This window comes from Triticum aestivum, chromosome 5B (genome assembly GCF_018294505.1).
Source record: "Triticum aestivum cultivar Chinese Spring chromosome 5B, IWGSC CS RefSeq v2.1, whole genome shotgun sequence".
NCBI lineage: Eukaryota > Viridiplantae > Streptophyta > Magnoliopsida > Poales > Poaceae > Triticum > Triticum aestivum.
In genome coordinates, this window is record NC_057807.1 from 120,478,213 (window position 1) to 120,550,301 (window position 72,089).

The following is a 72,089-nucleotide window of genomic DNA, read 5'->3' on the forward strand; positions in this document are numbered from 1 at the left end:
GCAAAACATGGCGGTTATATGGGCACGAAAAGAGGACCCTGTCTCGAGCCCCCCAACCCAGTGCTCCTGCTTCGGTGGTCACCTCCGCCTGCTCCTCCTTGCTAAACCTCAGGGCCGCTATCTTCCCTGCTCGCCGGCGGTCAACACAGGGCATGGTTTGTCCCCCCCCCCCCACACACACACACATGCGCTCCCACTTTGGTGGTCGCCTCCACCCCATCCCCTGCGTTATTGTTGCTCCCCCTTGCTAAACCTAGGTCATGACCGCCATCTTCCCTGCTCGTCTGCTACCGGCAAATCCCCCTACTTGTCGTGGCTAAAAAATGGGGAATGGCACCCACCACCTCCATCGCAGGCCTCATGCTGCCATACGATGTGCAATGTGTGTCGTATGCTTTTATTGGGTGTTTGGTTGTGGATTGGCAGGAAGACAAATAAAGTGGCAGACCAATGTGCTAATTTAGCTTACTCGTTGCATTTGGATATGCGAGTGCTGGATTGATATGAGCCGTGATTTCCTTTTTTTAGAAGAACATGGAACCTTCCTCGGTTCCATTAAAATGAAACCTCGGACTTACATAGTTTAGTTCAGGTTCTCGCTTATCCCCCTCACTCCAAGAGGAGAGGGGAAGCCAAATGTCAAGCAAAAACTAACAGGTTTTGTGAAGCAAGAAAGTGTATCATACTGCAAATTCCACACAGGGAAAGCAGTTTCCTAATTTGCACAACCCCTAAGCCACGACCTCAATCTCCTGGAATGATTTTCTTGCTTTCGGTCCCCAGAAAGAATCATCCAACTTTGGATCATAGCTTGAAGTTTCCCTATCACATGCTTTATATTAGACCATGCAATGTTATTAAAGATCATGGAATTCCTGAACTTTCATAGGTACCACATGGTGGTTGAACTAGCAACATTAAGAGCAGCATTCTTTTTATTAGAAACCCAAAATTGAGCCATCGAAAGATAATCAGATCCTATGTCTTTCTTGAAGTGGTCTCTCACCAAACTCCAAATAATTTTAGCAACAATACAATCAAAAAACAGATGCTGAATAGATTCGGCTGAAGAGCAAAACACACAATCTAGAGGTTTAATGATGTGTCTTTTCCTAAGATTATCTCTGGTCATGATCTTATTATAAGAGACTAGCCAGAGGAAAATATGAATTTTGGGTGGCACCAGCAGTTTCCACACAGCAAGGATGAACACCGGTTTCAGCACTCTAAAATTAATCACATGATATAGAGAGCTACTAGAGTACACTCCTTTACTGTCTAGCTGCCAGACCAAGGAGTTTATTTCATCGGCCAGGGTGATTTTCTTAACAATCTCCTCTTGTTGGTTCCAAGATTCCATCATCTTATCGGCCAGACCAAGGGACTTTTGATCTATGCAATTAGTAGATTCGTGCCATCCCTTTGTTTGCTATTATAAGTTCCTGTAACATGTTGTTTGATAGCTCTAAACATTGCATCGTGCTGTTATTTTCTGCAAAGTCTGAAATTGTTATAACTTGCAATCTTACCATGTGTGTTTGAGCATGTTCTAGTGATTTCTGGAGATAGCTCAGTGTTCATGTTTTGTTGTGCTTTACTTATACATTATGTCCATGCCTTTTGTTCTCATGTTGGGGTGTTGTAGCATGTTGTTTTGATGCTTGCAATATGCCTAGTTGCTGTTTTGGATAGCTTGTCCTTTAAACTTGTTTCATGTGTGTGTGTTGAACCGTTGCTCCGTTTTAAGTGTGCTCCATATGAAACTTGCTTAGAATTGCATGTAGTTTCATATTATTATGTTGCATCCTTGTTTTGAGGTGTTTTCTTGATATTTGGGTGCATTTTGCATCAATGCCATGTTTAACTTGTATTGCTCATATCTTCTAGGCCGTAGCTCCGAACTAAATGAACTTTATATGTAACTTGACTAGATTCTCGTGTAGATCATCTTGGTGCATCTTAACTTGATGTTTAACAACTTGAACATAAGGTTTATTCAGATATGGACCAATTTCGAAATATGCATACGAGGACTTACCGGAATTGTTATATGTTGTTCCCGGCCTCATTTAAACTTGCCTTGACGTGTTGCTCTTGTTTGCATCATCTCTTGCCATGAGTAGTTTCATGTAGCTTTGTCATGCATCATGCTTGTTGTGCATCATGCCTTGTTCATGTGTGGTGTGTTTACTATGTTGTGTGCTTCTTCTCGATAGTTCCTGTTTCGTTGCGATCGTGAGGATTCGTTCGTCTACGCTTGGTTCGGCTTCATCCGTTCGTCTTCTTCATGGACTCGTTCTTCTTCCTTGCGGGATTTCAGGCAAGATGACCGCTACCCTGGATCTCACTACTATCATTGCTATGCTAGTTGCTTCGTTCTATCGCTTTGCTGCGCTACCTATCACCTGTTTATCAAGCCATCCCATATTGCCATGAACCTCTAACCTTTGACACCTTTCCTATGCAAACCGTTGTTTGGCTATGTTACCGCTTTTGCTCAGCCCTCTTATAGCGTTGCTAGTTGCAGGTGAAGTTGAAGATTTCTCCATGGTGGACAGGATTTTGGTTGGGATATCACAATATCTCTTATATTATTAATGCATCTATATACTTGGTAAAGGGTGGAAGACTCGGCCTTTTGCCTAGTGTTTTGTTCCACTCTTGCCGCCCTAGTTTCCGTCATACCGGTGTTATGTTCCCGGATTTTGCGTTCCTTACGCGGTCGGGTGATTTATGGGACCCCCTTGACAGTTCGCTTTGAATAAAACTCCTCCAGCAAGGCCCAACCTTGGTTTTACCATTTGCCTCACCTAGCCCTTTTTCCCTTGAGAGTCGCGCTCTCAAGGGTCATCTTTATATTACCCCCCCCCCCCGGGCCAGTGCTCGTTGTGAGTGTTGGTCCAAACCTGTCAACCGCCGGTGGTCACTAGGGGCAACTCTGGGCTGGCCTTCCGGAAGTTTGGACAATCCGGTGTGCCCTGAGAACGAGATATGTGCAGCTCCTATCGGGATTTGTCGGCACAGCGGGAGGCTTTGCTGGTCTTGTTTTACCATTATCGAAATGTCTTGTAAACCGGGATTCCGAGTCTGATCGGGTCTTCCTGGGAGAAGGTCTATTCCTTCGTTGATCGCGAGAGCTTGTCATGGGCTAAGTTGGGACACCCCTGCAGGGTATAATCTTTCGAAAGCCGTGCCTGCGGTTATAGGCAGATGGGAATTTGTTAATGTTCGGTTGTAGATAACTTGACACCAGATCCGAATTAAAACGCATCAACCGCGTGTGTAGCCGTGATGGTCTCTTCTCGGCGGAGTCCGGGAAGTGAACACGGTTTCTGTGTTATGTTTGAGGTAAGTAGGAGTTCAGGATCACTTCTTGATCATTGCTAGCTTCAGGACCGTTCCGCTTGCTCTCTTCTCGCTCTTATTTGCGTATGTTAGCCACCATATATGCTTAGTCGCTGCTGCAGCCTCACCACTTTACCCCTTCCTTTCCCTTTAAGCTTTGCTAGTCTTGATACCCATGGTAATGGGATTGCTGAGTCCTTGTGTCTCACAGATTACTACAACAACAGTTACAGGTACAGATTTATGCGATGATCATGACGCGAGAGCGATGCTTGATTGCGTTGAGTTCTTCTTCTGCTTCTTCTTCGATCAGGGGATAGGTTCCAGGTCGGCAGCCTGGGCTAGCAGGGTGGATGTCGTTTGAGCTCCTGTTTGTGTTTCATCCGTAGTCGGGTGTTGATCTTATGTACGATGTAACGTTGTATTCGTGTGGCATTGTATGCCTTTTGTATGTATCCCCATCTATTATATAATGTTGATGTAATGATATCCACCTTGCAAAAGCGTTTCAATATGCGGGCCTATCCTTGGTGGGACCTTCGAGTTCCTTTTGGATAGGGTCGCATATTGGGCGTGACACTTTACTGGTTAGGGAAAATTCACTCTCACAACCATTGATTTTAACTCCTCCCCCCCCCCCCCCCTTACAATGGCTTTCCAAGCAATCCATTTGGGACCAAAGCCTCTCGTCAACAATAACTCTTCTAAAAAATCTAGGTGTACACAGTCGAAAGTTTTCTCATAGTCAAGCTTAATCACTAAACCCTGCTCATTTCTAGAGTGGACAGAGTGCAACACCTCATGAGCAGTGACCACACTTTCTAGTATAAATCTACCTTTCAAAAAAAGCAGATTGAGTACAGGTAATCAGCCTGTGGAGGATGATGGTAATCCTATTTGTTAGGACCTTAGTAAAAATCTTAAAGCTACAATTTAAAAGACTAATGGCCCCTACCTTCTTCATGGAAGTAGCATCAGGCTCTTTAGGGATAAGAGTTAGTAAAGCAAAATTCAACCTGAATAAATCTAGTTCTGTATTATAAAAATCCTCAAACATTCTAATAAGGTCTTCCTTAACTACATCCCAGAATTATTGGTAAAATAAAAATGGAATCCCATGGGCCAGGAGCTCCATCCGCATAGGAGCCAAACACTGCCTCCTTAATTTCTTCTACTGAAAAGGGGGCCTGGAGGGTATCATTCTCCCCAGCAGATACTTTTTTTCACAGAAGAAGACAGGGATGAGAGTGCACCTATTTCTACTTTCTTTCTTAAAAAGATCTTTATAAAAATCGTTGGTACCATAAGTAGATCAACAGTTTCAGTCACCAGCCCGCTTGGGCTTTCCAGTGAGTGGATATAGACCTTCCTCCTCCTCTGGTTAGCTACTGCATGATTCAGTGTTCCTATCTCCCTCTTTAATGTCCCTATCTCTGGATCTTTGTTTAGCTTTCACCTCCTCCTTCAACCAGTGTCTTTGGAGTTCTAGGTGTATAGCTCTCATGCTATCTTGCCCCTGCTCATTGAGCTTCCTATTCTTAGCTAAAACATCTAACTTATCATAAGCTTCCATAAGCTTCTTTTTGTTTTTTCTTAGATCTGCCTCAATGTTGGCACTCCACCCCTTGGTGTTTTTTCTAAATCTCCTAACTTTCTCTTGCCACACCTCTATTGAGGTTTTGCCAGAGACTGGTGCATTCCAAATATCCGCCACCAAAGTTTTGAAGTCCTCTCTAAGGAGCCACCATCTCTCAAATTTAAAACTACTAGGTTTAGCTTGTTTATTTATCCCTAAATCCCAAATAATTGGGATATGATCACTACCATATCTAGGGGGAGCACTGCTAGATGCAAGTGGGAAAATGCCATCTAGCTCATTGTTGCAAAACATTCTATCTATTGTAGACATAATCATGTCAGCCTGGTTGTTTGCCCAAGTGTATTTTCTGAAGAAAGTTTAATTTCTAACAAACTTCAAATCTCAATCCAGGCATAAAAATTATCTGCCCATATGTGGTTAATATTTTCATTACTCTTATCACTACTGATCTAACTAGGTTAAAATCCCCTCCAATCAGAGTGGATGTACTAGAATCTAAAGACACAGAGTGAGAAAGTCCTTTTTGCCCCCCCCCCCCCCCCTCATATGCAGATCCATAAACTGTAATCACTCTAAACCCCACTTGATTACTTCTCAACTTAAGATTGCAGGAAATTGAGGAGTTTCTCAATTCCCAGTTAACTACTTCAAAAATGTCTAAGTCTATCCCTGTCATGATTTCCTTGTTGGCAACTTTTTACCTTATTGTAACCATATCGCTATCAAGCAGTATTTTTTTGGACCCATATTAATTGTATTTCAGTACTATATACATCCGTTTGAGCGACAATTAATATAAACTGAAGAGAGTAATAAAATCCTCTAAATTTGATGGAAAATAGATAACGGTACATCTGAGCCCGGGCTCATAAACCAATTTTCAAAACACGGCCCTGTTCGCGCCTCCCCTCGTCGGCGACGCAGTACGAACAATCAGTCGCAGATCCACGAACTCAAACCCGGGAGTCACCTTCTCCCAGGGCGACGCCGACGATAGCCCGGTGGCATGGGAACAGGATGGTGTCATCAAAGGACACGGATTCGCCGTCGCGAAGGAGCCGCGCATCGATGGTGACGCCGCGGTCGTCCTTGAGGACGAGGCGAGGGTTGTCACCGGGCTGGAGGAGGAGGACACCTCCCTCGTGCCACGGCGTGACCTTCATGAGAAAGGTCGAGTACCTCGCCGCCCATCGCCGCGGCGCCCTCGCTTGCTCGCCTCCCGCCGTCGACTCGCTCCACTTCCGCCGCTGACGGTCCGTCTGCTGCCAGGCCACCATCTCGACGTCCTCTTCCCGCGGCGGCGAGCGATGCTTGCTGGAGCTGGACTCGCCGGCAGGCCCGTTCCCCTTGGGCCTGGGAAAGTGCACGGTGCGATCCGGCTGGGGACAAGAGCCGAACTCGCCGGTCGGCGCATTGCCGCCGAGCAGAGACGGCGCTTCAAAGCCCGACTGGGCCTCCTTCCCTTGCGCCTGCCGCCTGTTGCGGCGAATTGGGGCCATAGGCCGCGAGTGGCCTCGAAGGCAAATAGAGTGGGACGAACGCGAGATTTGTGAAGCGCCGCGCCGAGGAAGGGGTGTAGGAAGCGGACGAAGACTGCGAGAGCCAGCGACAGCAGCAAAGTTGCTTTCGGTTCAGCGTCCAGGGAAGGGCCAAATTCACTGTTCTGACCCTTACCCAAAAAGGATCCCGCTTTGTATTCGAAAACAACCAACACCGAATACGAAGATCGTTGTGGCGAGCAGCACAACAAGCCAAAAAAAATATGCCAACCACGTCAGCTCGGCAAGGTGCGGATGACCCGCCACCACAGCGTCCATCGGATACAAACCACCACAAGTCGAGGCTCTGAACCGCCGCGTACCAAGCGGCACGTCCAAAAAGGGATGCGGCGTGGACGACGCTGCTGCTTGGACGAGTCCTAGGATTTCCCCGGCACGTGGATGGAGATGAGGAATTGATACCATCGACACCCTCCAGGAAAAAATGGTGGCACCCACAGGTGTCACTGCATTGGGGCCGAAGTCGGCAGGGATTTCTCCCTCACCCCAAACCCAACCGCCAAACCGGACGGAGCCGACCCGCCAAACCGTCGCCCACCACCATGCGCCAACGCAGTTGCGCCGCCACCCACGCCGCCTCACTACGAACACCACCACGAGGCCAAGAGGACCGGAGAGAAGCGCACCACGATGGGAGCAGCAACACCGAAGCCGAGCGGGAGGGAACCACCTCCATCGCCGTCGTGCGGGAGGCCCCTGCCTCCGGCACCATTGCGGTCGTCGTCCGGACGCGGCAGCGGGGCATGCCGGGCCACCCCTGGCCCAGCCAGGCCCGAAGCGGACCCGTTAAGCCCCGCCGGCCATGATGCAACAGGCTGACGTCGGCGCCGCCAGCACCCGGCCGCTCATCGCATCTCCCCCACCTTCTGGAAGCCACATCGGAGACCATCCCTGCCGCCGGCCCGCCCAGGCCCAGATGGGGCCCGAAGGGCCCGGATCTTGGCCAAGCAGGCGACGCTAGATCACGCCGCCGCCCAGCTGCTCGCCTGCGTCGCGCCACGGAACCCCGCCGCCGCGCTAGACCGCCGCCGCCTAAGTGCACCCCGCCCCCGGGTGCAGCTCTGCCCGTGCCGAAGAGCGACCGGGAGGGGAAGGGCAGGGAGGCCGCCGCCACTAGCAGCCCCGGGGCCAAGCCGGCCGCAGGCGCTGACGCGGCGGCGGGAAGGAAGGAGGTTCTGACCCTTATGCGAAAGTTTATCATGATTTGACCCTACTTGTAAAAAGTTTTCGGATCTGATTCTTTTCCTATCGTCATAGACATTGGCGGTAGGATATAACGGGCTACCGCTACGGTCAACGGCGATACGCTCCTGGTCAACCTAATGATGTGGCAGGTGGCACCTGGGCTGACTCGTATGCTATAAATAGCGGCGCGTTGCTCCATTGTTCACAACTTACTGGGTGGCGCGGTAGCTAGCAGAAGCAAGGCACCAGCAGTTGGCCTGGTTCGAATCTTGCTCGAGGCAACTTTTTTGGTGTTTGTAATTTTTGCCCAATAACATTGTAAAAATAGTGTAATTAATGTTAGATATGGATTATTGGTTTTTAACTTATTTGTAACTATTCAATGTTGACCAATGATTGATTGAGCATAGTTTTAACCATGTAAATATCATTTATAAGAGAAGTATTTTTTAGGGAATGATAGAAAAAGATATTCTCTTTGAGTGCAGCGATTCGGTTCTCAGACTCATCTGCAGTCGGTCAGAAAAATAATTGGCAAATGAAAAATTCAAAAAAAAAACAATTTTTTGGCATGGTAGATAATTTATTGCGTTAGGTCCGCTTCAATTTTCAGATCATTTGAACATCTGAATTGTTCTCTGCAAAAAAACAGGCCAGGATAGTACATCAAGAGTAAAAACTTAGAGACCCCAAGTTTGTCTTTTTTTTTGTCGAGAGCGGCTCAGATGTCCAAATGATCAAAAAAATTATTTTTTGGCATGGTAGATAATTTATTGCGCGAGGTCCGTTTCAATTTTTAGATCATTTGAACATCTGAGTTGTTCTCTGCAAAAAAAGAAAAAAAACAGGCCGGAACAGTACGTGAAGAGTAAAAACTTAGAGACCACAAGTTTGTTTTTTTTTGTTGAGAGCTGCTCAGATGTTTAAATGATCTGAATTTTGAAGCGGACCTCACACATCAAATTATCTACCATGCAAAAAATGATTTTTTTTTGAATTTCTCTAGTATTTTTTTTCATTTTTTTTCTTTAACATGGGTGCAGATGAGTCTGGGCTCAAAAATTGATATTCGATTTTCTCTTTCGCAAATACAATCACATGATGCATATTCCCTTATGTACAAGATATGGTGGCAGATATGGTGGCATCTTCATTTAACAACTTCACTGTCCATCGGCTAACTGTGCTACAATCAGATGAGAGTTTGTCGTTCAGTTTACTTTTGCTATTGAGCCAGTCTAAGATAATTGCATTAATAAATATGTTACTAATCAATTGAATATTGCAGTGTCACTTAAATTGTGGATACATATGACATGGCACATGTTTGTGTCGTGAACAAACAAAATATAGAATTTGATTCTAGAGCATAATTAGTTTGCTGCCAATATTTGGCAATACCGAAACTTGCCAACTATTAACAACTTTATGTTAGATAAGCAAGAACCTGCTGGAGGCAACTTTTTTGGTGTTTGTAATTTTTGCCCAATAACATTGTAAAAATAGTCTAATTAATGTTAGATATTGATTATTGGCAAAAACTTTTTTAACTTATTTGTAACTATTCAATCTTGACCAATGATTGATTGAGCATAGTTTTGACCACGTAAATATCGTTTATAAGAGAAGTATTTTTTAGGGAATGATAGGAAAAGATATTCTCTCTGAGTGCAGCTATTCGGTTCTCAGACTCATCTGCACTCGGTCAGAAAAATAATTGGCAAATAAAAAAATAAAAAAAATCCAATTTTTGTATGGTAGATAATTTATTGTGTGAGGTCCACTTCAGTTTTCAGATCATTTGAACATCTGAGTTGTTCTCTGCAAAAAAAAACAGGCCAGAACAGTACGTGAAGAGTAAAAACTTAGAGACCCCAAGTTTGTCTTTGTTTTGTCGAGAGCTGCTCAGATGTCCAAATGATCTGAAATTTGAAGCGGACCTCACGCATCAAATTATCTACCATACAAAAAATGATTTTTTTTAATTTCTCTATTATTATTATTCATTTTTTTTCTTCAGCGTGGGTGCAGATGAGTCTCGGCTCAAAAATTGATATTCGATTCTCCCTTTCGCAAATACAATCACACGATGCATGTTCCCTTATGTACAAGATATGGTGGCATCTTCATTTAACAACTTCACTGTCCATCGGTTAACGTGTTACTATCAGATGAGAGTTTGTCGTACGCTAAGCAAATTCAGTTTACTTTTGCTATTGAGCTAGTCTAAGATAATTGCATTAATAAAAATGTTACTAATCAATTGAATATTGCAGTATCATTTAAAGTGTGGATACATATGACATGGCACATGTTTGTGTCCTGAACAAACAAAATATAGAATTTGATTCTAGAGCATAATTGGTTTGCTGCCAATATTTGTCTTGCCAAATGTTGACATTGCCAAATATTGGCAATGCCAAAACTTGCCAACTATTGGTAACTTTATGTTAGATAGGCAAGAACCTGCTGGAGGCAACTTTTTTGGTGTTTGTAATTTTTGCCCAATAACATTGTAAAAATAGTCTAATTAATGTTAGATATGGATTATTGGCAAAAACTTTTTTTAACTTATTTGTAACTATTCAATCTTGACCAATGATTGATTGAGTATAGTTTTGACCATGTAAATATCATTTATAAGAGAAGTATTTTTTAGGGAATGACAGGAAAAGATATTCTCTCTGAGTGCAGCGATTCGGTTCTCAGACTCATCTGCACTTGGTCAGAAAAATAATTGGCAAATAAAAAAACCAATTTTTTGGCATGGTAGATAATTTATTGTGTGAGGTCCGCTTCAATTTTCAGATCATTTGGACATCTGAGTTGTTCTCTGCAAAAAAACAGGCCAGAACAGTACGTGAAGAGTAAAAACTTAGAGACCCCAAGTTTGTCTTTTTTGTCAAGAGCTGCTCAGATGTCCAAATGATCTAAAATTTGAAGCGGACCTCACGCATCAAATTATCTACCATGCAAAAATGATTTTTTTTTTGAATTTCTCTAGTATTTTTTTCTAATTTTTTTCTTCAGCGTGGGTGGAGATGAGTCTGGGCTCAAAAATTGATATTCGATTCTCTTTTTTGCAAATACAATCACACGATGCATGTTCCCTTATGTACAAGATATGGTGGCATCTTCATTTAACAACTTCACTGTCCATCGGTTAACGGTGTTACAATCATATGAGAGTTTGTCGTGCGCTAAGTAAATTCAGTTTACTTTTGCTATTTAGCTAGTCTAAGATAACTACATTAATAAATATGTTACTAATCAATTGAATATTACAATGTCATTTAAAGTGTGGATACATATGACATGGCACATGTTTGTGTCGTGAACAAACAAAATATAAAATTTGATTCTAGATCATAGTTGGTTTGTTGCCAATATTTGGCTTGCCAAATGTTGACATTGCCAAATATTGAAAATACCAAAACTTGCCAACTATTGGCAACTTTATGTTAGATAGGCAAGAACCAACCAAGTAGTAGCCAATATTGACACAATGCCAAATATTGGCATATGCCAATTTTTGGTAGCAAACCAATTATGCTTCTAATCTTCACATAAATTGGAAAGTACATACATGAATATTAATTAGATCACGCATGTTGAGAGTTGTAAGTGCACACATATATTACTGTTATGTGAATATAGTTTATGCATATGAGAGTGCTACTCCAAACATTTCTTTGACAGAAGTGCTCCTAGTATGGTAAAGAAAGAAAGAAAGAAAGAAAGAAAAGGAGAATATTTTCTTGTCATCTCTACTACCTAAAAATTATGTAAGGTTCCGTCTCCCCCCCTTACGTCGACCCACCGTTCCTCCTTCGTCGACCCCCCCTCCCCTCGCGAGCACTTGTTTTCCCGATTTTTCTTTTAAAAAAAACAACGCGCGCATGTCAGCCCAGTATTTTGTCCCATCTTGGCCCAACCTTTCGCCCGCTCCCTCTCGTGCGAACACGAGAATGCCCTAGCGGCGCTACCCTCGCCTGCCACCACCACTGGAGACATCGCCCACCGCCTCCCTCCTCCCCTATCCCTGCACGATCCAATGCCAAGGAGGACGACCGTCCTACGATCCAGCCACGGTCGCCCAAAATCTCGATGGGATGAATCAGATCTCGGCCTCGTCCTTTGATCCAGCCGCGGTTGCGCAGAATCTCGACGAATCCGCCCGGCCTCGCCCCAGCCGGTGAGCATCCATGTCTGATGGTGCGAATTTAAGCGGGTCCCATGAGCACTTCTTTCCCCGTCGTGCAATCTTCATTTGTTCAAAAAGATGGGGGCTCCCTGTTTAGCTAATTCAATCTGCCACTGATTCAGTTATATTGCAAACAACATGAACATGCTGCTCCTTTTTCCAATTAGAATACTTCTGTGTGGATAGCACGGGCATCAGTGGATGTGCCAAAGCAGAGCACGGCCGGCTGATTTGCGAAAGTGAGCTTCACATACCTGTGCGCGTACGTGTAGGTAACACGCTATCTTGGCCACGCAAGAGCAAGTTCACAGGTGATAAACTATATTCATGATTTCTATGTTTACTTTCTACCACAATCCGTGACACATCTAAAAGTTCTCAGGGCACTCTTTGGCAATTACAGTACACAGACAAAAGACTAGAGTATACAAGGCAAAACTTCTTGGAACACACGAGAGCATTGGTGTAGTGCTACACATGATTTGTTCTCAGTTTGACTTATGTTACCCTCTTCATTGACACTCAGAGCTGGAGGAGAAAGGATCGTTTGCCATGAAGGCCACACCAGAGTAAAAGGGGACCCGCCTCCACATGAAGATTCACAGGATTAGTGCATAGCATACAAAACTGCATTTAACTATATACAATCTATATATGTCTATTTCAACTAATACATGTTTTATACTGTAACAATAGGAGGGTAAAGAGATCTTGGTTGATTTATTTTTTAAAGCATGACCTAAATATATCACCCATCGATACATGAGTGTTGTTCTCCCGTTGCAATGCACGGGCAATTACCTAGTTCTCTAAAAAAACACTTCTCTTATGAATGATATTTACATGGTCAAAACTATGCTCAATCAGTCATTGGTCAAGATTGAATAGTTACAAATAAGTGAAACAATGTTTTTAACAATAATTCATATGTAACATTAATCAGACTATTTTTTTCATTGTTACTAGACCACTATTGTCTCTTATGCCGGTATCACTGTTTTTACCATGGCGTGGTTTAGAGCAGCGCCGCTGACGTCGGTGCTTCGACTGCTTCTCAGGAGGCTTATCCTCAATTGTATCCTTTTTGTCCTCGCCGTTGTTTTCTTTAGGTGTGTCCACCATGTATATGTCATATGAGGAGGTGGCTGTCTAGCGCCCTGTGGGCGGTGGTTCCTGTTCTTCTCCTGCATCGTCGTCCATATCGTCGATGTCTTCGGAGTCGAAATCAAGCATGCCGGTCAAGTCGTCGACAGTGGCTATCAAGTGGGTGGTGGGTGGAACGAAAAAATTTGCACCAGCAGGATTCGAACCCAGGCCAAAAGCTGATGCCCCGCTTCTGCTAGCCACTCCACCAAACAGTTACTTCTATAAAATAGGGCAACGCACTCTCTTTATAGCATACGAGTCGGCCCAGGTGCTACCGCCAAAGACAGTGGCGGTAGCCACCTCCCACATCATCATGTTGACTAGAAGCCTATCGTCGTTGACCATGGCGGTAGCCCGTTATATCCTACCGTCGTTGTCTACGACGGTAGGAAAAGGGTCAGATTCGGAAAAAAATTACAAATAGGATCAAGTTGTGCTAAACTTTCGCACAAGGGTCAGAACAGTGAATTTGGCCTCAAGGAAAGGGATGCATGCAGTTGAGGTCAAACTAGTGCATGCAGAGCGTTCAAAGCTCAACTGGAGTAAATTTTTGTCTCTTTATTCTAGGAAGCTCTGAGGCCAACTCCACCGCGCGACCCCATCTTGTCCGGATGCGTCCGTTCGGGGTAAAACGGATGAATAGCGTGGCCCAACGCGCGGCCTCAAACGGACAAATGTCCGGATTCCGTCCGTTTTCGACCCATCCTCGGCCCAAAGTTGCGCTCGGTTTGGGGTGAAACGGACGCGCGCGGACGGCTGCGACGCACGCCTTTGTCCCTCCCGTGGCCCGCCTGTCGGGGACACTAGTAGTCCCTCCGCTCCCAACGCTTCGACCCTCTCTCTCCCGCCCCGCCCCGCCGCCGACGCCGCCGCTATTCCCGGCCGCCTCCTCACCTCGTAGCCCCCAGCCGTCCATACCAAACCACGTGTAGACATGACCGCCACCACGCCCGCGCTTTCGCCGTAGTTTTGGCCGTCGGTCGGAGGAGGTTTGGCCGTCGCCGTCTTTGCCGGTGGCAGAGGAGACACGACCGTCGGCGACGTACCACAGCGGCCGCGCTAGCTTCCGACGGCTCCAAAGTGGCCAGTAGCCGGCCGGCAACCACCCCTGTTGCGTCGAGGTGATCATCGCGGCCTCTTCGCCACCACGACCGCAAGGTGCTCGACATTTTGCCCACGAAGGTATGGACAGTGGAGACGAGTTTTTCTTCCACCACTTCCTTTGTTCATCGGACGATTCATCGTCGGATGATGAATATCTTGTGGTGGCCGCACTGGTCGTTCACGACCACATTCAACGGCAGCTTCCTCGGTACAGGGGGTCAGTCCCTGGTCATGCTCCCAACTTGAACCTCAACAGGGAGAGAGGCCACGCCCTGCTCTATGCCGATTACTTTTCCAACAAACCGCTCTTCAAGCTGGATAAATTTCATCGTCGTTTTCGAATGGCAAAGCATGTGTTCAATCGTATCCGAGAGGGAGTGGTTGCTCATGACCCATACTTCGAGTGCAAGACGGATGCCCTTGGCAAGCTTGGGTTCTCCTCTTACCAGAAATGCACCGCGACCGTCTGCATGCTTGCTTATGGAATTCCAGGCGATCTGGTGGATGAGTACGTGCGTATGAGCGAGACAACATGTCTGATGTCAATGTACAAGTTCTGTCAGGCTGTGATCGAGGTGTTTAGCCCAGAGTACTTGAGGCAACCAACTATCGCTGATACGGAGAGATTGTTGGCGACCAACACAGCTAGAGGATTTCCAGGCATGCTTGGCAGCATAGATTGTATGCATTGGGAGTGGAAGAACTATCCATTTGCTTGGCAAGGCCAGTACAAGGGGCATGTCAACGTGTGCACTGTCATATTAGAAGCGGTGGCATCGCAGGATCTTTGGATATGGCATTCTTTCTTCGGCATGGCAGGTTCTCACAATGATATCAACGTGCTGCAGCGTTCTCCAATCTTCGCGAGGCTTGCAGAAGGCCGCTCCCCACCTGTCAACTTTGAGATCAACGGCCACCAGTACAACAAAGGATACTATCTAGCTGATGGTATATATCCTCAGTGGTCAACTTTTGTGAAGACAATCTCGAAGCCTCAAGGTGCGAAGAGAAAGAGATTTGCCCAAATGCAAGAGAGTGCTAGAAAGTATGTGGAACGTGCTTTTGGTGAGCTTTAATACCGATGGGGCATCGTTTGATACCCTGCACTATCATGGGATGAAAGGAAGCTTTGGGAGGTGATGACTGCTTGTGTGATCATGCACAACATGATCGTCGAGGACGAGCGTGATGACAGTATCTTCGACCAAGGATTTGATTTTCAAGGTGACAATGTTGAGCCCCTGCACCAAGAACCGGCCAGGTTTGATCAGTTTGTCCAGTTCCATCGCGAGCTGCGTGATTGGGACACTCATGTGGATCTTTAAAATGACTTGGTTGAGCACGTGTGGGAGCATATTGGCAACCGATAGATGTATTGGTTTGCTTTATGTTCATTCAAGACAATTTCGATATGGTTGTAAAACTTTCTTTATTAGAGACAATTTCGATTGGGTTGTAAAACTATTTTAATTTTCAAACAATTAATATTTGGACGTGCAAACTTGTTTTCATATGAAAATATGGGCGGTTTAGGCCCTGGCGGACGGGATGGGGCAAACGGATACGGCCGCACGCTGGGTGCACGTCCACCGCATCCCAGGACAGGCCCGGACACGACCCCATTGCCCTACCCAAACGAACAGAATCCAAACAAAACGGACGTCCGTTCGGGGTCGCGCGATGGAGTTGGCCTGAGTCAACTTCCTAGCGAACTCGGGCACGCTGATGTAATGTCCAGGAGATCTGACGCATGATTTTGACTGCACGACCGAAAACAGAAGACTCGGTCATGTGTACGTTCCCGATGCAAAGATGCGCCCATCGATTACGTGCCCGGTACCTCCTGCCAGAGGATGCTGACCTTGGTTGGCTACTTTGACACATCCATCCATCGGATTCTACAGTGGTGCCCGGTACCTCCTGCCAGAGGGTCCTGACCTGGGTTGGCTACTTTCACACGTCCATCCATCGGATTCTACAGTGGAGAACATGCACAGACGTTTGCCTACGCATCCACATGCAGCTGCGCCTCGCTGCAACATCGTGCGTGCTCGTTAGTTTGTTTTTGTTACAATGAATCTATGATGGACGATTGATACATTCATACATAGTCATAGATGTTGTTAGGCCAACTCCACCGCGCGACCCTATTCTATCATGCCCCATCCATTTGGGGTAAAACGGACAAACGAGACGGCCCAGCGCGCGATGGCCTGGACCCATCTGGTCCATTTTGTGTCTGGGCCGACCCATTTGGAGAGCAAAGTTGCTCCGGGTTTGGGGCACCGCGGACATCGAACGGACGCGCCGCTCATCCGCATCTGGCCACGTGGCGGGGCGGCCACCTACCTCCCACCCGCCAACATAAATGCGCACGGGCGGCCGGTATCACCTGTCATCGGCCCAGTGGAAGGTCGCTAGTGTGTGCCGCCGTTACTGGGAGACGAGGACGTGATGACCCACAAGTGTATGAGATCAATAGTAGTCCTTTCGATAAGTAAGAGTGTCGAACCCAACAAGGAGCAGAAGGAAATGATAAGCGGTTTTCAGTAAGGTTTTCTCTGCAAGCACTAAAATTGTAGGTGATAGATAGTTTTGTGATAAGATAAATAGTAACAAGTAACAAGTAAATAAAATAAGTAAAGTGCAGAAAGGTGGCCCAATCCTTTATGTAGCAAAGGATAAGTCTGGACAATTTCTAATAATGAGAAAGGAGCTCCCGAGGACACATGGGAATTATCATCAAGCTAGTTTTCATCACGTTCATATGATTCGCGTTCGGTACTTTGATAATTTGATATGTGGGTGGACCGGTACTTGGGTACTGCCCTTACTTGGACAAGCATCCCACTTATGATTAATCCCTATTGCAAGCGTCCGCAACTACAAAAGAAGTATTAAGGTAAACCTAACCACAGCATTAAACATATGGATCCAAATCAGCCCCTAACGAAGCAACGCATAAACTAGGGTTTAAGCTTTTGTCACTCTAGCAATCCATCATCTACTTATTACTTCCCTATGCCCTCCTCTAGGCCCAATAATGGTGAAGTGTCATGTAGTCGATGTTCACATGACACCACTAGAGGAGAACACAACATTCATCTCGTCAAAATATCGAACGAATACCAAATTCACATGACTACTAATAGCAAGACTTCACCCATGTCCTCAGGAACAAACGCAACTACTCACAAAGCATATTCATGTTCATAATCAGAGGTGTAATAATATGCATTAACGATCTGAACATATGATCTTCCACCAAGTAAACCAATTAGCATCAACTACAAGGAGTAATCAACACTACTAGCAACCCATAGGTAACAATTTGTGGTTTGATACAAGATTGGATACAAGAGATGAACTAGGGTTTTGAGAGGAGATGGTGCTGGTGAAGATGTTGATGTAGTTTGACCCCCTTCCGATGAGAGGATCGTTGGTGAGGACGTTGGTGATGATTTCCCCCTCCCGGAGGGAAGTGTCCCCGGCAGAACAACTCTGCCAGAGCCCTAGATTGGTTCTGCCAAGGTTTCGCCTCGTGGCGGCGGAGTTTCGCCCCGTAAGCTTGCCCACGATTTTTTCCAGGGTAAGAGCGATGATATAGAAGAAGATGGACACCGGAGGCCCAGGAGACAGGGGGGCGCGCCCGCGCGCCCCTGTCTCCTGGACAGGGTGTGGGCCCCCCTGGTGTATTTCTTTCGGTCAGAAATTCTTATTAATTCCAAAAGGTTGTTTCGTGGAGTTTCAGGACTTTTGGGGTTGTGCAGAATAGGTTTCCAACTTTTGCTCCTTTTCCAGCCAGAATTCCAGCAGCCGGCATTCTCCCTCTTCATGATAAACCTTGTAAAATAAGAGAGAATAGCCATAAGTATTGAGATATAATGTGTAATAGCAGCCCATAATGCAATAAATATTGACATAAAAGCATGATGCAAAATGGACGTATCAGGACGCCGCTCCCCTGGAGCGACTCCCACCTCCCCAACAACTGGCATCTGTCGGCCGACCGCGTGCCGATCCCGCCGGTCCCAGTGAGCGGCCGTGCGCTCCGCGAGGAGATCGAGCGCCGCCGCCGCCTCCACCCGGACGACCTCTACTACGACGAGAGGTACGCCCCCGACTCGCCATTGTGGGACACTTGGTTCCGCGATGAGCACGACACGCGGCGGGCATCCTTCTTCGCCGACACGTCAACGGGGCCACGGCGGCCACGCATAGAGTGTCGAGCGGTTGCTTCCCAGGAGCGCGGGCGTAGGCGGGTGCGCTGCCTCACGCCCACGCCGTCGCCTTCGCCATCTCCATCGCCGCCACCACCTCCTCGCATGCCAGCGGAGGAGGAGGCCCATCTCATGGCGCGTGTCATGGAGGACTCCATTCGCACGCATGATGAGCGCCAATGGGAGGGCCTCGAGGAGATGATGGCCTGCTCTGCCGCCGGTGAGGTAGCCATCCCCGAGATGGAAATGGTGGTCGCGGAGCCGGAGATGGAGGAGGAGCCGGTGTCCGCGTTCCACCCGGGTCTGCTGGGCCAGGGGTGGGGCTGGTCCTGCAGTGCTCCGGAGATGGCCGCCGGCGTGGCGTGAACTGGTGTGCCACTCCGCCGCGGTCACTGGAGCGGGAGGCATCGCCACGGGAGGAGGTGGTGCAGGCACCTCCCGCCATCCAGCCCGCCCCCGTCTACCACGCACCGTCGGCCCACCTCTGGACGCCGCCGGCCTACGTCGACCTCGTCAGCGACGACGACGACACCGGCGGCCACTGAAGACGGCGACGATGACGGCATCGACGGGCACGGGCAGGAGCACGCGGGTAGCGGCCGTTTTTCTTTTCTTTTTTATGTTTATTTATTAATGTCACTCGGACGTGAAACTGGGTCGTTTGTGGCCGTGACCACCCTAACTAAGTTTTATGTTTATTAAACTGCGTTTATTGACTTTTTTAGTCATTTTATTTATGTTTTCTGTTTTTTAAAATCATGTTCTGACACGAACGTGATTTGGGGTGCGGACGCGCGGTGGGAGCGCGCACGACCCAACTGACAAGGCCGGACACGGGCGAACCCATCGGTGCCCCAAAGGGACAAAATCCGGCCAATCCGGACGTCCGTTTGGGGTCGTGCGGTGGAGTTGGCCTTACGAACCACTCCCGCCATGAAGAAATATAGAAGTGTATATAGATCACTAAGTAGGGTTATGGAGAGTTGGGATTGGAGAGGGAATTGGGGATGAACTGAGAAAAATGTTTGGCTATGGAGGTATTTTGTTTATGCCTCTCACCCTTTGAGTCACCGGCTATTAGTTTTTTTTCTAAGCAAGTCACTGGCTACTAGTACTCCGGCTACTTTTTTTCGAGACAAACTCGCCAAGATTTATTCAAATCATAATGTTTACAGGTATAAAGAGCAAGTCACCCGGTTGCCCAGACCAAACATGATGGCCAAAACCAAGTGATAATGCATGCTTAGCAAGATTGTGAGCCTCAGTGTTCGAGCTCCTAAATTCATGGACTATGTTACAAGCAGTAAAACTAGTAGTGTTCTATTATCTCATGTATGATCGCTCTGTGTGTTGTCGATGAGCTCTGCTTTACTTCGTCCACCACGGTCTTGCAATCCGAGGTCACATGCATCCTCTGCTCATACAAATCATCCGCAATTGCAAGGGCCTCCCTGACTGTCATAGCTTTTCATGGTCTGAAATACCCGAGTCCCTACATACAGCTGCAACCGCGCCATGAGTACCACTCCTCTTCAGAGCTGCATCAGTGTTAATTTTAACGTGGCTTGGTGGTGGTGCTAGCCAATGTGATGTTCTCATTGTGTTGATGTTGCTCCCTGTTCAGACCGGCTTTGACAAAATCTGAATGTCAACAAGGAAAGAAATAATAAACAAATGAGTTGACAAGGGGCTCTAAAATAATTCCTCATGTATAGCTTTCCTCCTCGCCTTCCAGATCGCCCACATGGTTACTACCAATGTTGTGAACTCCTCCAGTGTCAGAGTCTCATGCATCATGAACAACCATTCTTTTGCTACTGGCTCTTGGTTGGCACACATGTGTTCGACCATCTGCTCAGCAGGGAGAGACCAGATGCATCTCGCCATCGTGCAGTCCAACAGAGCATGTCTCCAGCTATCCCCTGATCCACACAAAGAGCAAACACGACTTGTTGACATGTTGCGATGATTCAAAATTTTAGCAGTTGGTAACGAGTCATGTCAGTCTCCACAGGAAGTTTTTCAACTTCAAGGGAACCTTAATATTCCACAATGACGCCCAGCTCTTCTCCTCCTTCTTTGTATTGGACTGACCCTCACCATTCTCCAACCAACTCTCCCTTTGCAGTTTAGTTTTCACTAGCATCCTGTACACCGAACTCACAGAAAACCTGCCCCGCCAATCGGATCCCCATGCCCAGAAATCTTCAAGTCTCTGTGTGCATAAGGGAATCCTTAGTATTACCTCGGCGTCAAATGGCAAGAAAGTGCTCCGGACCATCTCTTCCCGCCATGATGACGAGGATGCATCAATTAACTTCAAGACCATATTAGGTGGGTGATTCGTAAGAGATGAAAGTGGTCTCATCATACCTTCACGAGGGATCCAATTATGTTCCCAAATTCTTGTGGTTTCTCCATTCCCGATCCTCCGTATTAAGCCTTGAGTTAGGACATTTTTTCTGTCCAAAACAGCCCGCAAAATCTGTGATGGATGTGAGCCTAGGCTAGCTTCAAGAAAAGATTATGTGGGAAAGTACACAACTTTCAAACTCCTTGACTTAGAGTTGTTGGTTCCTGAATTAACCTCCACGCTTGCCTAGCAAGAAGGGATAGATTAAATAACTCCATGTCCCGGAAACCTAAACCTCCCAAGTACTTTGGTTTGGTGCACACATCCCACGAAACCCAACAAGGCTTTATTCTTCCTCTCTTGCTGCCCCACCAAAATTGTCTGATGATTGAGGTAATATTCTCACAAACTCCTCTGGGCAGCCTAAAGCATGCCATCGAGTACACTAGGATTGCTTGTGCAACTGCCTTGATCAGAACTTCTTTCCCTGCATAAGAAAGGAGCTTCTCCATCTGTCCCTTGACCTTCTCCCACACTCTATCTCGTAAATACTTGAAGGTGCCATTCTTACTATGGCCAACATCTATTGGCATACCCAAATACCTTTTAGTCAATTGCTCATTATGCACATTAAGAGATCCCTTTATAGTATCCCGAACCGACTGAGGGCAACCTTTAATGAAAAAATGGAGGATTTTTCATTGTTAACTCTTTGACCAGAAGCACTACAACAGGTTTCCAACAAGTTTGACACTTCAACTGCCCCTTCATTACTCGCCTTGAACAGCAGCAGGCTATCATCAGCAAAGAGTAGATGGTTAACAACGAGATCTATTGGCGCCACCTTAACTCCCACAAAGTTGGATGACTGAGAACTAGATTTCAAAAGGCACGAAAGGCCCTCCGCTGCGATCAAGAAAAGATAGGGGAGATTGGATCTCCCTGCCGAATCCCTCTGGATGGTCTGAACTGGTCAAGTTTCTCACCATTAAAAAGAATTGAGAAAGACACCGATCTGATCATACTCATAACATTGTTGATCCACGATGGTGCAAAACCCAACTTACCCATGAATGCTTCCAAATAAGGCCACTCAAGTCTGTCATAGGCTTTCATCATATCTAGCTTCAGAGCACAATAACTATTTGACTTTGACTTGCTTCTCTTCATGAAATGCAGACACTCGTAGGAACTTATGATGTTATCTGTTATAAGTCTACTAGGAACAAAAGCCGACTGCTCCTCAGAAATGATATCAGGAAGTATCTGCTTCAATCTATTCCGAATAACCTTCGAAGCAATTTTATACAAAACATTACACAAACTTATGGATCTGAACTGACTTAGGAGTGTTGGATTCATTACCTTTGGAATCAAAACTAGGAATGTGTCGTTAATACATTCAACACTCTCTTATCCTCTAAAAATCTGGAGGACAACACTTGTTACCTCGTTTCCACAAACATCCCAATGCCTCTGATAAAAATGCGCCAGAAAACCGTCTGGTCCCGGTGCCTTTGTAGGAAACATTTGGAAGAGAGTTGTCTTTACCTCCTCCTCTGTATATGCAGCACAAAGAATCTCATTCATGTTTGATTACCTTGCGGGGGGCATGCTGTAGTACTTCCTCCATATTTGTGACACCCTCAGAAGAATACAAATCCTTATAAAAATTTGAAACTAACTCCTTTAATTCAGCCGGATCATCTACCATGAGACCAGGAGAATTTGAAAGTTCTTTAATCATATTTTTCTTTCTTCTCATACTTGCCCTGAGATGAAAGAATTTAGTGTTTCTATCACCCGATGTGAGCCAATCGATTCTGGAACGCTGACGCCATAAAAGTTCTTCCCTGTGGTACAGTTCTACGAGATGCTCATTAATTTTTAGTTCTGCATGGCTAGGTCCAGTCCTGGCAGGGTCATTCTACAGCACTTCTATCTCCTTCTTTAGCCTCGTAATTTCCATCCTCACCGACCCAAACGTGTCTGTGTTCAAACTCCTAAGTCTGCTGGACAAACTCGCAAGCTTCTGTTTTATCTCATCAACTCTAACACAAGGTGCGCCTTCAGCCCAAGAGGAATGTATTGTTTCCTTCAAATTTTCATGAGTCTCCCAAGCAACCTCATACCGGAATACATGTGATGATCTGTTGTTTGTTGCTTCCCCATTTAGCCCAAGATAAATCGGGCAATGGTCCAAAGTTGATGCTCTTAAGTGACTTAGGCTCGCTAGGGGGAATTGGGTTGACCACTCGTCCGAGGCTAGCGCTCTGTCTAGCCTAACCCTTGTGTAAGAGCCACCACTGACTTTTTTCTCAAATGTCCAAAATCTCCCTTTAAAACCAATATCTATCAACAAGCACCTGCCAACCATGTCACGAAACCCTTGTATTTGTGCATTACTCCGCTGCCCAATCCCTTCATGTTCATCTCGATGTAAGACTTCGTTCAAGTCCCCGATGCAAAGCCAAGGGAGATCACTTGACCCGCATATATCTTTAATAACGTCCCAAGTTTGGTATTTGAAATGTGTTTGGGCCTCTCCATAGACTATCATCATTCTCCATGGGTCAGTACCAGGATCAATCACCTTATAGTCAACATGATAAATAGAGTAGCCCAAAATCTCTATCTTTATTGATTTATTCCAAAAAATTCCAATGCCTCCGCTCCTACCACTGTTATCGACATCATAAGCTTCATCATAGCCTAATGTACCAGCTAAAAATTCCACCCTTGCCTTGTCTATTTGGGTTTCTAGAATACAAAGATGGTAGGGGCAAGTTTCTTCGCGAATTCGCGAAGCTCTCGAACTGTCGAGGCCTTGCCCACGCCTCGGTAGTTCCAACATATTATACTCATTGCGCCCGGTGGTACTCCCCTTCGGAGCCCGCCAATGTTGCAGGTTTTGATTTCTGAACCTCGTTGGCTTCTTTGTTTTGCTGCTCGTTGGTGTCTTTCAACTTCTTATTTTGCTTTCTCAGTGAGCCATAGACAGGGGGCAAAGGTGGGATCCCCGTCAAGGTTTTACCCACAGCAGCCAGAGTATCATCTGCCTTGTTAATTTCCGAGGTGTGATGTCTACTACACAACCTTCTTCTTGTAGACGATGTTGGGCCTCCAAGTGCAGAGGTTTGTAGGACAGTAGCAAATTTCCCTTAAGTGGCTGACCTAAGGTTTATCAATCCATAGGAGGCGTAGGATGAAGATGGTCTCTCTCAAACAACCCTGCAACCAAATATCAAAAAGTCTCTTGTGTCCCCAACACACCCAATACAATGGTAAATTGTATAGGTGCACTAGTTCGGCGAAGCGATGGTGATAAAAGTGCAATATGGATGATAGATATGAGTATTTGTAATCTGAAATTATAAAAACAGCAAGGTAACTAATGATAAAAGTGAGCATAAACGGTATTGCAATGCTAGGAAACAAGGCCTAAGGTTCATACTTTCACTAGTGCAAGTTCTCTCAACAATAATAACATAACTGGATCATATAACTATCCCTCAACATGCAACAAAGAGTCACTCCAAAGTCACTAATAGCAGAGAACAAATGAAGAGATTATGATAGGGTACAAAACCACCTCAAAGTTATCCTTTTTGATCTATCTATTCAAGAGTTCGTAGTAAAATAACATGAAGCTATTCTTTCCGTTCGATCTATCATAGAGTTCGTACTAGAATAACACCTTAAGACACAAATCAACCAAAACCCTAATGTCACCTAGATACTCCATTGTCACCTCAAGTATCCGTGGGTATGATTATACGATATGCATCACACAATCTCAGATTCATCTATTCAACCAACACAAAGTACTTCAAAGAGTGCCCCAAAGTTTCTACCGGAGAGTCAAGACAAAAACATGTGCCAACCCCTATGCATAGATTCCCAAGGTCACGGAACCCGCAAGTTGATCACCAAAACATACATCAAGTTAATCACGTGAATATCCCATTGTCACCACAGATAAGCACGACAAGACATACATCAAGTGTTCTCAAATCCTTAAAGACTCAATCCAATAAGATAACTTCAAAGGGAAAACTCAATCCATCACAAGAGAATAGAGGGGGAGAAGCATCATAAGATCCAACTATAATAGCAAAGCTCGCGATACATCAAGATCGTATCACCTCAAGAACACGAGAGAGAGAGATCAAACACATAGCTACTGGTACATACCCTCAGCCCCGAGGGTGAACTACTCCCTCCTCGTCATGGAGAGCATCGGGATGATGAAGATGGCCACCGGTGAGGGATCCCCCCCCCCTCCGGCAGGGTGCCGGAACAGGGTCCCGAGAGGTTTTTGGTGGCTACAGAGGCTTGCAGCGGCGGAACTCCCAATCTATTGTGTTCCCCGAAGGTTTTAGGATATATGGACTTATACAGGCGAAAGAAGTCGGTCAGGGGAGCCACAAGGGGCCCATGAGGGTGGAGGGCGTGCCGAGGGGGGTGGGCGCGCCCAGGGGGCGCCCCCCTGCGTCGTGGCCTCCTCGAAGCTTCCCTGACTTCAGTTCCACGTCTCCTGGATCACGTTCGTTCCAACAATCACGCTCCCGAAGGTTTCATTCCGTTTGGACTCCGTTTGATATTTATTTTCTTCGAAACACTGAAATAGGCAAGAAAACAGCAATATGGGCTGGGCCTCCGGTCAATAGGTTAGTCCCAAAAATAATATAAAAGTGTATAATAAAGCCCGTAAACATCCAAAACAGATAATATAATAGCATGACTGCTTCATAAATTATAGATACGTTGGAGACGTATCAGCATCCCCAAGCTTAATTCCTACTCGTCCTCGAGTAGGTAAATGATAAAAGAAAGAATTTATGAAGTGTGAATGCTAGCAGGTACACAAGTTTGATCAATGATAATTTCAGTCACCTTTCCTAGCATCATTATATGTCATAGCAGTAGTTCATCTCATAAAACTTCTCAAGATCAAGTAACAAGCTATTCACATGTTAAAGCATAGACCATAAAAAATCTTGAAAACTAGCAAACTTCATTCTCAGTCATCAAACAATTAGAATTCATCTTATTTTCAGGAAGGGTCTATGTCAGAGCTTTGATTTAGCAAACTCCACATACTCAACTATCATATAGTCTTCCATGATTGCTACCACTCAAAGCATATTCTTAGAACAAATAGCATCCATCAAACACGGAGAAAGATAGGGGCTTAGTGTTTCGCATCCCAACTCACTTATCATATAGATAATTGTCAACAATAATAATTCATGATCAAATATATTTGCATGGCCATATATGCTTAGATCTTTCCCCAACACACTATGCTTGCCAACTAAAGAGTAGGTAGGAATGAGAAGGAATACTATTGACTCTTGCATAAAAGTAAAAGATAGGCCCTTCGCAGAGGGAAGCAAGGATTTGCAGAGGTGCCAGAGCTCGATTTTGAAATAGAGATAAATAATTTTGAGAGGTATGATCTCATTGTCAACATAACAACCAAGAGTTCACAATATCTTCCATACTACATACATTATAGGCGGTTCCCAAATAGAATGGTAAAGTTTTTACTCCCCCTCCACCAACAATCATCAATCCATGGCTTGCCCGAAACAATGGGTGCCTCCAACTAACATCAATCCTGGGGGAGTTTTTGTTTGCAATTATTTTGATTTGATTTTGATCTTTTGATCTGGGACTGGGCATCCCAGTTACCAGCCATTTTTCTCGTGAATGATGAGCGGAGTCCACTCATCGTGAGAATAACCCACCTAGCATGGAAGATACTGACAGTCCCTAGTCACTACATGAGCGATTCGGGCATACAAAACAGATTATTATTTGAAGGTTTAGAGTTTGGCACATACAAATTTACTTGGAACGGCAGGTAAATACCGCATATAGGTAGGTATGGTGGACACTCATGGAAGAAACTTGGTTCAAGGAATTTGGATCCACAAGCAGTATTCCCGCTTAGTACAGATATTTTGGCTAGCAAAGCATTCTAAATAGCAAGCACCACATGTTGGAGGATCTATAACAATATAACTTCTATACAAATATACTCAAGCATAACTCATTATGTTGTCTTCCTTGTCCAATTTCAACTAATTTGCTTAGGTTTGAAAATAATTAACGGGGCTCACAATCATAGAAGATGTCCAAGATAGTATATTTATATGTGAAATCTCTCTTCCTTCAATATTCTTGCATGAATTGTTCAAGTGACCAATACAATGCTTGCCAACCTTCAATAAATTTACTACCTCTACTTCTTAGATGTGAAGTCATTACTCCAAACGGGGTAAGCATATGAAACATATATAATTCCATATTTATGACATTCAACTCATTCAACCATTTACTCATAGGATATAAGTGAAGCACACAAGTAAATGACAAACTACTCCAAAAAGATATAAGTGAAGATCAATGAGTAGTTAAATAATTATGTAGCCATGTGAAGACTCTCTCTCATTTAAGTATTTCAGATCTTGGTATTTCATTCAAACAGCAAGCAAAACAAAACAAAATGGCATTGCAAGGATAGCACAACTCATGTGAAGAAGCAAAAACTTAGGTTCAACCGATGCTAACCGTTAATTGTTGAAGAAGAAAGGTGTGATGCCTACCGGGGCATCCCCAAGCTTAGATGCTTGAGACTTCTTGGAATATTATCTTGGGGTGCCTTGGGCATCCCCAAGCTTGAGCTTTTGTGTCTCCTTAATTCCTTTTCTATCACAGTTTCCCTAAATCTCAAAAACTTCATCCACACAAAACTCAACAAGAACTCGTGAGATAAGTTAGTATAAAACAATGTAAAAACCTTATCATTTTCTACTGTAACAAATTACTAACATTATTATTCAACATCGCATACTAAATTTCTCTGCATATTTAATACTCCTATCCTCAAATAGGATCATTAAACAAGCAAGCATGTGCAAACAATGCAAAGATAACAGCAATCTGCCAAAACAGTATAGTCTGTAAAGAATGCAAGATTCATCCTACTTCCCTAACTCCAAAAATTAAGACAAAAATACTACACTTTAGAAGATTTATCAGAGCTCAATATTAAAAAATATTCAACATTATATCACTCTCTGACTTTTCTAGGGAATTTTTGCAACAGCGGTAAACTTTCTGTTTTGAAACAGCAACATGTATACTTGCAAAATAAGCATGGTAAAGGCTATCCTTGACATTTTTATTGAAAATAAAGATGCAAAACATTATTATAAATAGCAGCAAGCAGATACTAACAAAAGAAAATGACGCTCCAAGCAAAACACATATCATGTGGTGAATAAAAATATAGCTCCAAGTAAAGTTACCGATGAACAAAGACAAAAGAGGGGATGCCATCCGGGGCATCCCCAAGCTTAGGCTCTTGGTTGTCCTTGAATATTATCTTGGGGTGCCTTGGGCATCCCCAAGCTTAGGCTTTTGCCACTCCTTATTCCATAGATCATCGAATCTTTACCCAAAACTTGAAAACTTCACAACACGAAACTCAAAACAAAACTCGTAAGCTCCATTAGTATAAGAAAATAAATCACCACTTAGATACTGTTGTGAACTCATTTTAAATACATATTGGTGTAATATATACTGTATTCAAACTTCTCTATGGTTGATACCCTACGATACTACTCATAGATTCATCAAAATAAGCAAACAACACAATGAAAACAGAATCTGTCAAAAACAGAACAGTCTGTAGTAATCTATATCAAACGTATACTTCTGAAACTCCAAAAATTCTGAAATAAATTGCTGTACCTGAAGAATTTGTCTAATAATCATCTGCAAAAAGAATCAACCTAAAAGTGCTCTTCTGTAAAACATGGAAGCTATTCTCGTGAGTGCTAAAGTTTCTGTTTTTTTACAGCAAGATCATATTGACTTTCACCCAAGTCTTCCCAAAGGTTCTACTTAGCACAAACACTAATTAAAACATAAAACCACATATAAACAGAGGCTATGTAACACCCCAAAAATTTAACCAGGTTTTAGTTATTAAAATTTTGCCAAGAGTTTAAAATTTTTGCCTGCAAGAATATTTCTGTTGATTTCAGAACCTTTCTTTTTAATATTAAGGAGTTTTTCCCAAGTGGATCTTTCCCAAAACATATTGGACTTCTATGCCCTCTCATTAAAAACGCCTCTTAGCCAGTGGATTTATTTATTAATTTATTTCACCATGAGCTTTATTCATTAAAATGACTTGTTTTAAGTTTTGGAGCTCTTTTTGTACTGCAACCAGTTGATAAATATTTACCTACTAATAAACCACGCATTGCTTCTGGTGGTACGTCGCCGGCATTTTTGTACAAAAGTCCCTGTGCTTTTAATAATTAGACCCGCAGTCCTCGTCATAAGTCAGCCCCGAACCGGTACAGAGGAGAGAAAATAAGAAAGAAAATCCCAGCGCCCCGCACGACCCTGCCTCTTCGATCCCATCTCCACCTCCATCCCGTCGACACCTCCTGCCCCGCGCTGCCCGCCCCACACCGCGTCGACCGAGACCGCGTCCCTCCCTAAACGGCGGCGATGATGGAGGGCGCCGCCCACATCCTGACTGACGGATTCGCCGGCTTCCCGCTCCTCAGGGCCAGCCCCTCCCCCGTGCCGGGTCTAGCATCGGCTTGGAGGCCCCAAGGGGCTGCCGCCGGTGCGGGAGTCCCGCGCGGCCGTGGGGCTGGGGCGGTGGAGGCTCCGATGAGCCGCCGGCAGGCAGGGAGACGGGCTCCTGTTGAGGCGGCGGGGCTTGGTGCGGGCTGGTGTTCCGGATCGAGCCCTTCCTCATCTTCCTCTCGTTCGCTTGGCTCCTTCCCTCACAATTGGTGCCCAGGCATCGCCATCGCCATGGATGTGCTGCAGAACACGGACGCCTGCTTCTCCCCCGGGAGGGCCATGTTGCCTCAGGTGCACCCGAGGGGAGGGGGAGGCGGGTGGAGCGCCTGCATCAGCGTGTCGTGAAACCCCTGCATGATTTTGAACATCTCAGGCAAAAGAAGATGATTGGGTTTCCGTGGTTAGGGCTGCTGTCGTCGTGCTTCATCAGCATCGTCATTGCAGGATTCATTTTCTACAAGTACTGTCTTGGGAGTAAGGAAGCAGAGATACCTCTTCAATCCCAAAACTTATATTGTTCCAGGAATTACCATGAGAAGCAAGCACTGAATCTTTCTTGGCTATCAATAAAATCTGTTGCGGCAGTACATGGCTTCTGAAGTGACGAGTAACAGTAATCATGCCAGGTTAATCCAAGCTCAGTCCGTTGGTATGCCCCATGGCTGGATTTGCTTGCTTTGCTGTGTACTGGAGGTGCTCAATGAAATCCGTCAGTTTGCTCTTGGTCTTGGAGGATTACGGAAGAGGATATGTAGATCCTTCCAATCCCTAGCAATGTACTAGAAGTTATAAATGGTGGTCAGTATCAGGTATCATTTTTTTTCTGAATCTAGGCAATCAAATATATCCTCTTGTATATATCCAATAAAATTGACAGAGGAAGGCTTAGCTGCTAACCGTTAGGTGAAGTAAGGTTTGTTTCCTATCTTATGTAGTTTGTCGAAAAGAAAGGGCTTTCACCACCATGAGTGTTCCACAAAAATTAGACTTCATGCTTGGTAATACATGAAGCTACAGTCTTTATAGATATCCTTTATAGATCAAGGATATACATTATCATCTGCATTCATCTGGTGTTTTTTTATGACAGATGGTTGTGGCTGAAACCAGACATCTTCACTGAGATTTAGATGGACAGGATAAGAGTGTCGAGAAAGCATTGGAATTCATATCATAAGCCTTTTTCTACAATAATGGACTAACAAAAAACAAAGAAAAACATGGACCTGAATGTCTAGACATGAAGTAATCAAATAATTCCATACCATGGCTTACTGATGCAAATATGTTGTCTACTAGGTAGTTATGCAAACATCTGTTCCACCTAGGTTCTTACTTATACACACTTGTACTTTCTGTTGTTGTAGTTAATTAAAAATGTTTGTTATTTAATTTGGTTTCTGAAGATGCTATCATTGTAGTGTTAATTAGTCTCAATCTTTTAATGTAAAATACTCTTAACTAATGGTTTGCCATATAGCCATGGAATATATATAGTTTGGTTCGGGCACCCTGAAATAAAGTAAATGTTTTCTTTGTTTGTTTTTTTCTTCCATAGCAAGGATTGAATCATTAGAACCCAAAAGGGAGTTTCATGGAATGTATATTCTATTTGCTGGGCGGGCGGCCTCACTGAATTGGTTGTCTCTGTTTTTCTGTGCCCTCCTGTGCCATTGGATTGGATGGCGTCATTGTCGCCGCAGCCACTACATGTCGGAGCTGTTGCGGGAGCACCAGAAGCTTGTCCTGTTTCACGCAGGTGCTACCAATCTACATCAAGCTGTTGGGCCACAGTGAGAGCCTCGATTCGCTCCCTCGCCGCCGTCGCCCCGTCTACCATTATTGGCCTAGATGGGAATTTGTCCTTGCTGATTTGCCATGGCATGATTGCTTATGTTTCTCTCTTGTTGATGCAAACATGCTCTGCTTGACTCTATTTTGGCCTCAAGGTGCAGGTTGTGTGTGTGTGTGTGTGTGTACCTTGATTCATATGATTCTTCGGTGACAGAAAGTTTTTCATGGAGCACCTTTTCATGCTAATGTTGGCTTCTAATGTTTGTTGTTGTACTTATGCTACCAGAGATAATGCGGGTGTCCTCCTTGCTTAAGCAACATCATGGTGGGGACCTTCAAAGGTTGCCGTCAGTGGCGAGTCCAAACCAGATGCATCATCATCTGCCGCCACCAATGCCTAATTTCTGTGGAAATGGTTTTGGCCCGTGGAACCACGATGCGCATCTAGAGGTAATTACGTTACTTATCTGACATGAGGGCGGCATATTCACTCATCCATCATATTTGATTGCATCCGCTAGTAATTAATCTTTAAAAGAACAGAGAATGATACACAAGATCCTCTCTTGGTGGTTTCAAGGTTGCATTGTACCTTTTGCATAACTTAATGGTAGAATAAATCAGGTAAAATAAATCCTGGTATTGTTTTTCTTCTTGCATAACTTATCTTATCTCCCAACAGATTTGTTGGATTGGTGTGGTTGTTAGTCTTAGTTTTAGCCGTGGCTATGAAATTTTGTTGAGAAGTAGGCAAACATAGAAGTTGTTGTTTGTTGAATGAATTTGCTTATGCATCTCTTTTATTCCTAAAACAGTTAGTCAGAAAGATGTTTCACACTGGTGTGATACTATTATTTCTACCCAAGCTCTAATATTTTTAGTGCCAAGAAAAATTGATGCACCCGAACTATGACACATCTCTCTATACTGAAATTGTGGTTGTATTGTTTGTCATCTGAAAACCACACTCAAGTACACATTATGGGACATAATGCCCAGAAAATAATCACCAGGCATGGATATCACTGTTGACCTACATAGTACAACATTGCATAATTTTCTGGTTTTCTGAAGGTACAACTCAGTATTATTTTTTATCATACATAGATAGAACAAAGGCCACAAGAGCTGATTTTGTGCACCTTGCTGCATGGGCACCCACTTGATTAAGATATTCTAAGTGTGAGCTTTTAGATTTTGAAATAACAAATTAGATTCTAATTATTAACCTGTGTTCAAATTCTAATGTTATCTAACTCTGACAGATTGTCTTTGAGAATAATTTGATGAACCACCATTTCGCTCTTCAATCTGGTTCCATGGGAAAGTAAATTACATCGCTCGAGCGGGTCAACATAGCCTACAGGTTAAGTGGATGCTATCACTTTATGACATCTTTTATTTATTCCCATTCATTCTACCATTGCTTAACTTTGTTTCATAAACTGTTGTTGCTATGTATGCAAATGCAGGATACATTTCTAGAGCTGAAATTTCAGGGCATCAAGAAGTAGTTAACTATGCTTCAAGCAAGGAAGTTATTTGGTATAACTTTTTTGAGGACTAATTTACTAGCTTAATGTTTGGAAGTTAATGAGCTGCAGATATGGCATGTGCGTACACGAAGACCTGATGCATCAAAGCTCGGTGTGGACACCTCTTCTTACATGACATGTTTGTCTACAACTTATCCGAGCTTCAATTTCCAGAATAAAACACATGTTTTTATTTATTATGGTTTCTTCTCTTAGATAACCAAACATTTTGCAGATGTTGATTTTTCATTTCCTTCCAACGCCATTAAATCCCAGTGTTTTCTAATTTGAAATGGCTCCCCTTAGTATCACTCCCCTCAGTTTTTGGAGGAACATGGTGCTATTTGGTGTTTTTGGTTGTGGAAAAAATGTCATTAGTCAGGCACTTTCTAAGGTGGTTAGCTGACTGCTCTGTTGTCATGGATGTGGGAAAATCTTTGTCTATATTTTTTCTTGGTACCATCTCTATACCGTCTATTGAGTTTGAAAATGTCTGCGGTACTCCAATTCTGAAGCTCTGGTTTATGTGGGATGTGGGGAAAGAGGAAATGAGATGTCTGATGTTCTCATATATGGATTTTCCCCAATTGACAATGACATTGCCTGACATGATGTGAACAATGGAGCCGCTTAAATTCCATGGCAAGCTCATCATGGTCGCTTTCTTACTCCAGATGGGTGGGAGGGGACAGGGAGGAAGAGGGAGCCGCCCAAGGACATGATGGTGCGGCCACTGGAAGCGCTATTCTTCCTGCCCTCGTCCTCCGAGAATGACGGGGACAACGGAGGTGGCGTCGGCCCTATCCTAACCGGGGGGGAGAAGAATGGGAAACAGGAAGAAAGATCGCGTTCATGCGTGTCGTCCATGTGTGTGTCGGTCAAGTTTTTAATGGGCCAAGCCCAAAAAATAGTGCAAAACAAATTACAAATGAAATATTATATTGCAAAAAAATTTCGTCACCATAAAAATGATTCCATTTAAAAAATATTGTTGAAATTAATAAAAAAACACCTTCTCAAAACAAAAAAAATATTCATGTTTTTCCGAACAACAAAAAATAAAATTGATTGAAAGACTATTTCATACCAAAAAGAAATACTTGGTGTAACCTTATTTTGCAATAATTGGGTTAAAAATGTGTTTCACAATTGCATGTGGAGCAAGTTATATTTAATATTTCGTCTGGTGCAACGCACGGACATTTGTACTAGTTTAACTAAAAATCCAACCAAAATTTGGAGATGTCATGTGATGTCTCTAAATCACTTTTGTGCAATAATATATTTATTTCATTGCATATTTTGAGTTTTACACCTGTTTTTCAAATCTGGTCCAGTGGGCATTTTTGCACTATAGCCTAATTAAATATCTCCTCAGAGCCTCCACCAAAATTATGGGATATCAGTGGTAACATGCCATCCAACTTTATGCAAAAACCTAGTGATGTTCTTTGGAGAAATTAAGTGTATCAACCCCTTTTTCATTCTGGACCAGACTTGTGTTTTCTATTGCAACTCTATTCATTCTTGCTCTAGTGACCTTGTACTTCCCCCTGCTTGTAGTCAACCCTGCAAAACCCCTAAGTCCAGGAGCATGCACTTTTTGGAACACTTTTGGTCCATGTAATGATGCCATTTACTCCCTGTCCAAAATTGTAGTTTTGCAAATCTTGCACTAGCAAGTTTCTCCTTTTGGCAAACTAACTTCACCACCCTCCCATACACCCACAGAGACACTGATCTGGAGAATTTGGTCACCCCAAGTACTGCTTGGATGCCCTTGGCATTTTGACAAACACCATGAGTGCATAGCCAGATTTGGCATGATTTCAAGTTTACATTGTGAACTTGAGCCCCTGACCTATCCAGCATGTCCCATGGATTTGCCCTAGCCTATAACCCCACTCTGCTAACCCTCTTGTGGTTTGGAACCCCCTAGCATGCCATAGCATTTCGTCGAGCACGTCCCGTGCATGCTCTGGGCGCGAGCAGAGCACGCGTATTGCACGTGCCGCGCCCGAGCTGACGCGTCGCGCCCCTGGTTTGCCACCGCCCTGCGGAGCCACGCCACTCACTAACCTTCTCCCCGCAACGCGCCAACCCGCCCTGGCAGCCTACAGCACCGCCGTCAGAGCCCTTGGTGGCACGCCGGCGTCCGCAGCGCGTCTCGGCCAGGTCGGTGCCGCCCAAGCTGCCAATGCTTGCCACCTGCCTCCTGGAGCAGTGCGAGCTCATCCGCAAGTGTGTCCCCTAGCGCTCATCGCCGCCGCGTCGCCCAAGCTACAGAAAGATGGTCGCCGGCGACCTTATCCGCGGTCGCCGCTGAACCGCCTCGACTCTCCTATTTAAGGAAGCCCCGAGCCCGTCCCCGCACGCAGGCAACCTCAGGCCACCTCAATGGCGCTTCCCTAGCTCGCAATCGACCCGGGGAGGTTTTCTTCCCCGTCTCCGGCAACTCCTGCCGCCGCCACTGCCCCAGCCACTCCAGCACCACCAGGGCCTCCCCCTCTCCACTCTCTCCACTAGAAGCCCTCTCTTCCTCCCGTGAACCCTTCCCCCTACTCGATTTTGATCGGGAACCACCGCAGCCCCAAAAGCACTTTGCCCCCCTAGGCCTCCTCCGCCACGAAGCTCACCGTCGGCGACTCCCTCCACCCCCGCCGACCCAACGACCACCGTGAGGACCGCCCCGGTCTTGCGGATCCATCTCGACTCTCTAGAGCCCGCGGGGAGCAGCCATTCGCCGGTGTTGATCGCCGTCGCCTCGCCTCCGTTCGGGCGAAGGAAGAGGAGGGAGGGATGGACTGGTCAAACCTGACCAATGGGCCCCCTGGACCCACTGTCAGTGACCCCGCCCCAGTCCGCGTGGGTTAAGTGGAAGCGCGTTTCCAAAATACGCCTTCGACGTGTACGTAAATATTCGAAACGTTTTCTTTTCTATTTTATTTTAAATAACAGATTTTGACTTAAACTTTGACCGGCTATAACTTCTTAAATACAACTCCAAATAGATTAATTCTTTTTCCTACCGCTCTCAAATATTGTCTAGTTTATTTTAAGATTTATTTGAAAAAATTTCAAAACAACTTTTTGTGCTGTTTTGATGTTGTGTGTTAATTCGTATATATATTTTTTTAAATAGGATTTTTGGAGAGAGGAGAAATATTTCAAGAGTTTTGAAATGCACCCTGCCTTCCCATGACCTGAAGGCAAGCATTCTGAACCCCGGCATAATATTTTTTTGTGTTCGTTGACACGTTTATAACACCACCTCATTTCGGAGAAATTGTTAGTTCATGTGATATGATCATTTGCATGAATGCATATTAGTGATTTCCATGCTGTTGGAAATGAACACACTTGTGATGATAATCATCCTCATGTGCCTTGCATGCATACCGGAAGGAATCCGGGAAAACCTCTACCTTGTGTAGGCATGAGTTTGTCGCCGGTCTCCGTCGGGACGGTTATGTCCGGTATGTCATAGTAAGGTATAATGAGCGGTGATTCTGTTGGTTGAAATATTTTTGTTATACATGTCATGCAGGGAAAAATTATAAACCTCCTGAGTCGATCGTAGATCGAGTCTTGTTCCAGCAACCCCCACACTTGTTTCGTGCTACCACTTGTCCCTGCCACGGGTAGGGTACGGTTCAGTAATTTGTCAACCCCTTTCTAGCACACACCGTACAGAGGGGCCGGGATGAGGGTACCAAGGCTATGGATTAAAGCCAGTCATCCGGTCAGGGGGCATGGGTGTTTCGGTTGTAGCCGAGGGGGTAGCTTCCCCAGTTTTGCGCGCGGTATAAATTTTGTGATCCCATGCTAATCAAGGTTGTAGCCTCCCCACTTAGAGTTTTGCTTAACAGTGTCGTGGGTGATTCCAGACACCGGTAAGTTAAGCTGGTGTGTGCCAGTCAGGTGCGTTTTCATTTAAAAGACCGTAGACGGAATTAGTCCCGATGGACTAAAGGAATCCGTTACTTGTGGGTAAAGAGTACACCCTCTGCAGAGATTAAAACCTATTCGAATAGCCGTGTCCATGGTTAAGGATTACAGTCTGGGATGGGTCAAGTGTCGGTCTTAGTGTCGTTCTTCGGAGGTGAAACTGTTAAATCAGAACTGGCATTACGACTTGTGACATGTGATAATTATGATTATTATTTTTGTTGTGGACTAACCCGTGATATTATTGGTATTATCGAATATCCCTGGGACGGTTCTACCTCCTGGATATTCACTGTGATTCTTTTAAAGCCCTTTATGTGGTATCGCTAAGACGCCCGACTATGGCATTTCTTTTAAAGCCCTTTATGTGGTGTTGCTAAGACGCCCGACTGCGGCATTTCTTTTAAAGCCCTTTATGTGGTGTCGCTAAGACACCCGACTGTGGCATTTCTTTTAAAGCCCTTTATGTGGTGTCGCTAAGATGCTCGACTGCGGCATTTCTTTTAAAGCCCTTTTATGTGGTGTCGCTAAGACGCCCGACTGCGGCATTTCTTTTAAAGCCCTTTATGTGGTGTCGCTAAGACGCCCGACTGCGGCATTTCTTTTAAAACCCTTTATGCGGTGTCGCTAAGACGCCCGACTGCGGCATTTCTTTTAAAGCCCTTTATGTGGTGTCACTAAGACGCCCGACTGCAGCATGTTTGTTATTTATTTCATAATTTTAATACTACTATGTTATTGCATATTCATAAATAACATGCTTGCGTGCATCAGAATTTTTATTATCTTTCGTGACTGACGTCATGAGCATAAAATATTTTCAGCATATCATGGTTATATTATACTTGTGTTCATAATGTTTGCGAGTACATTCAAAGTACTCACTGGCTTGTCCCTGGCTATTGTCTTGGCCAGATTTCTTGCGCGGAGAGGAGCGACCGTGTTGACAGCCCCGGAACCTAAGCAACGGTGATAGCAGCCTCGCGAAGATAGGAGTTAACCTGGTCAGCTGTTCCTGTGGGAATTGGAGTCCCATAGATACTGATGATCCACAAACCGCTTCCGCCATCAATCATTAGAAACCATCTATTGTACTCACATGCCAGAATGGTCTTGTACTACATATTTTGTATTTTGCTTGGAATTTCTGTATCAAGTTGGTGCCTCATCAGCTAACAGTTATCATGGGGCTGGTGAGCACAAGGGCCATTTTCTAGAAATTAATACCCATAGAATCGGTCCCCACAGGCTAGATGAATTATTTATTACTAAACAGGATCAAAAAGTAAAGAACAAAAATAACATTGGGTTGCCTCCCAACAAGCGCTATCGTTTAACGCCCCTAGCTAGGCATGATGATTTCAGTGATGCTCACATAAAAGATAAGAATTGAAACATAAAGAGAGGATCTGAAGAATATGACTAGCACATTTATGTCTAGCACACTTCCTATGCATAGGGATTTTGTGAGCAAACAACTTATGGAACAATAATCAACTATCATAGGAAGGCAAAACAAGCATAGCTTCAAGATTTTCAGCACATAGAGAGGAAACTTGATATTATTACAATTCCTACAAGCATATGTTCCCTCTTCATAATAATTTTCAGTAGCATCATGAACAAATTCAACAATATAACCAGCATATAAAGCATTCTTTTCATGATCTACAAGCATAGAAAATTTACTACTCTCCACATAAGAAAAATTCTTCTTATTCGGAATAGTGGGAGTATCATAAGAGACTCGAATACTAAAAATTGTTTCCACATTAAAAGAGTAATGTTCAGAAAAAGGTTAATCATAATCATGACAAGTTTTATAAATATAATCATCACTACTTTTTATAGCATAAGTTTCATCACAATAATCATCACAAGTAGCAACTTTGTTCTCATCATAATCGATTGAAACCTCTTCCAAGATAGTGGAATCATCACTAAATAAAGTCATGGCCTCTCCAAATCCACTTTCATATTCATCACAATAAGATTCAACATCCTCCAAAATAGTGGGATCATTACTTCCTAAAGTTGACACTCTTCCAAACCCGCTTTCATTAATACAATCATCATAAGTAGGAGGCATGCTATCATCATAACAAATTTGTATATCAAAACTTGGGAGGCTAAAAATATCATCTTCATTAAACATAGCATCCCCAAGCTTGGGACAAACATTAATTACAGCAAATATATTCTCAAATATGTCATCCTCATCAGACATAGCTTCCCCAAGCTTGGACCTTTTCATATCATAAGCATAATCATGCTCATCATTAATAGTATGAATAGCACCAATTGTATAGAAATTATCATCATCACAAGGAGTAATAGGAGCAACATCATTTGAGAGGGATACCTTTTTACCTTTGCTTCTCCGTCTTTTTTTTTTATTCTTCACATCATGTGTGGGTTTATCCCTCTTTTTTGGGCTCCTTATTGATGAGATTGGTTGAATAGAAAGCTCCTCCTCGTTACCTGATTCATCATAAGAAATAATAGGAGGATATTGGGAAGTCTCTTCCCTTTCATTAGTATTCTCATCATCTTCTATTTGCTTTCTTTTCTTTATGTAATTGGCAATATAAGGATTTTCAATGCAATTCACCGCACAATACATATAAATTTCCTCTAGATCAAAACCAAGAGCTCTCCCTAGGGAAAATTCTGGAATATTCTTAGTTGCACGTTTCAATTATTCATAACCCAAAAGTAAACTAAGTTCATTATGATGTGCAAGGGAAATAAAGTCTTCACAATTTTTGGACACGATTCAATCATGAAACAATTTGCATTGGGGATTTAAATGGTCACGTTCATTGCAAAGTTCACAAGTACGACGAAGAAATTTTAAATTTGCAGCAAAAACATCTAGCCTTTCTAGCAACCATTTAGTTTCTAAATGCTTATGCCTCTTGCAATACCTATCTTCCCTATTTGGTGTGTACTTGCAAACTCTATGCACTCCACAAAAGTTGACATGCTTATAAGAGACATTTTCATCATGACTAGTGCAATCATCATTAGTACTATGGATATTCAAAGAGTTCATACTAACAACATTGCAATCATGCTCATCATTCAAAGATTTAGTACCAAACATTTTATAGACTTCTTCTTCTAGCACTTGAGCACAATTTTCCTATTCATCATACTTATGAAAGATATTAAAAAGATGAAGCGTATGAGACAAACTCAATTCCATTTTTTTGTAACTTTCTTTTATAGACTAAACTAGTGATAAAACAAGAAACAAAAAGATTCGATTGCAAGATCTAAATATATACCTTCAAGCACTCACCTCCCCGGCAATGGCGCCAGAAAAGAGCTTGATGTCTAATACACAACCTTCTTCTTGTAGACGTTGTTGGGCCTCCAAGTGGAGAGGTTTGTAGGACAGTAGCAAATTTCCCTCAAGTGGATGACCTAAGGTTTATCAATCCGTAGGAGGTGTAGGATGAAGATGGTCTCTCTCAAACAACCCTGCAACCAAATAACAAAAAGTCTTTTGTGTCCCCAACACACCCAATACAATGGTAAATTGTATAGGTGCACTAGTTCAGCGAAGAGATGGTGATAAAAGTGCAATATGGATGATAGATATGAGTATTTGTAATCTGAAATTATAAAAACAGCAAGGTAACTAATGATAAAACTGAGCGTAAACGGTATTGCAATGCTAGGAAACAAGGCCTAAGGTTCATACTTCCACTAGTGCAAGTTCTCTCAACAATAATAACATAACTGGATCATATAACTATCCCTCAACATGCAACAAAGAGTCACTCCAAAGTCACTAATAGCAGAGAACAAATGAAGAGATTATGGTAGGGTACAAAACCACCTCAAAGTTATCCTTTTTGATCTATTTATTCAAGAGTCCGTAGTAAAATAACATGAAGATATTCTTTCCGTTCGATCTATCATAGAGTTCGTACTAGAATAACACCTTAAGACACAAATCAACCAAAACCCTAATGTCACCTAGATACTCCATTGTCACCTCAAGTATCCGTGGGTATGATTATACGATATGCATCACACAATCTCAGATTCATCTATTCAACCAACACAAAGTACTTCAAAGAGTGCCCCAAAGTTTCTACCGGAGAGTCAAGACGAAAACGTGTGCCAACCCCTATGCATAGATTCCCAAGGTCACGGAACCCGCAAGTTCATCACCAAAACATACATCAAGTTGATCACGTGAATATCCCATTGTCACCACAGATAAGCACGGCAAGACATACATCAAGTGTTCTCAAATCCTTAAAGACTCAATCCGATAAGATAACTTCAAAGGGAAAACTAAATCCATTACAAGAGAATAAAGGGGGAGAAGCATAATAAGATCCAACTATATTAGTAAAGCTCGCGATACATCAAGATCGTATCACCTCAAGAACACGAGAGAGGGAGAGAGAGAGAGATCAAACACATAGCTACTGGTACATACCCTCAGCCTCGAGGGTGAACTACTCCCCCCTCGTCATGGAGACCGTCGGGGTGATGAAGATGGCCACCAGTGAGGGATCCCCCCTCCGGCAGGGTGCCGGAACAGGGTCCCGAGTGGGTTTTGGTGGCTACAGAGGCTTGTAGTGGTGGAAGTCCCAATCTATTGTGTTCCCCAAAGGTTTTAGGATATATGGACTTATATAGGCGAAAGAAGTCGGTCAGGGGAGCCACGAGGGGCCCATGAGGGTGGAGGGCGCGCCCGGGGGTGGGCGCGCCCGGGGGGGCGCCCCCCTGCCTCGTGGCCTCCTCGAAGCTTCCCTGACTTCAGGTCCACGTCTCCTGGATCACGTTCGTTCCAACAATCATGCTCCCGAAGGTTTCATTCCGTTTGGAGTCCGTTTGATATTCCTTTTCTTCGAAACACTGAAATAGGCAAGAAAACAGCAATATGAGTTGGGCCTCCGGTTAATAGGTTAGTCCCAAAAATAATATAAAAGTGTATAATAAAGCCTGTAAACATCCAAAACAGATAATATAATAGCATGAATGCTTCATAAATTATAGATACGTTGGAGACGTATCAAGGTGTTCTGAACATTGGCGTTTGCTCGGGACAAAAACCTCAGCGAGTTGTCATGTGATGCCTTCCTAGGCTTCACAATTCCCGTTGTGGTAAGCTGAGCATCCACCACACCAAAAGTTCCGCCAGTATCTCCATCACTAGGGCACATGAGTTGCAGCAAGTAAAAAAGTAAAACCAATTGTCAGGCCCATGGTGAATGACATTTCCACCCTCCTAGAGAATCTCCAATGACCGCTCTATATTGGGGGCAGAGTAAATTACACTCACCGTCCTAGAATTTCTCGGCCCGCTCCAAAACAGTCCTGGAAGTCATGAATCGCTCCAAAACAGTCCCGTACACGCGATCAGGGTACATGTACGGTCATGTACACGTTTCTCATACGCAGACGCGCTAGGTCATCCTCGCGAGCGGGTCCAGCCGGACCGCTTAAATCAGATCGGGCTTGGGATAGTCAAATTTCCCCTCAAATCCCTAACCCTTAATCCCAAATCCTCTCCTCTCGATGGCGGCGGCGGCAGCATGAGGGAGAAGTCCTTCTCCGGTGCCCGTCGTCCCTCCCCTTGCTACCAGCAAGGTTGTGCACGGCACTTACGTCTCGATGGCTCGAGGTTGTGCAACGCACACACACACGGCGTTGGCGGCTCGAGATTGTCCGCCGCACGCACGCACGGCGCTGGCGGCTTGGAGCAGCGGCTCGAGGTTGTGTGCGGCAAGCACGCACGGCGCCTGAGGATCGGAGACCGGGTGTGTGATCCTGGCGCACTCCCGGAATGGACCTATTGGAGGGTCTCTACAGCAGGCATGTGCTTTGGCCGGACCGCTTAAATCAGATCGGGCTTGGGATAGTCAAATTTCCCCTCAAATCCCTAACCCTTAATTCCAAATCCTCTCCTCTCGATGGCGGCGGCGGCAGCGTGAGGGAGAAGTCCTTCTCCGGTGCCCGTCGTCCCTCCCCTTGCTACTAGCAAGGTTGTGCACCGCACTTACGTCTCGATGGCTCGAGGTTGTGCAACGCGCACACACACACACACACACACACACACACGGCGTTGGCGGCTCGAGGTTGTCCGCCGCACACACACACGGCGCCGGTGGCTTCGAGCAGCAGCTCGAGGTTGTGTGTGGCAAGCACGCACGGCGCCTAAGGATCGGAGACCGGGTGTGTGATCCTGGCGCACTCCCAGAATGGACCTATTGTAGGGTCTCTATAGCAGGCATGTGCTTTGGCCGACAACGGCTCTGGTGTGCCTTCTGAAGATTAGTAGCTGATCGTTTGTTGTGGCACTAAAGATTAGTAGTTGATGTACACAGAAAATTCAAAAAATTTGTTGTCGCACTGAAGATTAGTACTAGTTGTTCGTATGCCGATGGCAATTGTCTGAATATTTTCAGTGTTCTATTGATGAACTGGGATGTCATGCAACGTGATGTTAGCTCGAGACGGAATGCTATGCAATGTAAGATGAATATTCTAAATGGTATGCAATGTAATTCTATTTGGCATGTCCTGGATGAACATCTTTAGATTACGAGTGATTGAAAGGACATGCGGTGCCCCCATGTGTAGTTTTGGTAATTAATGACACTCTGTATGGACTAATGGTTTCATTGAGTTATATTTGAAGGATTTGTCCATAGGCTCTTCTTGAAGTCCATGTGTTGGTGTCAAGGAGTTTATGAGTTGACCAAGGTGCTATTAAGGAATTATCCAAAGATTGGTTATGTGAGTGTTGAGCTTATTGCAAGCATGTCTTGAATAAGAAGATTGTGTGATTATTCATGTTTACCTTCAAGACATCATCCAAATGAAGAGAGTTGGAAAGATTCAAGGTTGATCAAGACTAAGTCAAGAGTGAATCAAGTTGATCAACTCACAAAGTGTAGAAGATGTACCGAGAGGGATCAAGTGATCCCACGGTATGGTAAGCATTATCCATTGTGCTTTGTGTACTAACCCATGGTCTATGTGAGAGTTCTATGTGGGTTTAGGTATGTGTTCATGGGCTTGCGTCAAGAGGAAGATATCACTCAACCCATGGAGGATGACATCAAATCAAGGTTGTGTTCTGCAAGTTCAAGTGGAGCATCACGAAGAAATCATGCTTGTAGCTTGCCGTCCATTATGGTATCAATGGACTTGTGAAGATGTGCCAAAGAGTGGCTCACCCATAATGGAGTATGGGGGAGAAATCAACTAGTCTTCACCGAGCGAACGTAGTCGAGAAAGGTGGTCCAACTTGAGGGAGTCAAGATCGTCATCATCTAGCTCAAGTGGACTTCGTGCAAGGCAAAGTTTTGCCCTTGATAGGTTTTATATTTTACCGGTCTCACGGTGACAGTTTGGAGACCGGGTTATAGGATCGATAGTCGTACTATCAAGGGGGGCTCTCAAGTGAGTAGCTTGATCATATCATTCGTCGAGAGCTCAAACCATTGCATCCTTGCATCATCTTTCTTGATTCTTATTTGTTTTGTCTTTTGAGGTTTTAGAGCTTGTGGTTATCTTTGTGACAAGCTCTAGTACTTCGAAAACGGATTTCATATGCCTCTTCTATTGCGTTTTGGGTGTTGTAGTTTTTACCGGTCTTATTTGAGGAAGGGTTCTCACCATTTTCTCTTGGGACTTTTCTAATTTCCTTCTTAATGTTATTTCTATCAATATTGTGTTAGCCCTTGCTGCTAGCTTTCCAACAAACTTGGTATCATCGAATTCGGAGTCCGTTTGCAGAAGTTGTGGTAGTTTTGGTGTTCTGAAAAGGTTGCGGCGGTACTACCGCGGACATGAGTGGATGTAATTTTTTACTACCGCTCCAGAGCGGTACTACCATGGCTAATACAGCGGTAGTACCGCTCCGGACCAAAAACTCGTCACAAGTCCAGCGGTGGTAGGCACAGATGTATTTGTTTAGTACCGCTCGCAAGCAGTAGTACCGCTACCCTTTGAGGTAGTACCGCTACCCCTAGTGGTAGTACCGTGAGGTCGAGCGGTTGTACCACTCTGTGCGGGCTGTGAGCATAATGGTTGGATTTTCCCCACCTATAAAAGGGGGTCTTCTTCCCCAATGAACATTATCCTTTGAGCTCGTGTTCTTCCCCCATTGTTGACCTTCTTCGAGTTTGCTATATCTCAATCCCTCCATGGATTCTTGCTAGTTTTGGGGGGAAAAGAGAGAGGAGATCTAGATCCACATTCCCACCAATCACTTTCTCCTCTATGTGAGGGAACCCCATGGATCTAGATCTTCGAGTTCTTGGTGTTCTCCTTCTTGTTCTTCCTCTCATTTTCCTCCCTAGCATTAGTTGCTTCGGTGGGATTTGAGAGAGAAGGACTTGGGCACTCCATGTGCCCTTGCCATTGCATTTGGTGCATCGGTTTGAGTTCTCCACGGTGATACATGGAAGTTACAAGTTAAGAAGCTTATTACTATTGGGTGCTTGGTACCCTTGAGCTTGTTCCTCTTGTGTGCTTGGGCGCCCTAGACGGTTGGTGGTGTTCTGAGCTCAATCATTGTGGTGTAAAGCTCCGGGCAAGCGTCGGGGTCTCCAATTAGGTTGTGGAGATCACTCCGAGCAATTTGCCGGGTACAGTTGACGCCCCCAAGGGTTGCCAAAGTGTACGGGTTCAGCGACCGCCCCCAAGGGTTGCCATTTGTATGGGTTCGGTAACGCCCTCAAGGGTCCCTTAGTGGAATCACGACATCTTGCATTGTGCGAGGGCATGAGGAGATTACGATGGCCCTAGTGGCTTATTGGGGAGCATTGTGCCTCCACACCGCTCCAAATGGAGATTAGCATCCGCAAGGGCGTGAACTTCGGGATACATCATCGTCTCTGCGTGCCTTGGTTATCTCTTACCCAAGCTCTTTACTTATTCATTTCACTTTGTGATGGCCATATTGTTTCTTGTCTTATATCTTTGATATCACTTAGTTGTTTAGCTTGCTTAGCATAAGTTGTTGGTGCACATAGATGAGCCTAGTTGTTGTAGGTTTTGTGCTTGACAAATTAACCGCTAGGTTTATTCCACATTTGTTCAAGCTTAAATCGTAATTATTTTAAAGCGCCTATTCACCCCCCCTCTAGGCGACATCCACGATATTTCAGTGATCTTTTTGTAGCTTATGGATGCTGGTAGTTCAAATGTAAAGTAAAAGTGTGAATTGCACTTGGAGACTACAGTGCAACATTCATTTTAACTCGCAATTGACTATTTGAACTATCAAAAAAACATAAACATCAGTGTGGCCAAGTATACACAGACAAAAAAATTGCTTTGAGCAAACCTTCAAATTTGTTTTATTGACTGCCATAAGAAATTGTCATGCCTGACTAGAACAACACAAAGCATTTCAGAAGCCTTGTACCAATGTTGTACCAGTTCAGTTCATGCTTTGTACTGATTTAACATCATTTCAGTACAAAGCTCTGTAATTTTGACCACTAACCTAGCAGAAATGAGACAAATACATAGAGAAAAATAGAACACAACATGTTCTTGAACATATCATACATATTGCATACCTGACACAAAAGACAGCAGTTTACAGTACTAAAGACATCAGTTTGTAAACTTAAGGTTCATCACATGACCATATCATACATGCATGCAAGCAAATAAAAGATAGTGCAACTAGTTAAGAAAAGACACCACACTTCATTTCACATGCTCATCTCTCCTACCTAACTATATCGAACATGCTTGTTCCCCTTGGTTTCTTAAAACCAGCTCTTGGCTGACTGAAATATGGTCTTTTTGGCCAATGTGTCTGCTTCAAATTGCTTCCCCTTCCCTGGCATGTTGATGTGTCATGCATGGCTTGGCAAATTTCCTCCTCAACTTGTCCATTGTTCCCTTCTTCTGCTTGTTGATTTCTCTCTTCCCAGTTTTGTACCATGGATGTGCCTTGCATTTGAACTTGACCCTCATAGGCCTGCTTCCTTGAGTGATCCTCTCTCTCATGAGAACCTCTTATCCTTTCTTGCTCGTCTGCTTGGAATATTAAAAATTCCATTTCTTCTTCTCTTAGAGCAGCTTCAGTCTGTTGTCTCTTCTCATCAGCAATTCTCTTCTTTTCTGCAGCCCTCTTAGTCTGCTTCTTTCTTTGTAGCTTGTAGTACATTCCTTTTGGCATCTACAAGTGCTTTTTTCTCCTATTGTGCATCTAATTTTGTTCCTTTCCTTTCTTCAATTTGTTTTCTTTTTTCTGCAGCTGCCAACTATTTCTCTCTCAATACAGATTTCTTCTTCTCCTCTAGCTCTAGCTTTTTTGCTGCAACCTCTTCTCTCCTTTTCTCTTCAGCTTGCAAAATCTTTTGTTCTTCTTCTCTTATCTTGGCCATAGTTGCTTCAAACTTTGCTTTGTCTGCAACCTCTCTTTTTTCAGTTGCTGCTTTTAGTTTTGCGAGAGCTAGAACCTCTCTTTTTCTATGAACATTGCCCTCTTTTGTTACAGTTGTTGGCTGGACAAGGGGTGGCTTGGGACATTTTCTTAAATAAATGAAGAAAATGGTAAAGGTTCTGCATCAAGTGGATCCATGGTCTTGCTTGCAACACTCTGAAGGAAAAACAAATGCGATGTTTGTTACATGGAAGTGAAAAAAATTGAAATAGCAAGTGCATGCCATGGCAGTAAGGAAAGAATGAAAAATTAAGTGCGTGACATGGCAGTAAGGAAATAATGAAACATTAAGTGCATGACATGGCAGTAAGGAAAGAATGAAAAATTAAGTGCATGACAATGTGAAAGTAATTTTACCTCTTCCAGTAAGGTATTAATGACCTCAGCCTCATAAGTAGGTGCTTCTTGCTGAGAAAAACCCATTGTTTGCATTTTTATCCTCCTGCTCATGCACATTTGCATCAATAGGTACATCTTTTGATCATGTACAAAAATTCACATAAATGGATAAATGTTATGCTCATGTAAATTACCTGTGTCATGACCACATATTCTTCATCGGAGGAGGAAATTTCAGGCTCTGCTCTTACTTTCTTCTTTGTTAGTTTCCTCTTTGGTTTCAACCCCAATTTAAAATCTTTGCATCCACGTATGTTATGTCCTACAAGTCCATAGTAACTACAATGCATAATAGATCCACCCCTGCCAACTTTCCTCCCTGCCCTGCCCTCTATCTCTTCAGGTTGTTGCCTTCTATTCTTTCTCCTCCTGCTTTCTTTGTTTTAATTTTGGGAGGAAGCACTTCTCTTCCATACATTTTCTGCCACTCACTTGCATCTTTGCATGGAAACACTATCTGCTCATAGGCCTTGCGGTAAGTCTCAATAGAGTGACATTGGTGGACCATTGATTCTGGTGGAATTTTTTCATGTCTCAAAGCTGCCACTCCATGACAACAGGGAATTCTGGTTAAATCCAACCTTCTGCAACTACATTTCCTCAACTTGATGTCCACACTGAATTGCCTATTTTTGTCTTGCACTTCAAATATACCCAGACTAGTAGGATCTGCATGGCAAGTGTTTGCAGCATCAATATGCCTTTGCAATCTTTTCCTGATCTTAGGACATATGGTTCCAGGCCACATTTCTGACTCCAGCTTCTTACCATAGATTCGGCCCATCAATTGCCCTTTTACCCTCTAAATCATGCTCAAAGGGGGAGTTCTCTTACTTCTAAAATATACTTATTGAAAACTTCACAATTATTGTTCAATAACACATCACACTTGGGGAAATCACTTTGAAATTCCTGTACCCATGTTTTAGGGTCTAATTCCTCTAACCAATCATGAGCATCTTTATTAAGAACTAGCATTCTATCCATGTTCTCTCGCCATTGACCATGAGTTGTACTTCTAGCACATCTCCATAATTGGTTTTTTAATATTTCTCCTTTAAAAATTCTAGTGAAATTCTGCCAGATATGTCTCACACAATATCTATGCTCAGAATCACTGAAGTGTTCTCCAACAGCCTTAATTAAACCCTATAGGTGAACACCTTATACGCTCAGAAATGGGAACACCTATTTACAAGCATTGTAGTAAAACAAAACTAATAATCCTAACCATTGTCATATAAAAGAACAAATGCTCATAGGCATTGTCATGTAAAAGGACAAATGTTCATAGGTCTTGTCATATAAAAGAACAAATGTTCATAATCATTGTCATATATAAAAAATATCCGTAAGCATTAATAACAGTTAGTTACGTTCTGCTTGTCAGACATGACCGTCCAACATGAGGTGTTGACAATGCCAAGGTCTTCTTTTAGAGCACTCAAGAACCATCTCCAAGATTTTGTGTTCTCAGTTTCCACAACAACGAATGCCACAGGATAGATATAGTGGTTAGGATCCATCCCTATTGCAGTCAACATAATGCCTCCAAATTGAGTTTTCAAGTGACAGCCATCTAAGAAAATAACAGGCCTGCAAGCTGAAAGAAATCCCCTCTTGCATGCATCAAATGAGAAATAACACTTCTGGAACTGGCCATCATCAGCAACTTTCAAAAAGAATGAGCTGCCAGGATTTGATCTCCTTAACTCTGCTGCATAATCCCATAACATTTTGTATTGTTTTATGTCATCTCCATAGATAATGTTGAATGCTATTTTCCTTGCTCTCCAAAGCTTTTGCCTGTGAACCTTCATGTTCCACTCTTGCTGCACCATATATCCTAAACCCTTCAGAGAAATTTTCTCATCTGCTCTTATCTTGTCAACATATTTTCTAGCTATGTACTTGGCAGTGAAAGCTCTAACATGCCACTTCTTAATGTTTTAACTAGTATGCCCTTTGTTCTGTTGTCATAGGAAGCATATAAATACCATGGGCATCCATCATTGCACTTTGCTCCAATCCTTGTCTTGTCATTTTTGGGAAATGTGATTGGCAGTCTCTCCTTGCAACTATACTCCCTAACTGTCTGCCTGACCAATGCAACCGATGAGAAAACCTGCCCCACATGAAACTTGGGCTCATTCAAATCCTCTTCAGTGAAATGTTTGAGTTGAACTTCATTTCTTCGTCATCTGAATCTGGCAATTCAAGACTATCATCTTCAGAATTGGGCTCTTCTTCTAGCTTCTTCCCTTTCTTCCTTCCTTTCTTCTCATCATTACCATCAGCGTCTTCAACTTCATCATTGACCAAATCATCATCACCATCCTCCAGGTCATAATCACTATCAACCAGCTCTGGGTCATAATCTGAATCATCTGAATCTGATTCACTGCTTAATTCTCCATCCCCCTCTACTGTTCCTCTTCTTGTGCTCCTGTTTGATCCTTGTACATTGCTCTGACATACATACATCATGTCAGAAGTGTTTTCCTGAATGACAACAATGCTTTGCTCTAAAGTACTGTCAATTGTTTTGGTCTTTGTTGGACTGATCATGGGAGGAGGATGTGCACATGGATTCGATACAACATTATCCAATCCTCCTCCACCATAAGAGCCATCATGATCTAGATAAAACATAAGGTATTTGTGCCCCTCCCTAACAAACTTCCTAATGCAGTTCATATCATCATTCCTGGATATTAATTTCAGTACATCCTCATTTATTTGCATTCCAGGCAGCAACAGTAATATGTCTATTATGCCTGTAGCCTCATAACCTGGTACCTCTATTAATTCATACAACATATCCATGTAGGCAACACTAGCATCACAGTAGTCATAGCAGACCTTGCAACCATTCATATAAGACCTATTGTATCCAGTGCTAATGAAAACTCCTCCATGGATGAACTCAATGGTGTAGAAATCGGTGCCTTCTTCTGTAAAACGAAAAGGAAAACACCAATTTTAGCATCCGACAAAGAACCCTAAGAATATGTCTACACCCCAACTAAACTCTGCTGAAAGTACCTAAATTGTACTATAACACATATCCGGCCAAAATCAGACATGACCATAATACAACTAAACTTATGAAGCAAATGCCAGAAAATATGGGGGTGATTAAATCTTACCATACGTAGGCACAGGGCCGTCGTTGTGTCGTTATATAGGCGACATCGATGCCGTTCACAGCGGTAGACAACTATCTAGTCACCGTCTCGCAAAATGCCCTGGGAACGACTGACTCTTGTATCTGCGATCACGTCGATCACCACCCACGGACGCCAGCCATGGTCGTCATCGAGGAATAACAGAGAGAGGCAAAAGGCTGACGGGATGGAACTGGTAACAATACGCAATCAGCGGGCCGGTTGCACAATTACGTAGTGATGCGTTCCGGATGGACCCACTCGGAGGATGACGTGGCACCCGTCTCTGCGCCCAGCGTATGTGAAAACGTAGACAGGACCGTATATGTAGTGTAATGGCAAGTATGAGGACTGTTTTGGAGCGATCCACGAGTCCCAGGACTATTTTGGAGCAGGCCGACGAGTTCCAAGACTGTGCGTGTAATTTACTCCTCGGGGCATGACTCGTTTTTAGGGCATGAAGAGCCAAAAAAACAACGTCCAACAACTGCTCAATCCTAATTTTTTGGCAAAAAGAAAATCTAGCCAGCCCTAAAAAGAGGCTTCTCATGCAGCAAATTTGGGGCACTTCGGCAGATGTCCAAAAATGTGAGGCTGCTTCTAGATGCCTGCATATGGTCGAAAACCCTCAGATCCGCCGCCGGCTGGACAACACGCGCCATGGATCCTCTGACCCCGCCTCCGACCCCGATGTACTCACTGCCGCTGCCGCCCTATTTTAGGGCAACTGTTGGAGCAGTTGTGCCCTATTTTGTGCCCAAAAAAGACACAAAAACACCTTTCTAGTGTTCTTGTTACTCCAACACTTTTCGTGCCCTATTATAGGGCTGCTATTGGAGATGCTCTTGAAAAACGTTGTCGGAGGGTCGCCTTCATTCTCCTAGTGTTGACAAACTTCACAAGCTGCCACAAATTGTTTATCATCCTGCTTCATCTTCGTCCATCCAAACAACTGTTTATAGCTGGTAGGTGGCATAGACCACTGAATGGCCATCAATTCCGCTGTTGTGCAAGGTTTTATGACTCGTCGTTGAGCAATATTGTTAGGGCCAACCCAAATGCATCCCCTAAATCGCATAGTCCATCCTCACTACTGGTATTTTTGTATACTCCGGGTGTATGGCTCTTCGCCGAGAGCCAAACCACGGGTACTCGGCAAACATGTATATGTCGAGCGCAACTCTTGGCAAAAGTGACAGCACGGAAAACCCCCAAGTATGCTAATACGAAGCGGTAAAGCACAGTTGGCAAAAGACCGACACTCAGCAAACCCCCACATATGTCGAGAGCTAGTCCACGACACTCGGCAAAGGTTGCCACATGGCAAGATCGGCAGTGGTTGAAGTCGCTCTGACGGTCGCCCTGCTTTACCGAGCACCCGTGGAATGGCTCTCGGCAAAGCAATATTTACTGGAATTTTTATTTTCCTCTTTTTCATCGATCTATGTATTAATGGGAGCCAAGTTTAGTCCCACCTCGCTTAACGATGACCATTCTGTTAATTGTTTGTTTGACCTTTTCGTGTGTATGAGAGCTATCGAGAGGGAACATGACCGGTTTGTGAAGGAATTGCTTGGGATCTGGCACGGTGTCATGACACGGTGCATGCAGGGTGTGGTAAAAGTTTGGGCGCATTTCGAATAAGCCTCCACTCAGGCTGCTTGTAAACCACACCATCTCTGGGCTAATCTCGCGGTACCGAGAGGGAACGTGTCTAGTTTGTGAATGAAGTGCTGGTGTTGTTACTCCGTTGGCCTCGAAACTTCTCGTGCTCTCACACGAGGCTATCAAATGACACGTGCCAGCCCCCCGCATTTTCCGGACCCGCGTGCAGTATTTGAGACATTTATTGCACCACTAGGGTTTCACCACCGGATATTACAGATCTGCAAGGTGGCACATGACATCATGCCCATAAGCGGCATGGAAAATCCTACGTGATGTCTTTGCTACATGTATTGGTCATTTGCGGAGGGGGCCTATCATTTCCGACAGCGGCTCTTGACACTGGTGAAATATTCCGAGTGCGGCTCTCTGTAAAGTGTTAACATAGATCTAGGGTATTATCCTTTACCGAGAGGAGCTCTTGGAAAAGGTATAAGCCCTAGATCTAGGGTTTATACCGTTACCAACAGTTGCATCGACAAACGCTTAGTAAAGGTCTGTGAGACACTTAAACTCTCCCGGTGGTGTCTTTTCTCTCTCTCTCTCTCTCTCTCTCTCTCTCTCTTCCCGCACCCACACCCCCACCCATCCCATCTATGCCCCCTCCAACCCCACCCCACCGAGGCCCCCACCCCCTACCTTGGCTGGTGCCTCCCAGCCCGCCAACGCCCCCACCCCATCCATGCCCCCTCCCCCAAGCTACCTCCCCCTCTCTCGAATTCAGGGCTCCGTAGACCTAAGAAAGGTTCGAACTCTGGGGTGTGTGCGAAGAACTCAACCTCTCCAGCCAGCCAACTCGCTGCTCTCACGGCCTAGCTTGATGAACAGGAAATGAGATGGACATGGCAGTTTACCCAGGTTCAGGCCACCTTGCAGTGTAAAACGCTACTCCTGCTTTGTGGTGGATTAGCCTCGCGGGGGCTGAGGATGAACTAGTACAAGGAAGAACAGCCTCACAGGGTTTGCTCTGGGGGTGGATGTGAGCTCAAGGGATTCGACCTCTAGGGGTCCGATCCCTTCTATGGTGGTGGCTAGGCTATACTTATAGTGGCCTCGGTCCTCTTCCCCCAAAACTTAGGCAGGAAGGGATCCCACAGTTGCCAATTTTGAAGGGGGACAAGTAGTACATCTTATCGTGACAAAAGGTGGTCTTTGCCTGCAAAGCTTCTGGTCATGACGTCGTGGTGGGCTCAGCGATGACATTCGTCCTGGCGGTCTTGGTCTTGCTGCATGCAAACGTCAACCTTTGGTTGATTCCTTGGGACCCTGCGCCGGCATGCGCTTGCCTTCTTAGCACCAAAGAGGAAACCTGTCGCTCTGCACCCGCTGGCGCGCTCCTGGCCTTGGTGTCATGGCTGGCTTCACCTCAGCCTCATGAGGTGAGTGCTTGCATAGAAATCTCCGCTCCTCAGGAGGCTGTCTAGGGAGGCCGCTCCTTCCGGAGGTCTTGGTGTCGTCCGCCTCGCGAGGCTTGGCCCCTCCCAAGGGTCTTGTCTTGTCGATGCTGAAGATGGGCCGTACCAGGCCGCTGATGGAGCCACGTCATGGGCTGCATGCAGACAAGTCTGGGTACCCTGGTTCCCAGAACGCGGACACCCTCGGTGAGCTTCGTCTCCCCTCCCCCGAGCTTGTATGGATGCATGGTTTTTTGTATGGATGCATGGATGTATGTATTAATGCATGGATTTTTTTCTAGTAGTTTTTTCTGTAGTTTTTTGTATGAATCAATAGATGGATGTATGAATGCATGGATGGATGCATAGAAGGATGGATGAATGCATAGATTGATGCATGGATGCATGGATTTTTTTAGTAGTTTTTTGTTGGAGTTTCTTGTAGTAATTTTTCTTGTATTAGTTTCTTATAGTTTTTTGTGTAGATGAGAGATGTTTTCAGGAGGAAGAGAAATTGACTTCTGACGATGACGGTCAATCTGGGCAAGTTTGTCCTGTGATATACCTTTGTCACACACGATGGACTCGCCCAGCTTGACCATCACCGAAAGTGGAAATACCCGTGAAAGAGTGTCCACCATATATACAACCTACATAGAGTGTCCATATTTGATATATAAGAGATGTTACCGACCGTTGTCATGGGGGGTCGCTCTTCCTCTGCTCCTCCTCTGTGATAATTTTAAAGCGGAAGGAGCAGAGGAAGAGCGACCATCACCGACAATCGATAAGATTTGTTCATGGAGGAAGAGAAATCAATGTCTGACGATGGCGATCGATCTGTGCGAGTTTGTCCTGTTATACCTTGATAACGCGCGATGGGCTTGCCCAGCTCGACCATCACCAAAAGTCGAAATACCCGTGAGAGAGTTTCCACCATATATACGACTACCAGATAGAGTGTTCATCATATTTGACAGATGAGAGTTGTTCTTGGAGGAAATAAATCGATTCTTATGTTATTTATCATTGTATGATGAAAGGTGTTAGCGTCGATCGATTTTGCGATTATGGCTTCCTCCGATGACACATCTTCCTTTAGGGTCGACTCCGCGGTCGAGGAGAAGAGTGACGATGACCTCTTGGCGGCGCTCATTGAGAAGAACCCACAACTGATCATAATTAAGTATTTTGAGGATCTAAAAAAGAAGAATCCGTCAACTAAGGAGAGCAAGGCCCCACCACGTAAGGAGAGAGACGGCCCGGTGCCATTGAGTCCAGCAACCATCATTCCAGACAACGCTTGGTCCTCCACTATGGGGGATGCCCCCACGTGCTCTGACTCCACGATCACTGGTTTCACCGACTACACATCAGGTGAGCTCAAATCTGAGCTAGAACAATGGGAAAAGAACGAGAGAGAGAGAGAGAGAGAGAGAGGGACGGTACAAGGGCAGCGTGTAGGGCTTATCGACGTCTCGAAAATGTGGCAAGGCTGTGGGAGATGGCATGGAAGCGGCAGCGCCCGGCATCCACCCGCTCTGCCCTTCTGGAGCAAGGAAGCAGATGAGTTGCAGTTGGGCCTTGGTCGGTTGCACAGTGTTGGGCCCAAGGTAAGCTCACTCCCTCACTTTTTCTTTTTTTGTCCCCAGGGTAGTTTGGTCCAAAGTAACGGTCAAAGGCCTTTGACAACACGACATGGTGATGGAAGGGCATTTGATACACCAAAGGGGAAAAGTAAGGGCAAAACAGAGCAAGCTCAAAAAGTAAGGGCAAAACCCGTGGGTAGGAACCAACTAGGGACAAAAATGCAATTGTCCCAATTATATATTTTGGAAATATGCCCTAGAGGCAATAATAAATTGGTTATTATCATATTTCCTTGTTCATGATAAAGGTTTATTGTTCATGCTAGAATTGTATTGACCGGGAACTTAAATACATGTGTGAATACACAAACAAATACTATGTCCCTAGTGAGCCTCTACTAGACTAGCTCGTTGATCAAAGATGGTTAAGGTTTCCTAACCATAGACATGAGTTGTCATTTGATAACAGGATCACGTCATTAGGAGAATGATGTGATGGACAAGACCCAACCGTAAGCTTAGCATTTGATCATATCACTTGAGTTTATTGCTATAGATTTCTTCACGTCGAGTATCTATTCCTAAGACCATGAGATCATGCAACTCCCGGATACCGTAGGAATACCTTGTGTGCTATCAAATGTCACTTCATAACTGAGTGATCATAAAGATGCTCTACAGGTATCTCCAAAGGTGTCTGTTGGGTTGGCATGGATCGAGACTGGGATTTGTCACCCCGTGTGATGGGGAGATATCACTGGGGCCTCTCAGTAAAACAACATCATAAAGAGCTTGCAAGCAATGTGCCTAATGAGTTAGTCATGAGATCTTGTATTACAGAACGAGTAAAGAGGCTTGCCAGTAACGAGATTGAACTAGGTATGGAGATACCGACGATCGAACCTCGGGCAAGTAACATATCGCCGGACAAAGGGAATTGCATATGGGATTAACCGAATCCTTGACATCATGGTTCAACCGATAAAAGATCTAGGTGGAATATGTAGGAACCAATATGGGCATCCATGTCCCGCTATTGGTTATTGACTGGAGAGAGGTCTTGGTCATGACTGCATGATTTCCGAACCCGTAGGGTCGCATGCTTAACGTTCGATGACGCTAAAGTAGTATTGGGATATTTTATGATTGGTAATTGAATGTTGTTCGAGATCCCGAACGTCGCGAGGAGTCTCGGAATGGTTGAGAGGTAAAGATTTATCTATGGAAAGTCATATTTTGGGTACCAGAAAAAGTGCAGTTTTTTTGGTATTGTATCGGGAAGCTCCCAGAAGGTTCCAGTGGATTCTGGAGGGGTCCGAAAGTCCAAAAGTGGGTCCACCATGCCCTAAGGGTTGGCATGGGCTAAGGTCAGGCGCCCTGGCCTTATTGGGCCAGGCGCACCATGTCCTCAAAAGCCCATGTGGCTAGGAAAGGGAAAAAAGGGGAGTCCTAGTAGGAATAGGATTGGACTAGGAGTCCAAGTCCTCTCCCCCTTGGCGCCAACTCCTATTAGGAGTAGGGCTGGACTCTCAGCCCTCCCACACATATAAATATAGGGGAGGGGTGCAACAAGGCACCCCAACACATTGGCCTTGGCTGCTGCCCCGTTTCTCCCTCTCGGCATACTTCTCGTCCACGGTTTTTTGTTTAGCGAAGCGCTACCGTTGCTCCACTACCACCATCACCACCATGCCATCGTGCTAGTTTTGATCCCATCTACTTATCCGCCTTCTCTTGCTAGATCATGAAGGAGGAGACATCATCGAGCCGCACGTGTGCTAAACTCGAAGGTGTCATCCGTTCGGCACTAGATCGGTTGGATCGTGATCGGATCGCGAAGAGTACGACTACATCAACCGCGCGATATACGCTTTCGCTTAATGGTCTACGAGGGTACGTAGACACACTCTTCCCTCCCGTTGCTATGCTAATCCTAGATAGATCTTGAGTGTTCATAGGAATTATTTTGATTTTCATGCTTCATTCCCCATCAATATACACACCCTGTAAAACCATTTTTATGGGAACTAAAACTTACACTACAAATCAATCAGCTACGGTCTGAAATGCATGCTCCAAGAGCATCTCCAATAGATAATATAGATATATAAATAACCATCTTTTACATCATTAGGCCCCAAAACACCCCTCCAATAGATGATTCAGATGTATAAAAATTTACTACAAGTTTACACTATAATGTAAATGCATCATCAAGTGATGCAAAGATACATCACTTGGCCACGCGTGATGTAAACGACCAGCCACCGCGCAAACACCCAATTGCCACTGTGACACTTCACGTTGCCCGCTGCTCGCCCACCTGCCTCCCGTCGCCGGTGATTTTGCCCCAGAAACGCCACCGCCGCCGTTCGTCCGTCCATCCCGAGACCTCGTCGCCCATCCCTGCCGCCAGAGCCCCCAACGACCCAGCGATTTGGATCTACCCCTTCGAGGATTTTTTGGCCGATTTGGATGTTCGCCGGAGCGATAGTGGACGTGATGGCTCCAGGATCTCATGGCCACCTTCCGGAGTAGCACTGCTCGCTGCCAAAGCTAGCAGGGGCAGCCGCGCGACCACCGTCACCTCGCCGAGCGGCCATTGCTTCGGTCGGATGTGCCGGTGTTGCATCACCGTAAGTGGACTCCTTCGCTATCCGCCAGCCATCCAAGGGCGTAGTAGACCTAGCCGCCCACCCTCGACGGCCGGCATGAGCACCATCAGGGCTTCAACCAGCTGTCGGCCGGTTTTTCCACCCTGCACCCAACGTGTTGGACAAAATTCCCCAAAGGTAAAAATTCGCAAAAACTTTGAGTTTTTTATAGGACGTGAAGTTGTAGTTTGACGGTGATTCCCCTATTGTTGATGAGCTCGTGCGACTCCTCTTTTGTGGATGATTTTTCATTGGATGACGAATTTGATTTGACCGAAGGAGAGGACATTGATATGCTAGTAGCGATACACCAAAGGAAGAAGCCAAAGCATGGTGGTTGTGTGTTTGGTCGTGAGTACACCCGAAGAGAATGGGTTGAGACGCACAATAGATTGATGTGCAACTATTTTGGTACTCCATCCGTTTTTTCTAGAGAGGTACTTTCGTCGGTGATTTAGGATGTCCAAGGATTTGTTTGTTTGTATTTGCAATTTCGTGAAGTGACATGGCAGAGCCTTCGAGCAGAGGAGGAGAGCAGCCGTGCGACTGATGCCCCTTTTTACATCACCTGATGGAGCAGCAGCCGCGCGACTGATGTATTTTACATCATCCATTGAAGTTGGGTGTTTTTGTGTAAATTTTGCATCTAGCAGTTTTTGTTACGCACTCCTCCATCCAATAATATAAAAGCATTTTTGGAGATGCTCTAAGAGCATGGTTAATAATATAGCCAACGATCGGCTATAAGAAGTTGCCATGTTATCTAAAGCCAACGTGTGGGCGGGACGCGCACGTATGTCCTCCCCTGGCCCGCCTGTCAGTTGCACAAGCAAAACCCCCCGCGCCCCCATTTGGCGCCATTCCCCCCAAACCCTCCCACATCCCGCCCCCACCCTCCCCCGTCCATGGCCGATGCCCCGTCGAATTCCGGCGGCTTGGCCGTTGACCCGCCCGCAAAGGTGAAGAAGAAGGCAACCAAGGGTGCAAGGAAGCCATGGTCGGCGTGCACGACGGAGGAGCTCGCCAAGTTGGACGCATAATCGGCAAAGAGGAGGAACCGGAGGGCGGCCGTCAAGGGCAAGACCGCCGTGGCCAAGTTCGCCACCCAGCGCAATGCGGTGGAGGCCGCGCGGCGCAAGGCCGAGGTCGATGAGAAGGATGCCATCGTCAACAAAGCGCACGCGCTCCTAATGCTTGGCATTTGCCGTCCAGCGGGGTTCTCTGGTGCGGCCGCCAGCCCGACAAGCACAGGCTCGTCGGTCGCCAGGCCTCAACATTGCTCGTCGTCGATGTCGCGGACCATGCCTATGTCGCCCGGCTTTCCCCCGCCAAGGGACGATGGTCACACCCGTTTTTCTGGCTCGCCGGACATTAGCGTGATCGTGTCGTCCATCTCGCGCCCCTCGGTCGTCATCGACCTCAACGTCACGCCAGGTTCTAGTAGCGTCGGCCGGCCGGCCGTGGAGATGCAAAGAAAATAAGCACGGACACCGTTTACGGGCACAATGTTGTCGCCCCGCGTCCTGTTCGACGAAATGGCAACACCAACACCAACGGTCGACGACCCATTCTACAACCAGTACATGGAGCAAGTGATCTACGAGTGTGGGCATGGCGTTGCCTACGAACCCGACGAGACCCAAAGTCAGGATGGTCGCGCCCAATACGTTGCGGATGAAGAAGCCCGCGACCATGCGGACTACGACCATGGTGACTCGTGGCATGAAGACGATGCCATCTATTGCGAAGGCGGTGGTGATGAAGAAGATGGCTTTGATATTGACATTTCGGGCGAGCCATTGTTCATCGACGAGTTCACCCAAAGAGCGGAAGCACAAAAGAGGAAGAAGAGCATGCGCACGGGTTCGTATTCACGATACGAGGACAAGTTGATTTGCCAATGTTGGATGGAGATTAGTCAAAATCCGAGGACCGGCGTGCAACAAAAGGGCCTTGTTTTTTGGACGAGAGTCCACAAAACATTCCATGAAAGAAAGATGTTTGAGCCCTACCAAATTACGAGCAACCGTGGTATCACCTCGATTCAAAAGAGGTGGTTGTTCATCCAACAAGAGTGCAACAAGTATTGTGCCGCACTGAGAGCGTTGAAGCACGACCCGTGAGTGGTCTCGGCATTGGGGACTTGGTATGCTCTCCTCATCCTAGTTCTTTTTTTGCTACGACCATGAGACTTCGGCCTTGTATATGCTTGCATGTTCATTTGTTGTTGATCATGTGGTGTAGGCATTTCAATCTTTGGAAGCATTCAAGGCCCGGCACAATGACAAGCCATTCACTCTTACGCATTATTGGACGCTCATCAACAATTGTCCAAAGTTCAAAGATCAATACCGTGAACTTCAAAGAAAGAGAGGCAAGAAGGCGGCCGCGTTTGTCGGAGGTGGAGATGGCGAGGCATTGAAGAGGCCGAGGGGCAAGCCCAACTCCAAGGTGGATGACGTACGTGATGCGTCATCTATGGCCTTGCATGAGACTTTACACGACATGATGTCTCAAGAGGATGTGAGGGACAAGAAGAAGCGACAAAGCAAGGACGAGCAAATGAAGCAATACCTAGAGTTTCAAAGGAAGAAGCTTGAGATGGAGGAGGCGACCAAGAAGAGGAAGATCGACATGGAGGAGGCGGCCCGACAAAAGCAGCTCGACATCGATGCTGCCAATGTCACGGCCAGGCAGAGGCAACTCGAAATCGGGACCACCAATGCCGCAACCAAAGCAAAGGAGGTGGTCCTTGCGATCATGAGCGTGGACTTGACCAAGATGAGCGAGAAGACGAGGAGCTGGTTCGAGGCCTGGCAGAAGGAGATGTTCGATGCCGACGACCTGAACTAGGTCGTCTGATCGGCCGTGACCGTTCTTTTTTGGAGGTTGGCATGGGTGCCAGCCGCTCACTGTGTGCCGGCGAGAAACATATTCATTTTGGAGGCTGGCTGTGTTGCTAGCCGCTGGCTGTGTTGCCGGTGACAAACTATTCTTTCTGTAGGCTGGCTCTGTTACCGGCGAGGACATGTAGACCGTTGGCTGTGTTGTCGGCGAGGACATGTAGACCGCTGACTCTGTTGCCTGCGTGAACTAGGGCTGCTAGGCTGATGAACTAGGGCTTGGTATTTCGAACGTTGTTGTTTGAAAATGGAGGCAGACATGATGGGGCCAAAGGATGCGGCCGCACGACCACGGCATTTCAGGACAGGTCCGGACACGACCCCATTGTCCTACACAAACAGACAGAATCCGCGCAAAACGGACCTCCGTTTGGGGTCGTACGCTGGAGTTGGCCTAATAAGCACAACAACACCAGCTCAGCTGATCCGGACCTAGTCAGCCCCACATGTCACTCGCACAGACCTCCACCCTCTGCCGTTGCAGCTGGGCCACCTCGAATGGCAACCCCACAGGTCATGGACTTTACACCACCAACAAAACCGGTGACGCTTTCCAGTCGAGAAATCTTCCGGAAATAATTCTCTCTTCCTTGCTTGCTCCGGCGTCTTATCTCTTCCCTCCCCCACCCCCGCGCAGCCTGGTGCGATCTTCCTTTCCCAGCCATCCAATCCCCAATTCCGCCTAATCCAATCTTATCACCAAATCATTCGCCACTACTAGCATGCTGCCAGCGCGCGGCGACGCAGTAATCGCCGTCGCCGCACGCGGGAGCGATCTTCTTGTTCCGGCCATATAAATATCCCGACTTCCTCCGAGTTGCCCCTGGTCGCTGTCTCCCGGGATTTGCTTCCGGTCCAGCCTGATTGCGGGGCGAGAGATTGGAGAAGCTGTTGGTTGCGTGGAAGGATTTGGAGGAGTTTGGGAGAGTCTCCGAGGCGGGTTACGTACGGTGCCGGGAGTCCGTGGAGGAAGGAAGGTGATTGCGTTCGGTGGCCGTGATGGCGCCAACGACGCACTTCACGCCGTCGCAGGCGCACGCGGCGGCCGCCTCCCACCACCCCGCGGCGGCGGCGGCGGCGGCCACCGCCACAGCCACTGCCCGGCTGCATGCGTCGGCGTCCGCGTCGGCGCCTGCCGCGGCGGCGGCGCTTTGCCCGCCCTTCCTCGCGGCGGGCTCCCACTCCGTGGCGTGCCCGCCCGTCCAGAACCCGCTATTTAGTGGCCCGGCCACGCCGTGGGCGGTGCAGCCCCAGCGCGCCGCTGCTGGGGCCCTTGGCCCGGAGTTCCGGCGTGCGCGCTCCACCAAGAACATCTCCAAGCGCAACAACCGTGGTGCAGGTGGCCAGGAACGCGGGGCGCGCGCGTCCTCAGCTGCTGCTGGGCGCTGTGTCGACAAGCTGCTCCGCGTTGCCCCTGAAGACCGGCGCGCGCTCGGCGCATCGCTTTCGTCTTTCCGGGGAGAGCTGGTTGGTCCTGATGATTACTGCCATGTCCTTCGGGAGCTCGGCGACAGGGACAAGTCTGCGCTCCGTGCGCTTGAGGTGTTCCACGCTGCACTGCCCCTTGTTGGCAATGGCTCCGTCGATAAGGGCAAGCTTTTGACCGCCGCAATTGGTGCACTCGGCAAGATGGGGCGACCAGACCTCGCAAGAAGAGGTTTTGATGCTGGCATTGCAGGGGGTTATGGCAAAACGGTGTTTGCATACTCAGCGCTCATATCAGCATATGCGAGGAGTGGTCTTGCGACCGAGGCCATGGGGGTGCTTGAGTCGATGAAGGGTGCAGGCTTGCGGCCTACCACAGTTACGTACAATGCGGTGATTGATGCATGCGGGAAAGGGGGTGTTGACCTCAGGTTCACGCTCGGATATTTTCGTCAGATGCTACGGGATGGGCTCTGTCCCGACCGGAAGACTTTCAATTCACTTCTTTCTGCATGTAGCCGCGCAGGGCACTTGGAGGATGCCCGTGCTGTCTTTGATGAAATGATCCATCTTGGCATTGGGCGTGACATTTATACATACAACACATTTATCGATGCAATTTGCAAGTGTGGCAACATCGAGCTTGCTATGCAGGTTCTGCTGGATATGGAAGCGAAAAAGCTGAAGCCAAATGTTGTTACATACAGTACACTGATTGATGGATACTCCAAGCTGGAGAAGTATGAGGGGGCACTCAAGTTGTACGAAAAGATGAAGTCTTTGGGAATTCGATTGGACCGAGTTTGCTACAACACAGTGCTGGCTATTTATGTGAAGACCGGAAAGTATGCCGAAATTGCCATTGTGTGTGACGAGATGGAGGACTCTGGGATTGAGAAGGATACTGTCACTTACAATTCTTTGATTAATGGATATGGAAAGCAGGGACGCTTGGACATCGTCTCTTTCCTCGTCCAAGATATGAGGAGACGCGGGGTAGCTCCTAGTGTACTCACATACTCAACTTTGATTGATATCTATTCAAAGGCAGGAATGCATGGAGATGCATTTAATGTCTATTTAGATTTTAAGGAATCTGGCCTAAAGGCCGATGTTGTTCTGTTCAGCTCTTTCATTGACACATTGGCCAAGAATGGATTGGTAGAGTGGGCATTATCTTTGCTAAATGATATGACCGAGATGGGTATCAAGCCCAATGTGGTTACATATAACACAATAATCGATGCATTTGGCAAGTCTAAGGTACATGCTGAGGAGGATCCTGAAGTTGGGGACATGGGCATTGTTGGGGTTTATAATGGCCAGATCATAAGGGCTGCTAATCCAGTGACAAGAGGACACTCTGCCATTGATGTCCGGATGAGGAGGTCTCAGGAATTATATTTCATTCTGGAATTGTTTCAGAAGATGGTCCAACAGGGTGTAAGGCCAAATGTTGTTACATTTTCTGCGATCCTGAATGCTTGCAGGTACATCTTGATTTCTGTCACTTAAGCCTTTTAATGCCAAATTTCTCTAATTCTTAGTATTCTACCACTGGATGCTTGTCTAGCCATTTTGTTATTAATTTTGTTGTACTAGTTGAAAGTAAAAAAATTAGTGCTGTATTATACTGGAAATTGTTCTCGGTATTCTGCCACTAGATGCTGTCTAGCTATTTAGTTCTAAACTTGTCATGCCAGTTGAAAATTTCAAAATTTTGTGCTGCATTGTACTGGAAGTTAATTACCTTTTTCCTGCCAGTTTATTTTTTTCTAAGTCCAATATGGATGTATGCTTGCACTGGTTAAATGTTAGCCTTCAGGATATATGATCTGCGTATGGAAAATACTCCCTCCGTTCCTAAATATTTGTCTTTCTAGAGATTTGAACAAGTGACTACATACGGAGCAAAATGAGTGAATCTACACTCTAAAATATGTCTATATACATCCGTTAATCCGTATGTGGTAGTCCATTTGAAATCTCTAAAAAGACAAATATTTAGTAACGGAGGGAGTACTATTTATTTTACATCCTGTCATTATTTGCTGGTTCTAGAAAAGAGTGTAAGCCGAAGATATCCTTATGTCTCCATATTTATTTTGGCCAAAACAGAAGTGTAATACATATGAGTTGAGTTAGGAAATCATGTTATTAGTACATAAATCTGAATTAGCAATCACATTGTGCTCCTCTCCAACCTGCAAATCTGGTATACGGTAACTAACTCTACGCTTTAATTCCGTTCTTGCAGTCGCTGTAATAACTTTGAAGATGCAGCCCTATTACTGGAACAACTTCGCTTGTTTGATAACTTTGTCTATGGCGTTGCGTATGGGCTCCTTATGGGTTACCAAGAAATTTGGTCGCAAGCGCAGTCCCTTTTTAATCAGCTGGGACGCATGGATTCTCCAACATCCTCTGCCTTTTATAATGCTCTTACTGATATGCTATGGCATTTTGGCCAGGTAGGATCTGCTCGAAGTGTACATCTTTGAATTAAGTATTGTGTTGATTTGCAAAAGCAGAGATTTTGTGTTGTTAAAAAGGTTAAATCCTTGAGTAATCCTTAACAATTTATCAATGCTTAGGGGTAATTTTTATTCTCAACTACTGGTTATATTTGAATAGATGAAATAGTATCATAGTAATACTTGTTCTTTTATATTAACTTTTAAGTGACTTGAATAGTTTGTACTCTTTCTTATTCCCTTAGTGTTATGGATTTTGTCATTGTCCTTAACCTTAGTATACATGGATTTTGATCTTACCTCTTGAATGAAGATACTCATGCTATGTGATAGCCATTCTAATATTTCAATTAAACATTTTTTACGTAGTCTATTGACATTTATGATTACTTTGGAAGTTGTTTTCAGATTAGTAGTAGTTAAATTGTCCTGAATTGGTATTTATTGGACAGCTTGATATTTAATTGTACTGAACCATCTTCATATGTAGGGTAGCAAGTGTTGCATGCTATGTAAAATGTTCCCTGTTAAACTGCATACACGGGGCTAATCCGTTCGATGAACTGCATGACAAATGTGTGTTCCTTCTTATTTTCAGAGGCAAGGAGCTCAGTTAATTGTGCTCAAAGGGGTAAATCTCCGTGTGTGGGAGAACACATGGAGTGAGTTTTGCTTGGACCTGCACCTTATGTCATGTGGTGCAGCTCAAGCAATGGTTCATGCATGGCTCCTGAATGTGCGCTCTATTGTCTTCGAAGGACGAGCTATGCCTGAGTTTCTAAGGTACTCGATGCTACAACTTATTTTTCTTGTGTTTGTTACATTTATGGTAGTTTTGTGTCTGCAAATGCAAAGGCTGTAAACTTTTCCTCCCATCTGTATCTGTACTGAAACCATGCTCTGTATATCTGTACAGCATTCTGACAGGGTGGGGAAAGCATAGCAAGATTGCGGGCGCAAGCACTCTTCGCCATGTCATCGAAGCACTTCTCAACTCAATCGGAGCACCGTTTCAGGTTGAGCGATTCAACATTGGAAGGTTTGTATCGCCCAGCGTCGTGGTGGCTGCCTGGTTGAGAGAATCCGGCACCATCAACACGATACTCGTCAGCGACGAGCGTGCGCAGCGTGCAAGCCCATCCAATCTGGTGCCGAGGCTGGAGGCGCTGCAGTTGTAGCCCGTAAAGCACCGCATACCCTGTAGCAGCCTTGTCTGTAAGCTCTCCCCCGCCTCTCCTTAGTTTGTCTTCTGCCTTTCAGAAGACTGTGTAGTGTATTATAGGCTCGCCGAATAGGAGCTTGTTTTGTTGTTGAATCCTGTTGTTAATTGGCAGTGTGCCTTTCAAGTTCCAACTCCTCTCATCAAGGGTGGAAAAAGAAGTTTAATCAGAATCCACCAGATTGGATCCCCTGTCGTCTATTGATTGTCGCTTCGTCGACAGCAAGGACTGGGAATCACTGCTCCCAGAGGGTCATCTGCAGCGGGTTAAGATGCCTTGAGTTCTTGTTTTGGTACTCCTCCGGTGAAGGCAGATACCTGGAGCTCTTGTTTCGGCAAGTGCCATGGATGGATGACGCTGACACCCCCACTGGCTGGTTTCCCCCTTTGGATCGTGATGCTGCTTTACAAGATGCCATCAGCTTTGCTGAAGATGCAAATGGCATCTCCCGATCCATGAATGATGAGCAAGCAGCCTGTGGCTGTGTGGGCAGCTCAAGTGGTTGGCTGACGAGGCGCCATGGAAAGGGCAAGCAAAAAGGCGTGGAGGAGATGAGCGCAATGTGTAGGCTGTTAGATTCATTCATTCAGTTGCCATGGCTCCTTTCTGAACAATTGGGCCTGGAGATGGGGCATTGTCAACCGTTCGAAATGGTCAAAAAATTGTCTGGAAACTGTATATCGCCGACCCGTGGCCCATTTTTTTTACTTTGGTTTTCATTTTACATTTAATTGTTGGTTCGCTTCTCGCTCTCATCGGTATTTGACTTCTTCCTCGCATACCCCCTTGCATATCTGCCTTTTTCTTCTCCTAATTTAGATACTTTTGAGTCGTTGAAGCGACGTCTTACACGAGGGCGGAGTCAAAGGAAGAGAGGCGAGAGCGACATTCATACCAAGGAGAAAGGATGAACCGATGGTTTTGGTTTTGGTCACGGGATCGGTAAATGATCGGTTAGCGTTGTTCGATTGATTTTTTCTTTGTGGCAAGAAATCAATGATCCGTCGTTTTCTCTCTTTTTTTCTCGGAAAAGAAATGGCCGAGAAGTTTGAAGATCAAAATAAATTCAGAGGGGTGGCTGCAAGTTGCAAAAGCCAGCAAAGAAAAAGGGAGGAAGGGTTGCGTGTGGGAGCACAGCAACACCACCAGCAAGATGGATGGGTTGCTTGAGGCCCATGCAAACTAATGATTATCCAGCAATTTGGGAGGGGATATGCTCTGCTCCCCAAGCGAGAGAAGGGAGGCCATGGCAAACAAACTTGAATGACAGCTGAAAGAGATTGGTCCAACAGCAGATTCGCAAACAAACTTGAATAACTGTTACTACTAGTACTAGTACTGTTTGTGGTTTATTATCTGGATTCTGGATGGAGAAAAGTGCTCCGGGAACTGTTGGGTGTACGTGTAGATGATGCCTCACTATTTTGCTTAACTCTAACATGCTCTAGTAAATACATATATGGTATGTATTTTGCAACATATGCGGTAAAATTATCACTATTGCAGCTAACAATTATACTCTTTTTCTCGGAAAAAACAATTATAGACTTTAATAGGAGGACAACAAAAAGTGCTGACCGTGATGAAGCCCTTTTCATATATCCCAATTACGCCGAAAATTGAAATAACGTAAGGTCCTTTGCACTATTCATGAAATATAAAATATATGAAACTATATCTCAAAAGAGAAAAATTCCAATTTAAGACAAACCACAAGTTAATCAACTTATCTTCTTTCCAACTTTTTTAAATATACAAATAGTTGACTTCAATTTTTTTATAGCTGTTATGCATCCAACAATATAATTATTTGTGCATATTCTGCAGTGTTTTTAGTATTGCTAGACCTTTTTAAAAAGGTTAGACTAAACCTCGGCTTGCTTTGAAGAAAAGAACACTAGAACACTTGCAGGTGACAAGAAAAGAGAAATTTGTATGCCAATGTAGATTTTCGTTCTTATAAAAAAAGATCCATATGTACCTACAAACATTGACCTTGTTAGCAAATCAACCACAAAAAAGGGAAGCACCCTCATTATATACCTCACTTACGCTCAAATAAAAACAATGTTAAGAGGTAGTAATATATATCTGCAAAGTCAAGGGATGTTACAATTTTCTCGCCAAGACAATCAAAATTAGAGTTCAAAAGTAAACTTGACAACATACTTAAGAAAATCTTGACTAAGAGCATTATGGGAGATGTCTAAGTATCGAGCAACTTGACAAAGTCTTCTTTACTCTAATCACAAAATATAAAATGCATACTAATCAAAGGCTTGACTGATGGTAATGGAGTGCTCCATACTAATCAACAAGAAATGGAAGCTATGGCGATGAGTTACTTTGAAAATTTATTTGAAGTTGGTATGAGCTTGAATGCAGATCATTCTTGTTCGAGTGGCGCCTGATCTCAGAGGAGATGAATGTGAAATTATGTGCTCCCTTTTCAGATAAGGAGATCAGTGATGCTATGTTCGAGATCAGGCCCTTGAAGGCGCAAGGGCCTGATGGATTTCCTGCTCGGGCTTTTCAAAAACATTGGGGCATCCTAAAGGATGACATTATTGCAGCGGTGAAGCTTTGAAAGCACACTTTCTTCCTTGGTGGTTTTGGTAATTCATGTCAACATACATACTATTGGACTAATGCTTTTATCTAGTGTATTTCAAAAAAGTTCAACATTGACATGGCGAGGACATGAGGATGTGGATCCCTTCAAAACACTAAGGACATGGATTGGCAATGTTTCAAGACTCTACATTTTTGGTTAAGTGATCCAAGATCACATTGAGTCCATAGGAAAGTAAATATTATTAAAAGGGGATGAGGTTTTGATCATGACTCAATTGCTCAAGTGCTTGATGATATTGCTCCAAAAACCCTCTACCACTTTCTCCAATCCATACATGTCCAAAACCTAAATAGCCAACTCGGTCCCACCGAAAACATCTACTCCGGACCCACCGAGTTGATCATATACACTGCCAGAGCCAAACCCTAGAATTTCGGTCTCACCGAGTTGCAGTGACCAAGTTTCTGTAAGCCAATTCGTTCACTTTGGAATCACCGATTTGAACTGATCGAAACTACCCAAACGAAGTCTTGCTTAGGTCATCACATTTCGATCTGTTCGAGATTTCCATTTCGGTCCCACCGAAAAGCCCAATGTTCATATCTTTTACACATGTTGGTATTTTCATATCTTTTACACAGGTTGGTCTCATCGAGTTTTTGCTTCGGTATCACCGAGTTGAGTCAAAAGTGTGTAACGGTTGGATTTTGGATGAAGGCTATAAATACCCCTCCACCCCCATCTACTCTCTAAGAGAGCCATCAGAACAAATCTACACTTCGACCATTCATTTTCTGAGAGAACCACCTACTCATGTGTTGAGATGAAGAGATTCTAATCCAACCATTTGAACCTTAATTTCCAGCCTCCTCAAGTTGCTTTCCACTCCAATCCTTCTCTCACCCAAGACAAATCTATGAGAGAGTGATTGAGTGTTGGAGAGACTATCATTTGAAGCACAAGAGCAAGGAGTTCATCATCAACAACACCAGCTATTACCTTTTGGAGAGTGGTGTCTCGTATATTGGTTATGTGTCACTTGGGAGCCTCCAAGATCTTGTGGAGTTGAACCAAGGAGTTTGTAAGGGCAAAGAGATCACCTAATTTGTGAAGATCTACCTCGAGTGAGGCCAGTACTTCATGGACGTAAGCCATGGTGTAATAGACAAGGTTGCTTATTTGTGGCCCCTTTGTGGGTGGATCCCTCCGTGGACTCGCGTAGCCATTACCCTCCATGGGTTGAAGTCTCCATCAACGTGGACGTACGATAACCTATCGGAACCACGCCAAAACCACCGTATCTTCATTGCGTTTGATCTTCCATCTCTATCCCTTTACTTTCCTCACTATTGCATGTTGTATTCTTCGCTGCTCTATCTCTAGATATGCATGTTGGGGAACGTTGCATGGGAAACAAAAAAAGTTCTACACTCACCAAGATCAATCTATGGATGAACATCTACGAGAGGAGAGATTGGATCTACATACCCTTGTAGATCGCCAAGCGGAAGCGTTAAGAAACGTGGTTGATGTAGTCGAACGTCTTCGCGATCCAATCATGATCCGTCTCGCGAACTCCCGATCTAGCGCCGAACCGACGACACCTCCGCGTTCAACACACGTACGGCTTGATGACGCCTTTACCTCCTCGATCCAGCGAGCGATGGTGAAGTAGTATCTCGAGTCCTCCGGCAGCACGATGGCTGGTGGCAGTGGTGGAATCTCGACAGGGCTTCGCCAAGCACTACAGAGAGGAAGAGGGCTACGAGGGAGAGGGAGGGCAGCACCGTGGCGTGAATAGATCTATATGGGTGCGGCTGCCCTCTCTCCACCTCTCTATATATAGCGGGAAGGGAGGAGGAGGGGGCGCTGATACGTCTTCGTCGTATCTACTTTTCCTAACGCTTCCCCTCTTGTTTTGAACTCTAATTTGCATGATTTGAATGAAACTAACCCCAGACTGATGTTGTTTTCAGCAGAACTACCATGGTGTTGTTTTTGTGCAGAAATAAAAGTTCTCGGAATGGAACGAAACTTTGCGAGGATTTTTTATATCAATAAAGAGAATTTCCGGAGCCAAGAGCCACCTGAGGTGGGCACCTGGGTTGGCACAACCCACCAGGGCACGCTTGCCCCCCCCCTAGGCGTGCCCAGGTGGGTTGTCCCCACCTGGTGGCCCTGATGACCCTGAAACCAATGCTATAAAATCACATATTTTCAGAAAAAAATCAGGGAGAAAGAATTATCGTGTTTCACAAGACGGAGCCGCCGCCGTCTCGTGTTCTTCATCGGGAGGCCAGATCTGGAGTCCATTTGGGGCTCCAGAGAAGGGATCTTCGATCTTCGTCATCACCAACACATCTCCATCGCCAATTCCATGATGCTCCCCACCAGGAGTGAGTAATTCCTTCGTAGGCTCGCTGGTCGGTGAGGAGTTGGTTGAGATTCATCATGTAATCGAGTTAGTTTTGTTAGGGCCTGATCCCTAGTATCCACTATGTTCTGAGATTGATGTTGCTATGACTTTGCCATGCTTAATGCTTGTCACTTTGGGCCCGGGTGCCATGATTTCCGATCTGAACCGTTTATGTTATCACCATTATATCCATGTTTTAGATCCGATCTTGTAAGTTATAGTCACCTACTACGCGTTATAATCGGGCAACCCTGGAGTGACAATAGTCGGGACCACTCCCGATGATGACCATAGTTTGAGGAGTTCATGTATTCACCATGTGCTAATGCTTTGTTCCGGTTCTCTATTAAAAGGATGCCTTAATATCCCTTAGTTTCCAATAGGACCCCACTGCCACGGGAGGGTAGGACAAATGATGTCATGCAAGTTCTATCCATAAGCACATATGACTATTTACAGAATATATGCCTACATTATATTTATGAACTGGAGCTAGTGCCATATCACCCTAGGTTATGACTGTCTCATGATGAATATCATCCAATGAGTCACCGATCCAATGCCTACGAATTTACCTTATATTGTTCTTGCTAAGTTACTACTGTCGCTACTGCTATTGGTACTGCTACAAAGTCACTGCTACCACTGTTGCCGTTACTATTGCTGCTGTTACTATCATCAAAACTATCATATTACTGTGCTACTAATCACTTTGCTGCAGATAATTAATCTCAAGGTGTGGTTGAATTGACAACTCCAGCTGCTAATACCTTCAAATATTCTTTGGCTCCCCTTGTGTCGAATCTATAAATTTGGGTTGAATACTCTACCCTCAAAAACTGTTGCGATCCCCTATACTTGTGGGTTATCAAGACCTTTTTCTCGCGCCGTTGCCGGGGAGCATAGCAATATTTGTTGAGTCACTTGGGATTATTATCATATTATCACTATGAAGAATCTGAAGGATGCTAAGACTAAGATTTTTCCCTCTAAGGTGAGGGGAGGTAAGGAACTGACATCCAGCTCTGCTTTAGATTCATCTTCTGTTATAAGTAAACTTGCAACACCACCACATGCTATTAATTTTGATATGTCGCAAGTTGTTGATGATGCTACTTCTGCTATGAATGTTACTCATGATGATGCTAGCAC

The 72,089-nt window shown here is 45.1% G+C and overlaps 1 protein-coding gene and 2 long non-coding RNA genes across 4 annotated transcripts; all 3 read left to right on the forward strand.

The window, feature by feature from the left end:
* Positions 1 to 29,835: 29,835 nt before the first annotated feature.
* Positions 29,836 to 31,431, forward strand: LOC123115810 (uncharacterized). The gene is made up of 3 exons (XR_006456752.1): positions 29,836 to 30,147; positions 31,042 to 31,131; positions 31,419 to 31,431. It is a non-coding gene; the product is annotated as an uncharacterized lncRNA (long non-coding RNA).
* A 1,009-nt stretch (positions 31,432 to 32,440) lies between these two features.
* Positions 32,441 to 33,066, forward strand: LOC123115811 (uncharacterized). Its single transcript, XR_006456753.1, has 2 exons — positions 32,441 to 32,642; positions 32,723 to 33,066. It is a non-coding gene; the product is annotated as an uncharacterized lncRNA (long non-coding RNA).
* A 28,329-nt stretch (positions 33,067 to 61,395) lies between these two features.
* LOC123110734 (pentatricopeptide repeat-containing protein At2g31400, chloroplastic) lies at positions 61,396 to 66,624 on the forward strand. 2 transcript variants are annotated; one of them, XM_044531330.1, is made up of 5 exons: positions 61,396 to 63,742; positions 64,510 to 64,723; positions 65,325 to 65,509; positions 65,643 to 65,941; positions 66,061 to 66,624. In XM_044531330.1, the coding sequence occupies exons 1-4, from the start codon at positions 61,827 to 61,829 to the stop codon at positions 65,902 to 65,904; spliced, it is 2,577 nt and encodes an 858-aa protein (XP_044387265.1). In that variant the 5' UTR covers positions 61,396 to 61,826; the 3' UTR covers positions 65,905 to 65,941; positions 66,061 to 66,624. The 2 variants fall into 2 exon arrangements, with proteins under 2 accessions (XP_044387265.1, XP_044387264.1); XM_044531329.1 differs by having other exon boundaries at positions 61,397 to 63,742; positions 65,643 to 66,624.
* The last annotated feature ends 5,465 nt before the right edge of the window (positions 66,625 to 72,089 follow it).

Excerpts from the sequence above, each read along its gene's own strand:
- LOC123110734 (XM_044531330.1), top strand. The coding sequence starts at position 61,827 with ATGGCGCCAACGACGCACTTCACGCCGTCGCAGGCGCACGCGGCGGCC. Across the intron at positions 63,743-64,509 it reads GCGATCCTGAATGCTTGCAG|TCGCTGTAATAACTTTGAAG; the intron begins GTACATCTTGAT and ends CCGTTCTTGCAG. Across the intron at positions 64,724-65,324 it reads TGCTATGGCATTTTGGCCAG|AGGCAAGGAGCTCAGTTAAT; the intron begins GTAGGATCTGCT and ends TCTTATTTTCAG.